The following is a 67,123-nucleotide window of genomic DNA, read 5'->3' as shown; positions in this document are numbered from 1 at the left end:
GCTAGAATATGTCTAATGGTTTTGGTCACTTTACATATTTCTGGACCAGGCAACCGCAGTCTAAACCCGTTTTTATGGATGGTGGTCACTGTCAAAGTGTGGCATGCATCTGAACCGTCCCGCCTCTTTGATGCTTGCAGGTTTTGGATACATTCCACAGCCGCTAGATGACGCCCTTGGCCTGTATTGAAAGGTATCGGTCAACAGATGGACTGGGCTGCGTTTCCCGAAAGCATCGTAAACAGGGCTGTAATCATAATTGGGGGACACACATCCCCCCCAATATTCAAATCTGGTCAAAATCCCCCCCCCCCCCCAATATATTGATATAAAAATATAAATAAAACATAAATGTGCTACGCTACGACAGGCAACCACGCACGCTGTCCGAAATTATCATAAAAAATGTAATCATATTCATAACTAAACGTAAAAAGTTCTCAGGGGGGGACCCTCAGACACCCCAGCAGATTTCGTCCCCCCCAATGTTGACTCCATGGCTACGGCCTTGATCTTTAGCCTAAATTGATCGTAGAATCCGTCGTACGATGGATCTTAGTTTTAGGCTACAGGCCGTTTCCCGAAGCCATCGTAACTAAAGAGGCTCTTGAAAATGCTCGTAGATTAACGAGAGCTCAAGATCAGTCGTAGATCGCTAAGTGAATCTTAAGCAAAGAGACTCAGTGGAGACACCAGTAGGCCGACCCTAAAAACAAGGCTGAATGGATGCGTAAACATAATTCGAGATTAAAAAAGGATCATTCTTTATATTTTGTATTTTTCTTTTACAGAAGTTGAACTTGGCTACACATAGGCCTACCTTAAATCAAATGGTATGCGAATTACGTAAGCATTTCATAAGTGCATCACGTTTATTGTAAATTCATGACACCTGCTATACTTTGCACATGCCTACATCCTATGAACTATTTTTAACCACATAGGACTACGATATAAATAAAAAACGATCATAATAATTATGTTATAGCCCATAAACGTTTTCTGTTTCCTTCTTTGCCCTAGGCCTAGGTCTATATCAGGTCTAGGGCCAGGTTTTCACATTGATAGCCTAACCATTAGTGTGTTATCTGCACTGAATATGGCACAATAGCCTAGCTGATATGTCACATGTGTAATGTTATTCCACATCTCGTTTTCACTGCAACTAGCAAACTATAGGCTACTGGCTACCGGTGGGTATAGCCTACATCATAAGCATGTCTTGAGTCCAGACAATTCAGGGACGTCGTCGGTCAAATTAAAATATCTGTTTAAGCACCGTGCATTTTTGTCATTCTCATCTCCTCCAAAACATGCTATTCGTTTGTTAAGCAATTATAGCGAGTAGGCCTACAACACTTTGCGCTGAGTCTATTGCCAGATTTAGCTGCAACATGGATGGAGTTATGAATTCTGTTTAAGTCATGCCACGGCTCCAGTATAGGTTACCAAAGATATAGCCTATAACATTTTGGAGGAGACAGTATGCCATGACAATGTAGACCGTCCAGGGTCCGATTTCCCGAATAACTAGGCCTACGTGGATATATCATCGTTGTTGCCACGTTTTCTTAAAGATGCGTTTCCCGAAAGCATCTTTACTTAGGCTACGTGGCAGTTAAATCCATCGTAAGATCATGACCGTTTCAGATCTATCGTTAGTCTTTTGTTCGTTATATGCTCTTTAGGCTACTGCTTTTGTGCTACCACCTCATTCAGGCGAGAAATGCGCGTAGTAGCCTAACATAAATCAATCCACATCAGCCCATTCGAGGAATCATTTAATGTTTGCGTGTTATTAGCCTAATGAAGCTAATTCTCAGACAATAATCTAAACAATATTAGGTTTTCATATAGCCTATACGATTTCCGACATCATTTAGGTTAGATTAAATATGATTTAATTAGGCCTATAGGCTATCAGAGGTAATTTGGTCTTACATTTTTCGTAAAATCCACTTGAAGTTTGATTGCGTGGCATATAGGCCGCACAACGCTTCTCAAAACGAAGATAAGGTGGTTCAGCTTCCACCAGAAGATACTTGCCATCAACATTAGCAGTTTATACAAATTACGTTCTGGCATTAATATGCTTAACCAACGCATTTATTTTTGTTTATAGGCCTACATGAATAATCTCATATAACATTAGATAGTTTACTCTAGCAGACAAATCTTGGACTGTGTATTTGACAATATAGCCTACATTTAAAGCCTATATCGGGCTGATTAAATAATATTCCATGAGGCTTGGACAGACCCCCTAACGACGTTCTGACGATGCACTTTTTAACGATGGCTCTACTTGCTGGTTTGGGCCTACCTCCATCGTTAATAAGTCCTGCTACTACCGGACCAGTAATCTGAAGAAGCTAGCGCGTGACCAATGGCTTATTACCGACCAAGAGACCTGTCGTTATGACAAGGCAAGGTTGCTTTCGTGGAATATTCTTCCACTTCATGTCTCAGTGGATGTGGATCCGCTCGAGTTATTGCAGTGCACGAGCTCTGGTCCTTCCGGGGTACAATCAATGAGAAGGTATCCCACCTGAGCAACCGAAAAGCACGAATACCATCATTGACATCGTTTTACAATAGGTTATACCGAGTGCAACAATACACCTGTCAAACATTAAGAAATGGGAGTTGTACTGTTTGAAGAGATTCGAGAAAGATGAATAGGCTAATGGAGAACAGCAAGCATCATTTAGCCGTCCTCCAGACACTCCGGAGCTATAGGTCTATAGGCTAATTAATTTCGCAGACGAAAAACTAAATGGGAATAAAGATTCTCATAGGTATATGATATACGAATGTGGGGCTAGATGATAAACATAAATCACGGATTCTGCAGAGAAGAATGCCTCTTCGGGATTTTGTTTCTGGGACTGGAAGGCTGCAGATCTGTGTACTACTGGTGTTATTCATATTCTGAGTGGTTGACAACAAATGCAGATGTTGTTGTACAGTTCTATGTAATTGCCATTGTGAATGTGTGAGAGAGGAGCATAGACACCGCCTTCTTTTTCAGTCTGTCTCGTAAGACAAAGACCTAGACTTACATTCAGGAGATGACAGAACATTGTGTGGTATTAGGGCCACATCCTGCACCGTCCAGTATACCTCATCTGACAATTTTCAGGTGAGGGGCCCGAGCCTGGATGCCCTGCTAAAAAGGCATCCGCCATTATGCACCAAAGGAAGGAAAAGTAGCTACTGCGGTCTGCAGCAGACAGCCACATTCCTCCCCCGGAGGAAAAGGATTTACAGCTTTGGACACAGACCTGTTTACGAGCTGCTCTTCTCCGCAATTGGCCGCTCTGGTCATGTGTGCGAGAATAATTTCCTTGCGGGCCCCTTTACTATGCCACCCCTCTCACTTCACACGCACGCGCTTCGGTGGAACACCCGAACCACTGCTCGATCTGCTCCTTGCTGAGTCCGTGCTTATTACCGGATGCACTAAAAGTGTGTTGTTGGTCCAGTAGAAAGGCAACTGTATGTTTCAACAGGCTTGTCACATTTAGAAGCACACGGTCACCAAACTGTGATGTCTGCTCCTGCTCGAGCAACGTTTGGTGTTGCAAAGCGAGCGGAAGATGGAGAGCTCGTGTGTCTCGATGACAGCAGGTAGGACGTGACTAACTGCTTAAACCCGAAGAGATGCATGAGCACTAGAATTATGAGTGTTTAAAATATGTCATAACAACTAGGCCTACCGAAATATGGTGCAGATTATATTCTTTGATTGATTCATGATATGCCAACTGTGGGTTTTATTTGAAGGAAAATACGCTGTTAACATTTCATATAATGGGTTATTGCAAATGTGGATAGATTAATATTAAATGCTTATTTAGTCCAACGTTTGTCGTGATTCCCATGTCACTAGAGCCTATGTCAATTTGATTACTTCGATTCTGTCATGTTATTTTGGTGTTAAAATTGGTAAGAATTGTAATGTCAAACGTAACATTTTGGATGTATTAGGCAAATACATCTAGCTATTCACTAAAAAAAGCCTTAACGAAAATGAGATCAAGGTTATGTTGTCATGTGTTTCGTTTTAATTTGAAGTTTCTTTCATTTTAATTTACACATTTATTTATTGTGAAACAATGTATCCAACATGCGAGACAAAATGTAGAATGAATCGTTTTGAATCATTCAAAAATCTTTGTTTTTGCTCTAACTTGCCAAAATGCATCCTAATTTTAATTGTAAAACATCTTACATGCAGGCCCAAATATGACAACATGTCATAAGGTGTGAAGTTTAAACAAGATTTTTGATCAAATGAATAAATTCCTATAAAAATGTAAATTATGCAAAAGAATAATTTCGAATGTGTGACTTTACAACGGAGAATGCACAGCTCCAGTCTGACGTTGAGGGTGTAAAACCGCGAACAAAGACAGTATTTCACTGGCCAGGCAGCTGCAGAAGAATTTACAACCAACTGCAATGCGGAACAAAAAGAGAGAGAAAGAAAGAGGGAGGGAGAGAGAGAGAGAGAGAGAGAGAGAGAGAGAGAGAGAGAGAGAGAGAGAGAGAGAGAGAGAGAGAGGGGGGGGGAAAAAAGAAGAGATCTCAATGTTTTTAATACAAAATGTACTAGATACAATCATGTTCATGCATTTTTGCTATCGAATTTAATAGTTGAAACATAGAATATAAAATATAAAGAAATCAATTTAACCAAAGAACAGTTTGCAGCATGGCAATGTGTTGTTAATAAATATTCATTGCGCTGGTGAGATTATCTTCCAGTTTGTATAAAAGCGTCTGCCAAATTAATACATTAGCCTATTTATTAGTAGTTAGGCTAATACATGAGTGGGTCTTCCAGCATGTCCTGTAAGACTCCAGATGTGAGCTCTCTCCGCATTGACTCATGTGGAAAACCGTCCAATGATGTCATTAGTCAATGGAACATTGTGATCAGCCCTATATGCGACTCTTGATTGTAATATTTGTAATATTGTAACTACTAAGTCTGTAGGTGTCATTTTTGTGCAATGAGAATTGCAATACAGTTAATCCCCTGTAAAACAGCGACTTGTCGTATCAAGCTGTATTTCGTTGGGTGGTATAGCCTAAAGACGACCTGCATATTAATATGAATATAAGCCTACACGTCTTTCCCCAGCTCCAGTTGCCGTGCCTGGCTAATACCGACGGGAAGATCCCCATGCTTCTGGTCCAGCATGTATCCAGGACCGTATGTAGGGTTCCTGGGGGTAGAATGCGTCATGGCCTCTTGAAAATAATACAAATAATTGGTAAGTAATACTGTGAAGAGCAATGTGTTTTAATGTAACATAAATTATGGGCAGGCCTGTGGTCTCAATAATAGATAGCTCCTTTCTGGGTCCTACCATCTACCTCCGGTCCGTAGACGGTAGGAGGAAACTGGAGATCCAAAATTAAATAAAGTTAATCTTAAGAATGAATCATCGCATTGTGGTTAAGTTGAATAAGGAATTTGAATACAAATGCCTCACGTGCTTACTCAAATTAGGTGTAGGCTCGGCCTACCTCTTGATAGGCTATTTAAGCATGAACATGACGTAAAAGCAAAGCTAAGAGCTCAGCTTTCAGGTCCGTGCTGGGGAGACAACGAGGCAACAAGGAAGGCAAAACTGGTTAGGAATGAAACACAGTCCCTCACGCCTTCAACCGCCCCTGCGAGCGAAGCGCTGTTGTAGCTGAATATCTACGCCTACAGGGGGGGCTGTTGGCCAACAGTCAGACCACCGAGAGGAAACATTCAGTGCTTAGACAGAAGACAGTCTGCCTTTGTACAGCGACTGACGACCAAATAATACTGCATTTGTCGATGGTGCCAAAATGCATCCTTCTTGTTTTAGGCTGACCTACGCGTAGGGCCAATAAAAAACGATTACGTATAGGATACCCTGCATAATATATCTTAATATTTAGGCCTAAATATGTATGAAATAACACACAGAGCCAATCCCAGTAGTACCTAGGCTTCATAGCAACATAGTCTATTGTATGTGTGTATTATCCGCAGCTGCCATTTTTGTTGTAGTGCAGTCCTTACTTGCTTTGTGCGCAGAGTCCGGACCTAATAGCTTCACCAGAGGTCTAGCTGTTGAAATCGGACAAATTGCTGTTTTGTTTAACAGTAGCGTTTGTCTGTGTGGCCTACACACACACACACACACACACACACACACACGCACACACACACACACACACACACGGGGTGTTTTCACAAGGCATGGTTTATGGTTTTATTACCTTCCACTTACGAAAATCAAAGGGTGTGTGACCAAACAGATGCTACAACGTTAACACCTCCACTATCCCAAAAGGTTGAACAGAAAGAGAAACCACACATGACCCAGACAAGCTCACAAGATGATATTCAGATGAACGAAGCAAAACGAATAATACCCTATTACACAGACACACTCAAACACTGTATCCACGGCAGCAACAAAATGCATGGTTTAAATAGCTGTGTAAAAAAGCCATCGTAAAAAATATAATTTTAAATGTTCAGTACAACCTGCCGAACCAGTGTGCAGTTAGTTCTGCATCTCTGCAAGCGACGTTATTGAATAAATGCAAGTTTAAAAGTTATTTATGGGTTTCGGGCGCGAGCATGAATGGCTATGGGGAGAACACGTGATTCCATTAAACTTTGTTTTATGGCGCAGAGTTGACAAGCCAAAATATAACTCACATTGTAGAATGGCTTGGGTGTGCAGATGGCCAAGAAAAACAGAATGATCACTGATCTCTGATGATCTCCGTGGAACCACGGATTACTCTCGGGCTTTACCGTCCATGGCTACCGTCCTCTGGCACTCTCTCCGGTCCACCATGCACCGACAGAAGAAAGCTTTCGTCATTTTTTTGTTTTACATCAACAGACCAGACGTGAAAGGTAGGCCTACGGAATGTGTTCCATGTGGCGGGCGAACTTTTGTGTATTAATTCCTGTAAATTCACCGGCTGGCGTTAAAGTAGGCTATCAATTCACCCGGCCATGTTAGCGTAGCCTATTTGTAAAAAAGAAAATCTCAAAAAACAATGAGGCGATGTTTAGGCTAAATATTCTGCCCTACAGTCTAAACGTTTAGACAAAACATGACCTATGGCATAATATGCTACAAACAGACAGAAAAACTTTTACAACTTAAGTTACATTTAACATGACTATTTTACGCTGTAGTCTGTTTAATGCATAAATAGGCCTAATAAAATTACCTTTTATTTTTATTTTTACATATAACAATATAGGTCAATTCACTTCTGTGTGATTGTCAATAGGACTATTCAAGCAATTGTGTTTGTCAATAACGCTTATTCCAGCAAACCCTTCTGGAAAGTCAGGTTATTTCAAAGGCCCTATACATTTACCTGTATTTATTTTCACATGTAGGCCTAGGCTATTTCTTATAGCCTAATTTTTTTCGGAATGGTTAAATGTGCATTCTAACAATTGTTGAGCTACAGGTCAGAGCTTGAGGTTAGTTTCCATCCGTAACTCGGCTTTGACCGTCTGGAGGAGGTGAACCGCCGGTCACCCCGTCTCCCATATGAAAAAGTGAAAAACAGGACAAAGGACTGAACCGCACGCCTGTGTTTGGAGTTCGTTCATTATGTAAATTAACATCAAATCATATTTGATCATAAGGGGGGTAGGTATAGGCTTATAGCTGGACTATTTTGATGGGCTCTTTTATTTAGGATGTTTCATAACTTTGTCGTTTGTTATAGTAAATATATAAGCTACCTTAGGCTACGCCATAAAACACAAACAATAGGCTAGGTGAATATTCAAAGTAGTTAGATTAACTCGTTTAAGTGCAGTTTAGTCAATGTGAACCTGGGTGTGCACAAGGTGGGGGTGATCGCCGGGCCACTCTGTCTGGAGGGTCATCCAGGATTCGTGCACTCTGGTTGGTCCCCCGGCCTTGCTTGCGCTGGACAACAGCAGAAATAATGAAACTACAGGATGCTGGCCGTTGAGTGATGCGTTCGGGCCCACTGGAAGATATTTATATCTTAAATCCTGCAGTGGAGACAGTGGAATGAGGAATTAAAGTCTCGGAGGTCAGTTTATCCATCTAGAATTGGGTCTCTAGATGTTACTGCCCAGGCTTCTGTGTTTAGTCTACTCTTAGCGTGTGTATGGGTCTGTATGGGTCAACATAAGGCTAAAGCACCTAAATTGTAATTGTTTATAGCAATTTAATAACTGTTGAATCGAATAACAGCCTAACTGTCAGAAGTTTGTGTTGATCTTGCATTTGGGCAGGGACCAAAGTGCATGCAACCACAGTGTAGTCTTCTCTTCAAACATTATTTGTCAAGGAGAGTTGCTCCGTCGTCTATATATACCCTGTAGAACCGAATTTGTGTGAAGAAATAACGGTCACAGATTCGGTTCTAGGGGAGTATATGGTCGATGCAAAAACGTCGATCAAATCCTTTGAAGAGGGTAGGAAGAATTGCTTTCAGTAAAATACGCAACATGATTAATACAATGTTCAGCCTCGTCGCTAGACAGTAGGCTATTCCTCATGGGTTGCAGAATATACCCTATTACCTACTTGTAGGCAATAGATTTCCGTCTGCATGTGTCTAGCTGCTCGCCTAGTCATTAATAACTGAACCAGATTTAATCATTTGAAGCCACGATTAGAGACGATAGAAAACCAAATCTTCGATAGGCTTCCTGAAACTTTTGGGTAATCGCCTACTTTGGCTAATGCAATAATTGTCTAACAAAAGTCTCTTTTCAGCTATGCTATAAGTTGTTTTTCGCATGAATTTTTGCTGTAATTAGCCTATTTCTGAACAACTTAATTATAGGCATAATGATTCAGCAGCAGTTCTACCGTTAAACTTCACATCTGACAGAATTTTGGCAATGGCTATGGAAACCTTTTTTAAAACACTCTAAATACCATATCTCATAACACACAAATCCGACTGAAACGGAACCTTTTCTCGTTTAGTTTATAATAATGTTAAATGACATATACTAAATATATCTCATTTGAGTGTAGACTACATTTTGTCTATCATACTGTTCAGAAAATGGGATAATCTAATCATATGTCCAATTACAATACTGATGGGCTCAAATGTACTCTTTTGTCCAGTAAGCAATAGTGGCATAGCTCAGAAGTCAACATGTTAGCTTAATGAAAAAGACTCGCCTTCTCCCTTTCACCAGAATGACAGACCAAGAGACCTCTAGTCCCGTAGCACGAGGATGACCCCTCTGAAACAAAGCCTCTGTCCGTCACCTCCTCAGGCGTTGTGCTGCCGCTTTGTACCGAAGGTCTCTAGCTATTGTTTTTATTATACCAGACAGTCAAGCTTGAATTATGTTCAGTATTGGCATCTGCTGGGACGCGGTTTGAGCCACACAATCTAGGCCTACTAAAACAAAAGGTAGTTGTCGCTTATTATTGGCTAAAGAGAGTGAGGATTTTGATATGCAAACCTTCGTTTGTATGGGAACCACTTTACACATTTCTGCCGTCCATAATCATGTTTAATATTCTTGAATTTTGTTTATCTGAATTTGTCGTCTCTGGAGTCGTTTGATTACCCTTACTCTACATATTTAATCGAAGTTGGTGCAAATTGCTGCTGATACGCTTGAGCCGATACTCGTCGCGCCATTTCAATTGGCTGGGTTGGTCACGTGAGCTGTTAAATCTGTGCATCTGACGGCGAGGAGGAGGGCTTTATGGTTACAGAAAAAAAGACAACTCGAGAAAAATTAGTATTTTCAGAAATTAATGACCATGAGTTCGTATATGGTGAACTCCAAATATGTTGATCCTCAATTTCCACCTTGCGAAGAATATTCGCAAACCAACTATATTCCTGAACAGGCGGGTTACTACCCCTCTTCTCAAGAGACAGTCTACCCTGCAGACCTCTGCCCCCGGTCAGACTACACACCACAGACCTACACTTGTGACACGGTGCAACAGCAGGGTCGTGAGCCGGGGCTTTCCAGCCAGCCTCTTCCCTTCACCGGTCAGACGGAACCATGCTCCCCTGTCCACCTGCCCGGTCCAAGGACCTGCGGCCCGCAACAACAGCAGAAAAGTGAGAGCAAGCCTCCGGCTGTTGTTTACCCGTGGATGAAAAAGGTCCACGTTGTCACCGGTAAGACCTGCGTCTCTTGTCATTAGTCTACACCTTTGCATTCTCTCTCCTCTCTCCTCTGTTGTACTGTAGCATCTTCTTCTCCATCCTCTTCGTTCTGCTCTCTCCGCTCATCCCACCATTTGTCTTGGCGGTGAGCCGCGGGAATCTCTGAGATATTTATGGGCTCCCTGAAAGGAACCGCAATTACACCCGCCATAAAGTTTTATAGCCTCGCGGGGAAGCATGCAGGCCGAAAGCTGTGTGGAGACAATCTCGCCACAAGGCTCGTTCTTTCTTCATGTTTGCTTCATAACAGGGACGGATTAAAAGATTCATTTTAATCTAATTAAATCTAAATCTTAAACCTTAAATTATATTTTGGGACTAGGAAAAGTGAAGGTGGGTGTTGCTGAGTGGTCACCACCGTGTGTTGTTTCATTTCAGTGAACCCAAACCACACGGGACCGGAGCCCAAACGGTCGCGGACGGCGTATACACGGCAGCAGGCTTTAGAACTGGAGAAGGAATTTCATTTTAACAGGTATCTCACGCGGAGGCGACGCATTGAGATTGCACATACGCTGTGTCTATCGGAAAGGCAAATTAAGATCTGGTTCCAGAACCGGAGGATGAAGTGGAAGAAGGACCATAAACTTCCCAACACCAAAGGCCGATCCTCCGGTGGCCCTGGCCAGAGATCGCTGGCAGTAACTAAGGACGACCCTACTCACATCACGGCACTGTAGGGCAGGGCACTCCGTCCTGGAAGTACTGGGTTTAAACAGCTATGTTGAAACACGTGGAGAACACGCACACAGAGAGTTTATATGAAGACACGATTTTTGTTCCGATTCAAGGCTGATCCATGCAGAGAAACAGGCTTCGGGGTTAATGCAACTCAACTTAAACCTCATCTTACCTGTTTGACCGAAATAGACTATATGTGAACAAACCCACGTCCAGTTAAGTCAGTTCTTCATGACAGTAGACTATTTATATTCATCAGTTTGATATGCTATGTTTATTATAATCTTTCATTTCGTCCTTTCTGTATTTTTGGGGGTGAATATCGCCCGTTAATGTTTATGTAAATGCAGCATATTTTATTTGTAAAAATGCTTCTGAATGCCCGAATACCAATAATGTAAACTACAAATAAAGTAGTTATTTTAAACTATAAATATACTTTGTAAAGCTATTGCTGAAGGTTGTGAATCATATGCGTAAATCTAGCCCACCATTTTACGCGCCGTTTGCATTAACACACCAGATAGCGTTTCCTTTGAATAACAATTGGGAAAGTATTTAAATAGCCCATATAAACTGACCATAAGCCTTGGGCATGATATAAAGATTATCAGTAAAAATCTAAATCAATATTCACAAATTGGAAAACAAAATTAGTAGTCAGAGTTGCTTACATCCGGCCCTTGTTTCCAGTCTTGCTGAAAACAAGATTTAATGTTATCTATCAAATGAAGGCGATAGCCTATAGGCTGAAAATTTTGAAAAGGTTTATTTAATCATTCTGATAATCAAATTGGAGGGAAAAGGGTCAGAACCGAGAAGATTTATTGCCTATTGATTAACTAAACCAAGCCAAAATGACAATCAAATCAAACGAAATTCCATCTGATGATGTAAGCTAATATTATGTGGGTATCGAATGTTGTGTTGTGCATGCATGTTATAGGCCCTAGAATTATCTTTTCTTCAGCACAAACAAAACGATCCCATTGCGCACGTGTACTGGGCAGATGCCTCCACACCGATCACGAGGCTGTGCTGCTTGGTGTCTCAGTGTGAAGGTAAAAAGCTGTTTTACCTAAAAAGCGGTTTTACCTTCACACTGAGACACCAAGGCAGAAGTTTAGCAAGGCTGGGTGGAGGATTCCCCGTAACCGTGCTGGAGGGTTGGGAGAACAGGCTAGAGGGTTTCCAAAGCTTCACTGTGCGCAGGTTCAAGCTGGGGACAGACCAGCCCAGTAGTGGATCAGTTACCCAGCGCCTCAGGCCTGACCTCTGAACCCTGACCCAAAGCATTGTCATGCTGTAAACAGTTCATATAGACTGCGACTGGCTTGTCCCAGGCCCAGTCTGGAGTAAAACTAATTCAAACGTATTGAACGTAATTGAGCAGGCCAAATAAAACAAAGTCCGCAGTGACGATTCGTAGAGAGTTTATTACATCAGCATCAGTTGAATCTGCGCTGGTCACATGGTCGAACTACTTCCCATCATCGTTCAGATTCCAGTTGGTGCATCCCCTTGACAACTTGCTAGGCAACATCGTGATGGCTGCCATGTTCAGCTCTGTCCAAACCTCTAAGAAAGGCGTTTCTAATAGGCTACAGTATATATTTTGTCATGTTTAGAATATGACATGTCAAAACACAATGAGATTGGTGACTACAATTACAGGTTCAGAGTGTGTAGGTTTGTGATGTGTATCTTTCGACTGTTCGATTGTGCTTTTATTTTACAAATAGCCCTACGTTATCGTAGGAAATGATTTAATTGAGATATTATTCTACCCCTTTGCATACCTTTGGATGCGTGGCTTTTTTGGGCTGTGCATGGAGACCTGTCAACCTCTTGTCGTTGTTCTGTGTGCGTGTGCGTTCGTGTGTATGTGTGTGAATGCAAGGCCCCTCTCAGGGACCATAGGGTTCCTATCCATTCATCATTTAGCCGCAAGATCACATGGTCATGAGTAAGCGCTGCTGGAAAAATGCTTGCATTTGTAACCATATCAAATAAACTGGCTATAATAGGGCTATAGATTATTCAGAAGCATGTAACCAGTAGCCTGTAATGTCGACCGGAAGTAGAGAACCCTGTGTATAAAATCGTAATAGAGCCTTTCTTAAACGCAAACACACGCAGACAAAGGCCTACAAGTAATAGGCCTACATGATGTACGAGACAGTAGGCCTATAGACCTGTAGGCTATAAAATAGAAAGTAGTAAGGGGACGCTAAAAATAGGCTGGGTGGAAGTACATTTATTCACCAAGGAGCTCAAAAATAACTTGGTGGGAAAAATCTAAATTGTATCAGGACTGTTATTGGAATTGAACTCTGCACTTAGCGCCTGGTTACACATTTTCCCGTGTCCTTTTGGTAACACTGAGGCTCATTGCATTAAAGGGTTGAGGTTGAATTGACTTTTGTGGCAGAATTCAGTTGTTAACCAGCAGACAATACCGGTAGCTCGCTCATCTGGTCAACGAACCATTTATTTGTACTCTTCAGGTTAACTATTAATCAACATTGTATATAGCTGAAGAAACTAGGTCCAAGGAATGCATGTTAGACCTGCTAAATCAGAACACAGGGACTAATAAAATAGAAATTGAAAGAAAGATTAGTCTGATTGAAAAGATAAAAATAAATTGGTCAGCCATTTTACGTCACAAGAAAGTGTGACAGTCAAGTAGTGTAAATAGTCAATATCAACACAGATCCTATGTCCAAAGTATGGGCTGCATACGTCTGTGTGTGACAAGTGCGGGTATTCTGAGCGTGGTGACAGTTGTCCAGCTCACCGTAAATCCTTTAATTGCTGTGAGTGTGAGAGACGGCTGGGGGCCGGGCATCGAGGCGAGGACAGTAAATCTTTGACTTTATTACCCAAGAGCATATGCCCGTGCCAGGCCAGCGAAACCAGGCCAGTGAGTAGCTGTCTAGGCTGGCGTCAGTGAAGCCTTAGACCCGGTGCTGGAACTATACCCCTCACTCAAACAAAAGACCTAACGGTCTGTTTGCATACACTTCCATATAAAATCTAATAGAGTCGTCTAATGGAAGCTCAATGTCACCACACAAACTACATAATTGTCAGAACAATAACAGGCCTAATTGTTCGTGTTCGGATAGGCCTACGTAGGCCTACAGCACAGATGCAATGACAATACAAATATTTTAATATCACGTAATTCTTAAGCATGTATGACATGTGTTTTGGGATGTATCAGTATAGACCTAATAGAGGCCACTGGCAGTACGTGTGGGATCGTGGTGTTTAGAGAATGGTGCAAGGACTGATAGAGCGCGACTCTGTTCCATTGATGAGAGGCTTCCAACACGAGCTCCGTGTCACGTGAGCAAATCTGCGTGGAACCTAAAGAGATCCTCGTTTCCATCATATTACATGCTGATGGAGATATGAATGAAATTATGACTGCATGGCGGATACCGAGTGACTGGTATGTGGTAGGAGTAGGCTACCTACGTTGTTATTGGTAGCGGAGGACTCCACGGTCCTCTCCGCTGGGAATACGATGTGCTGGTGCGGAGATGTGTGAGGAAGCCTGAGCAGGTCTAGACGGCTCTGTACTGCCGGGAGCCGCGTGAGGGATGTTCTGGCGGTCTGGAGACGAAGCAGAGACCGAGGCGGAGGAAGGACCGCGTGATAAATTGATTTAAAGGTAAGCAACTGAATGTCCAAACGAAGCCCTTCATCACGCAGTCCCTCGCAGAGAATAAACGTGATTTATGTTTTCAGGGGAGAGGGACGGTCGTTATCAACATCACGGTATTAAACCACGGTTAGTCCATGAGCTTGAAGGCTTTCATACATAGGCTATATTTTAGCTAAACATACGTTTTACGAATATGCGTTACCATTTTAGTCCTACATGTATATTGAAGATGGGTTAGGAGGATTTTTCAGTTTGATAAGAATTGGGACAATAACGTCGGAATTGGCAACCACTTAATATCAATCGGTGGACTGTAAATCACATTAATTTGAGGTATTATTATAAGAGTAGAGAGAATGCAGATTTGTATCTCCATACGCTCGCAGGGATCTGTAAAATGTTGTTCTGACATTTCCTGTCGTGATGACGATAATGACTGCTGCGCTATAACCATACAGGCCGCATATTGGTATACAGCTCTTGAATATAAAGCATTTTGGAACGAACACATCTCTGTCGTAAACATCATCCTCAGCAGAATAAAGTCTATATTAGCCTATAAAGCCGTACTCTAACTCTTCATATCACATCACAATTTTCTGTCTGAAATGGAATAGACTGAAATAACCTGCTATTTTGTTATTTGTAGCCCATCTATAGCCTACCTATTATTCTGGGCTATTTCATAATTTCCCATAAAACTAACTGAACAATCTCTGTTGATAATATATTATATTATAAACACTGAAGTCGTATAGGCCAACAGGATTCCTTTTACATCATAAAATAAATCTGCATTGGATTTACAATCCACATTTGTTTAATAATTGATTTAATAATAATACAAATTCAGAATTTGATACATAGTTGTATAATGAATTTGTACATATTTAGACAAACAAATAAATACATTTTGTATACTGTTCTTCTGCGTGGCTCGAGCTCGGTCCATTGTGCCATTGTACTAACCAACTTACCGTAACGATCGCGTGGGCGAGAACATCTTTTTCACAGAATAGAGAGTTTACAAATCACTAGAAACTACAAATTAAACTCCCACGAAATACACAGTGCTCCCTTTATACTAGATCCGTTAAAGTTAAGGCTATTGATTGTTTGCTTCCCTTTATAATCACTGCCAACCTATAGGCCCTAAACACAGAGCGGCAATAGTCCCACCAACATATAGAGAAATCCAGCTTGTTTGTTTTGTCTCGGCGTGGATGACAAGTGGTGAGAGCTGGAGCTCAGTTTGAAAATAAGACAAGAGCGATGCTGAAAAGTTGAGCTGAGATAGCATTTGTGCCTCAGTCAAAACGCTTCCGTTGGTTATTCATTAATCTGAGTTATGGCCGCTCAAGCAAGGGTCAGCACGGAGCCCAGAGCAGAAATACCTCACAGAAGATTCACATGTGTAGAATTATGTAGCACTCACATACTCATGGCAAAGGTTTCGTCTTATATAAAAAAAATATTTTTCATTGATATATATATTTGTTTATTTATTGTGTTTGTGATATCAGTCACCGTCTCTGTTTAGGGAAGAACATCAGCAAATGGCAGACAAAAGCTGAACTCACCAAATCTGTATTTCAGAGAACCACGGAGACGTGGTCACACAGATCATAAAGGAGACCAAGGACATTAAAGCTGCAAACTACACAAAAAGGTTGCCCATTTAAAGACATATAGGCCTATCTGAAATAACGTTTAGGTCTTGTGATTTAATTTCTAGTTAAAAAGTGGATTACATTCTAAAATGTTAACGGGTTATTTAACTAATAACACGGTGATGGGACGTTGACAGTATTGTGGTCACCACATTAATAACATCGGATGTAATATCTTAAAGAAGTAGGCCTATATTCAATTTGGTTTGTGATAAAGATGTTACAGTGGAGAAGCCTGTAATTTGTAAAAGGTTATTTTCTTGGGGGCAAATTGTTCACAAACAACAGTAACCACGAGGCGCATTTGCCTACACAAAGAAACACGATCACCAGTTTCAAACAATAAATGTTGTAAACCAAATATTATAGGATTAAATATGTAGTCCACTTGTAACTGTGAACATGCCTTTATAACCGAACTCGAAATCGAATCTCGAAAGTGTTTTTCTCTTCATTCCAAATAAAGGCGTTTCTACGCGCGCAGGACAGGCAGTCATAAATATCCTCGTGCACAGCGGTGACAGATAGCCCACATTAGTATGCACCGCGAGCTCTCAGTAGCTGCCTGAGTCGGAGGCCTCCCTCGTGCATGCACCACTATATGGCTAAAAGGGCATCTGCACAGGATACAGGAGGTTATCACAGCACAGAAGGGCTTTTTATGGACGCCACCCAGGTCCCCCTGCTCACGAATCCAACTAGATTGGAACAATAGGACGTTCGCAAGAATATTGGAAAATTATCGGCTTTTAGACATGGTTCTTATCACAAGAGGATTTTTTCCCGTCATAAACCACCTCTGAATAATTACTGCAGATCTGAGAAACTAGGTTTAGCAGTGGTCTTGTTCTGGTGAACATGTAAAGGCAGGTTCCTTTCAAGGCAGATAACATACACCTGGACATCCAAAATAGCAAATTATTTTAGCTCAAAGTAATATTACCATCAGAAGAATTTCCTCTTACAAAGTATTTTTTTTCCTATGCCAAAGTCATCCTAATGGCTCATTGTGGGTGTCTTAAACATTAAGACCAGAGGTCTTTGTTCCCTTTAAGAGAGGAGAAATGTGGATGGACCACCAAATGCCGATTAGCGTTCTTTGTGGTTATTCTAGACAAAAGGAGATCTTAGACGACAGGTTAATGTTTAACCGACTCTTTGTGATGGCCAGGGCTTTGTGAGGGTTAGCTGGATAGCATAACAGTCTCGTTTCCATTCATCAAAACGCATGCTTTACTATTTGAATGAAAAAAAGATCTGATAGTTGTAGAAATGTGTCTATTTTAAACACGCTTCGAGTCCTTGCTTCTGGATTCTAGATATGACAGGGTCTTTGACTGATTCCTTTTTTCAGCAGGTCCCAGAAAGAGAGAGAGGGTGAGAGAGGGAGGGGGTAGCATTTTCCGGTCACCCTGCCACATAACTCCCTCCTATTGGCCAACAGCTATAGGCCAGACTAGATGCCCGCCATGCAGAAGGCCACTTATTATGACAGTTGTGTGTTTGAGGACGGTCCCTACCCCAAGTCAGAGGGACACACATACACACACCCTGTCTACCGGGCCCTCCCAGAACCCCCTCACGCTCCTACAACACACACCGATGAACATGGCGGCAGGGACAGCCATGATGCCCGGAGTAAAGTCACCCCTCCGCCTCCTCCTCCTCCTCCGCCTCCGCCTCCTCCTCCTCTGCAGCAGTTGGCCCCGCCTTTGCCTGCCATCCCCCTTTCCTCCAGCTCCCATCCCCCTAACGGAACTCCTGGTGGAGCTCCTCCAGCCAGGGCCAAGCTGGTGTTTCCCTGGATGAAGGACTCTCGTCAGAACGCCAAGCATAAGAATAACAACACCAGCAAAGAGGGTATTTATCACTGATTTCAAGGTGTTATACAGTAGCTTATGTCTCCCATGACCTCCCTTGTTCTCTCTGTCTTGTTTGAGGGTTAATTCAACCATCAGCTTAATTGTGTAAAAGGAGGTCCCAAACCCAGAATATAACCTCCAGGCTGAGATGTTTCCCATGTCTTTCAGGGGAGCAGTGTGAGGAGTACAGCCCACCCGAGGGGGGCTCGAAGCGGATCAGAACCGCTTACACTAGCGCCCAGCTGGTGGAACTGGAAAAGGAGTTCCACTTCAACCGCTACCTCTGCCGACCACGGCGGGTGGAGCTCGCTAACGTCCTTCACCTGTCCGAGCGCCAGATCAAGATCTGGTTCCAGAACCGCAGGATGAAATACAAGAAAGACCAACGGGGTTTAGGGTCACTGCCCTCCCCGCTGGGCTTGTCTCCTGACTGCAGCCCACCCATCCACCACACTGGGTTTGTAGCTCACCTCCACAGCTACGACCCGCCCTCACCACAGTCCTTTTCCAGGGCGCCGCCGGGCGTGTACAACTTGCCGTCATACCCGGTGGATCAGAGCCTTGAGCAGCAGAGACGGTACCCCGAATATGAGCATCAGGGCTACCATGGTAACGGTGGCTATGTCGCGAACGCTAATCCTCAAAGCCAGGGTGTGTATGGTGCTGAGAGCTTCTCTGACTCTGGGCCGCACTCAGGCCCAGGGTTCCACATGGGCCCCCTCCCCCAGCACCACTCTGCCCCCTTGGAGTACCATGGCACGGGGGGCCATGCCGGGTCCTGCCTGTCCGACCCCACCTTCCCCGAAATCACCCCACGCCACACTGCTCAGGGACGGACACTTGAGGTTCCGAGGCTGACCCACCTGTAGAGGTTCGGCTGACTCACCTGTAGTCCTGTAACCCAATAACTACCTGTAGTCTACAGGGGTTGTGCCTCTCTGTTTGATGGCCGCTTTAGGCAAGAGGAAATACAGGGTACATAGCATGGAGGCTGAGCTGTCTCTATGGAATGCACGCACAATACACATGTGAGTCCTAGTATCCTGCCCACATATTTTGCTACATTTTAGTTGCTAGGGGAAGGGGTGGGGGTGGGGGGGGGGGGTCAGCTCTGAGTAGGATTGGTTGAGGGTGAGCGGAGAGGGTGCTGGTCCTGGAAGCCAAGATTGTATTGAGTTGTGTCAAATATGAGTTATCAATCAAACCTTGAGATAAAAACACACACACCCTTCTGAGAGGCTAACTGTGAGTTTACGTCATCAACATCACACGGGATACTTTTAGTGCAAAATATTGGGTAGATTATCAATTTGTTATAGGTGGAATGAGAAACAGTATTTTTATGTAATTGTTTTGATATCTTGTCGCATGCAGTTTATTGTATTTATTATCAAACCTTACATGTTTACATATCGTAGATAATGTGACACTTAATTATGAATTTTAAGGCACTTAAGGTGGCAATGTCATTCTGTGTTTTGTAGAGTAAATATGTTTTAATTTTATTAAATGTCAAATGTAGTGAATCTAGTATTTTGTTAAATATTATAGAATAAAAAAATCTTTGATAAGAAAATTGTATGGATTTGTTTAAACCTCATCAATACACACGGTAAATCATTAAAAAAAATATTTACGAAACAAGAGGTCAACATGAAAATTATGGACCAGACGATGTTAAACACGGCGAGACAACACGTGTTAGAAAGACAGGCTTAAACATACTCTAGGACTCGTGGCCGTCAAGGATCTCTGTCATGTCATCATAGGGAACTGAATACAACTAACCAAACAACTAACTAAGCAAGGCCACTGATGAAAACTTAGACCACTGCAATTTGGCTGAGCAAGAATTATATGTGAATCCCTGCGTGAGGAGGAGTGAAGTTGGCTCCCCACCCAACGCAAAACGTCAAAATAGTCTCAATCGTTTGTGCTCCGTTTGTGCTGGTTTGTGCTGCAATTATTTTCGTTTGTGCTGCTTTTATTTTGTAGATATTAAAGAATGTTTTATAGGTCATCCTGAGGTCACTCAAACCCAAAATAGTCTCAACCGTTTGTGCTTCGTTTGTGCCGTTAAAATGTTCGTTTTTGCTGCAGCGGTATTTTTTATATTGGACATTTAATTGTCTGGCGATGACGTCACCCCCTCCTCCCTCCCACTTGCTCTAAACTGATTGTTAATAGTCGCAATAAAACATTCTCTAAAAAATGAAAGCAGCACAAACGAAAATAATTGCAGCACAAACCTAGCACAAACGATTGAGACGATTTTGACGGTGTTTTGCGTTGGGTGGGTGGCCAACTTCACGCAGGTTTGAGACCTTGACTACGGAACTAACAATGTTCCACTCGATTTGAAGCAGCGGACAGCTGCAGAGACGCACCGGTGCGTCTGACGTCAGAGCAACACTGATGCTGCGGCGTGCCCTTAACCTTGTTGTACGCTGAGAATATTCTACACACAACTGCGGTTTAGTTTGAGTTTTGACAGATTTCACTATGTCACTTGCAGCAGAGGCCTTTGTCTCCCAGATAGCAGGTAATGTGTCTTCATTGAATTGTTGTTACATGTCTTTATGCTACCAAATTGCAAGCTAGCTAGTACGTATCCAGCAGCAACATTAGCCACTGTAGCCAGCAGAAATATAGCTCGCGTCACAAATTAGCACACACATCAACAGAGTATATGTTCCAATCAAAGGTTATATACTGCATCAAAGTCATCTATGGTTGTAGCTCAGTTGTGCTCGGCGTGTGCCCTTGCCAACGTAACCGCATTCGTCGTAGCTAGCACTCGCTCCTACTGTGTGTTAACTAAGGCGGCTAGCTGCTTATGCTAGGTAGTATAGTCGTCATCCACGGGGATATGCTGTGCCAACGTAGTTTCTCACCACGTCTGTGTGTTTGACCTGTCCGTTTCCTGCAGCCGCTGAGCCTTGGCCGGAAAACGCCACCCTGTATCAGCCTCTGAGAGGTGAGTTTCCACAGACAGTTTCGTTTTTTTAAATTAGTCTCTGATTGGATGGTTGTTATTGGTGGTCTGAAGCAGGTGTGTTTACACCAGGTAGTGTACTGTAAGCTGTGGCGACCTCACTGTTAGGGATGCTTACCAGACCGTACACAAAGTTTCTGCATTTGGATACAATGTTCCCCTCTGTCTTTATATCCATTCATTGATCCCTTCTGCCCATCGCTACCACCATGCCTACATATCTCCTTCTTCCTTCTCTCTTTCTCTCCCTCTCTGGTGTTGTTCTCCAGAAGACCAGATCTTGCTGTCAGATTGTGCTTCCTCTCTAGCAGTGCAGGTAAGTCTACGCCAACACATTACACACGTTACTAGACAACACACGACAGCAGGACATGTTCCCAGGCAACCCAGTACAGCTTGACACGTTGCTAGGCAGCAGAGCCATTTGACCACGTTATGACGCCACATAGGACAGTGTGACTTGGGCAAGAATTCCCCTGCCTTCCCAAGAACTCAGAACAGTGTGAGCTGGAGAGGTGCTGCTCAGACAGCCCAGCTGGGCAGACATTGTTCTTAATGTAGTACCTGGTGTCCAGATATCAGTGGATCCCCTGGCGTATCTGAATCCTAGCCTGGTGAATATGACGGAAGGATAGATAGGACGTGACTGTACTGTAGGGTTAGTGGATGACATGGGAGGGTAGATGATGAAGCGTTGTCACTGTGTGTCCTAGGCCTACCTGAGGATGTGTGGCCTTCCTGTCCAGGTGATCTGCCGACCCAACGCAGAGTACATGTCCCCCTCCGGTCAGTCTTCCATGGCTACTGTGTTTGTGTGTGTATTTGTGTGTGTGTGTGTGTGTGTACACTGAAAGTTGATTATGTGTATCCCCAGGTAAAGTCCCCTTCGTTCAGGTTGGAAACCAGGTGGTGTCAGAGCTGGGGCCTATAGTACAGTTCACCAAGGCTAAGGTAACATGCGTGCGCACACAGACACACACACACACACTGTTTCAACCATTATTTGTGCTTTGGTCTAGGTGAGGGAGAAAAGGGCCAATAGGAAAGTGTGCCAGGGGTGATTACATGGTAGCACGACAACACAATGACCTGGAAACGAAAATGCTTAGTAATATTATTTATTATTATTCATATTTATTTGCACAACGCCACTGTGAATGCTGCCACAAAAAATAATACAGTAAAACTGCTAAAGACACGCACCTGCCAGGGCTTAATAATACCTCTCTAACAAAGGTGCATGACACCAGTTCTTTGCCTATTGTTCTTAACAAGTATAAACTACATTACAGAATGTATGCACATGGGCATCTTAACTGTCCCCTTGCCCCTGTGCAAACAACCAAACCAAACAAAAATCACACTATACCGGGTCCAATTAACAAACGAAAGGATTTCAAAATAGTGGATACTACTAACAGCAAGTTTCTAACAAATACGCATAAAGACACAATCAAATCAAATCCACACAGTAACAAAATCGACTCTCGCATGGAAGACAGTTGGGATTTAAATGGGAGACAAACAGCTGATTGGTTTGGAGCAGTAAGCGCTAGTGACGAGGAATGGAGACGATTAGATGATTAGCGAATCACAGACGGACACCTGGGAGACAAAACATAAACCACAACTATACGGACATAGACAGGAATATCTGGAAATAAACATGCCTGTAAAACACACACACACTGTGTGTACTGTGCACCTGTCTGAATCCCTTCTCCTCCACCCCAGGGCCACACTCTCAGCGATGGTCTAGATGATGTGCAGAGAGCTGAGATGAAGGCCTACATGGAACTGGTCAATAACATGTTATTCACTGCAGAGGTACACTAACACACACACACATCCAATGTATTAAGTTAAACCTCCTTCTCTTTCTCTACCTCTCTACATCTACTTCCTTCTCCCTACCTCTCGCTCTCCCTACCTCTCGCTCTCTCTACCTCTCGCTCTCTCTACCTCTCGCTCTCTCTACCTCTCGCTCTCTCTACCTCTCGCTCTCTCTACCTCTCGCTCTCTCTACCTCTCGCTCTCTCTACCTCTCGCTCTCACACTCTTCTCTTATTGTTTTGGTTCCTCTCTTCCTTCTGCCCATTAAATGAGTCTTTTTCCCCTGTCTCATTTCCTCTCTCTGTGTCCAGTTGTATATCCAGTGGTGTGATGAGACCACAGCGGCCGAGGTGAGAGCCTAAACCTTCATCTTCACCAGGCAGCAGTTTGGGCATCTGGGGAGAGGAGGAGAACGAGAAGGAGGAGAAGATGATCTGTGCAGGAAGAACAAAACAAACAAACATTTATTTTTTTGTTTACTCTGTGTGTGTGTGTGTGTTTGTTTGCGTGTGTGTATATGTGCTCTCTCGCTCACTCAGATCTCGCGGCCCAGGTACAGCAGTCCATTCTCCTGGCCTCTCAACCACATCCTAGCCTATCAGAAACAGTGGGAGGTCCGAAGGAAGATGAACGCCATTGGCTGGGTGGGCAAGAGTCTGGAACAGGTCAGAGTTCAGACAGACCCCAGTAGAACACAGTAGAATAGGACAGAAACACATAGAACATAAGTCCGGGCTCACAGACCCACTTTGAAACCAGAACCGAACCATTTGATTATGTTGTCGTCATACATTGTGCATAATTAACTATATTATCTCTAATCCCAGAATGACATTGATTGTTCATTTGAATAACTCCTCTTCTCTCTGCTCTCCCTCTTCTTCCTCAGGTGTATGAAGATGTGAGCCAGTGCTGTCAGGCTCTCTCTCAACGTCTAGGAACACAGCCCTACTTCTTCAACAAGCAGTATGTTTATCTTGAGTTAAATGACAGTAGTACATTAGATTAGTACACCGTACAATGTTAGAGTAGTACTCTCTATTATAGTAGTTTTATATTAGACTTGTGCTTCGTATTACAATAACAGTGTATTAGACTATTGTTCCGTTTTACAGTAACAGTATATCAGACTTACAGCGTCTACCAAATGACTTGGATGTAATAAGAGCAATGCACTCCTCCCCCACTCCACCCCCCCAACACATGTCCCAGGCCCACAGAGCTGGATGCCCTGGTGTTCGGCCACCTCTTCACCATCCTGACCACGCGTCTGACCAGCGACCAGTTGGGCGAGAAGGTCAAGGCCTACAGCAACCTGCTGGGGTTTGTGCGCCGCGTGGAGCAGGCCTACTTCGAGAACAGCCAGGCTGGAACCACCTCCAGAGGGTTGAGCAAGGGCCCCTCGCTCATCTGAGAGCTGCACACACACATCTGCACACACACACAAATGCACACACAAAAACACACGCACACAAAATAAATCACTGATATGGACATGCACACACATAAAAACGAAGACACACAGGCACATAAGAAGGGAAACAGTTCCCACACATGCATGCGCCACACACACCAACCCCATCATCTGGTTAGGGTTAGTCCCTTATTCCTCCGGTCCTGAACCCTGGAACTACCTAGCTTTCCCTCCCTCCCTCCTTACTCTCCCCCCTCCGTCTCCTCCCTCTATTCTTGTCTCCTTCTCCCTCCTCTCTCCCCCTTCCCTTCCAGTTGTGTCTATGTCTGTTAATGCCATAACAGGAATACACCCTGTGTATTATACCCTGTGTATTCCTGTGTATCTGTGACGTTTCAAACAACACCAAGCAATTACTCGTATATCAATATGTCACCAAATAGTTTTCCCCCCCTTTTCTAATGTCTGATTTTGTTGTTGTTTTTTGTCCTCTGAATTGTTGAATGGAAAGTGCCTACTCAAATAAAACCCCATCTGTCAGACCATGGAGGTGCCTGTTCTGAGCTGTTATTGCTGCTGCAGGGGGAGTAGGAAGGGATAAGGAATAGGAGGAGAACGTAAGTCAGGAGGTATGTTTGAGGACATGAGAGGGAGGGGGTGAGTGAGGAGGTGAAAAGTAGGGGGTGAGAGGGAGGGGGTGAGGGAGGTGTGTATGCTAAGGTGACGAACATTGGTATTCTAGAGATATAAGCAGCTAGCCTCTGTGGGCACATGGATACTAAAACACACACGAATACACAAACAACACACCATGTAGGTCTTAGGGAACTCTGGGAAGGGTTCCAGGAAGTGGACAGGAAACTGATCATTACGATGTCCCAGGAGATGTGCATGTGTGTGTAGACGTGCGAGTGTGAGACAAGATCAAGGTGCAGGCTAGAGTCTCGTCCTGGGCGTGGCCTTAAGTCTGGGGTTGCAGCGGTTGCCCCTGGCAATGGCAGCTTTGAACCCTGAAACCCAGACTGTGACAGGTCACATGACAGATGGGTTGACTGAAATGACCCTCTGCTCTTTTCTGGAATGTCGGTGTTCTTCATCCAGACAAACTGATCCCACCCACTCACATACACACCTTATATATAACTACTCTATGTTGACAGATTGACCAGTGCGATAAGAGTTGTATCAATTAGAGACAGTTAAGTTTGTTTTTCCCTTCTCTGCATACACACCAGCACACACACACCCACACACTTACTCATATATACACACGCATTTATACACACACCTTTCACAAACACACACAAACAGTTCTCACACAAACACATGCACTACGTGCACACACAGCAATCTGTGACTCCTGTTGTTGCTGGGAACACCCCCCCTAGTGGTGGGAGCATGTACCACACTTAACCCTGCACACTGTCCATCTGTCTGTCTATCTGTCTGCCTACCTTCATGCTTGCTTGCTTGTCTGAGTCCTTGGACTGTCTGGGACTCTGTGACCAACTCGGCTGTAAATACGATGGTAAACCTGAAAAGGTTCAGTTACACATAGCTTGGTCGTACTCTGTATGTAGCAGAGTGTGTAAGGCAGGGCTCCAGGGGCTTGATGACCCTTGACCTTTGTGGCGACCCCTTGCATCTCTGCAGGGTCACACCACGGTCAGCTACTCCAGTCAGACGTACACAAACACACACTCACGCATACACAATGAGATATATCAACCCCCTCCTACTAATACATAAACACATATTTACACATAACACACCCTATTTTGCTGCAGGTTGCATTTGAGTACAGCCCTCTTCCACAAATTCAGATGAGATGATTGATTGATAAAACCTCTGGTCAAACCCATCTAATTCCGGCAGAGCTGTGTGTGTGTGTGTCTGTGTGTGTTTACATTGAGTTCATCCATCTTCCTATGTGGTTGAGAAGGGGAGACACAGAGAAGACATCACTCATATTTGGGTTCAGGAGCAGGTCAAAAAACAAACACACATATCTATCTATCATCTATGTCTGTCTGTCTGTCTGTCAATTTATGTTTCCCTCTTCATTCTCTCTCACCCTCATAACTGCTGACTCTTTCTTCCTTTTATCTCTCTCTCTCTCTCACTCTCAATTCAATTTAGCTTTATTAGCATGACAGTCATTACAACCGTATTGCCAAAGCAAGAGGCACAACAACAGACAACCATACATCAACAACACCATTCAAAAACAACATAAGGAACGACAGTCAGTATTGTCCGGAACATGTGGCAAAAACAAAGCGTCAAGAACAGAAAACAACAAATCAAAACAAAAACAGCCAAGTAAATAGCTACAGTGAAGTGGACAACACATATTACAAATATAATTTCAAGGCTGGTCACACTACACTCAGGTTTTCCCTCATTTCTTGGCACTCCTTAAGAAATTGTCCAGATAGGGGGGCTGTGTGTCCCTCCCCTAAGAGTAATTTTAGCTTTTCATCATCACACAGTGTGGTGAACAATGGTATGAGGGTTTCAAATTTATTAAAGAAAGGCTGTCTGGTATTTCTGTATTGTTGTCTCTCCCTCTCTCCCTCTCTCCCTCTAAACACCATCCCCAGCCCCAGTTCACGTTGTTTCGGTTTTGAGGAGGAGTTACCGGTGTGGCGTCATCCAGACTCAGGCGAATCACATAGTACCCCTGTTCAATCTTAGATTTATTAGCGAGATGTGCCCAACCATTCTCTCTCTCTCTCTCTCTCTCTCTCTCTCTCTCTCTCTCTCTCTCTCTCTCTCTCTCTCTCTGTCTGCTTATTTATTTATTTCCCTTTCTCCATTTATGGTTCTTTTTTTTCACTTTCCTTACCTCTTTCACACACATGTAATAACACACATACAAATAAACACAAAAATACAACACTTATGCACTAATACTCACTGCAAGCTATTGCCCAATCAACTATCACCAGCATCTCTGGACCTCTGTCTCCACCTACTGGTAGAACATGGGGTAGTTTAATCCTCCTCTTCTCTCTGAGATAAACCTCACACCGACCCATCCCCCATCCCAGAGTTACAATGACTCTCATGTCAGCTCTTAGTCACAAGCTTTGCTGGTCAAGAGTCAGAGCCAATCATGACAACCCTGTCCCAGGTCTGCAGGTCCTCTGAGCTTAGCAGGCCTTGTCATAGGGAGAGAAAGAAACAGAGGCTGAGGCAGGGAAAATGGATGAAGACAGTAGGGAGATTCAGAGGGATAGAGGGAGGGAGGGAGGGAGGGAGGGAGGGAGGAAAAGAGGGTGGGGGTGGAGAGAGACTGAGGAGGGGGAGGAAACAACCTAATTAATATTCGTAGCCATAAAAATGAGACGTGGGAGCAAGGCTAATTTTATTAGCCCATTAATCTCCCTACACTGCGATGTCACCACAGTCAACCAATGCGATGAAGAGTGGAGCAATTATAATCTTTGTCACATGCACACACACACATGCACACAAACACATTTACAATAGTTAAATATACACTGATATTGTATCATGTCTGTAGTAATAGTCAGATATTTAGAGAGGGAGAGAGGGGTGCTCTATGATTTAGTGAATTGACATAGAGAAGAGAACAGCATCAACAGGATTTGAAAAGAGCCCTCAGGAACCAATTTAGTCACCAGACTGGAGCCAAAAGATCAATGTGTGTGTGAACGTGTGTGTGTCTTACCCACAAATGTTTCCACTTTACCAGGTTAAAGCAAACTCACTTACTCACTCACACTCACACACACACACGCACACGCACACGCACACACACACACGCGTGCCCTGTGTTCTGGTTAGTTTGTGCCTTCCGTCAACCTGACGTCACAACTGTTAAATTATATCACCTGATCAAGACCACAATTGCTGCTCCGAAATCTGCTGTTTATAATAAGAACTAATGGGGGACAGCTGTGCCTAGTTTCAGATCTTTCTCTCCCTTTCTCTTTTTGTCTTATCTTTCGTTCTCTGTCGCCCCGTCTCTCTTTTGCTCTACAAAGGTGCCTGGGTGCCATCTACTGGTCAGGTATGACCACAAGGAAACACCGCATCCATCCAGGTTTTGTGAAGGACGCGAGGAGCCGCCACGCCTGCTTCCTAACCCAATCCTGTTTCATGCTCTTCCTGTTGCCCCGTTGCCATCGCCTCCTGAGAGTATGATAACATTAGGGCAGCGTCTGGAATGCACAATTTTACTTTCAGTAGGCTACACAGGTCTACTGTTGTATGAAGGTAAACAATAGGGACATACTATTTCGTAATTTAACCGTGCCAGGAACTGGCCCATACAGGTTCGCACCGGTCCGCAATTGTAGCTAAGGCGGTTGACGCCTCTTTCACTGCAAAAGGTGTTGGTGGGTCACAGGGTCGGACTGGCCGTCGGGAGAGTCGGGAGATTTCCCGAATGGCCGGTCAAACGGCCGCGGCATATTGCAAAAAAATTAATATATACAATAATAATAATACACGGTCGTGGGCCGTTTTTCAGTCCAGACCTGCGTCATACTAGTCAAAAAAGCATGCTCGCATACTACAAAATTATCTGTAGGAGGACATCCTGGTATTTTGGCGTAGTCCTACCTAGATAAAAAAAGATTTATGTCCTATGTTGGTAGAATGAGTTAGTCCACTTCCACATGACACTTTTGCGACTGCATTTGCAGATGAGTTTATGCTGATGAGCTGACTTCCTATATCATTTTTACTCCACGAGAATATCTAAAATATTTAGTCTTTTCGAATCTCATCCCATTTTCTGACAATTGAATGAGACGTGATACTCAAACCCGACTCCAGTGTACTCAACACGAAAACAAACGAGCCACAGTCACATCCGATTTTCTTATCCAATGTGCAAGGTCAACATGTATAAATCTCACTTATAACAAGCAGTTAACCTGAGCCTGTGTTCTGCAGATGGGTCCATGCAGCCAGCTCACTGACCCTCTGTGAATGGTTAACTTCTGTCCTGGGCAAGGATTGTCCGACTGAAGCAGTAGCAGAGTTTATGATTAAAGGTGGTGTCTGTCTTGGATGAATATCCCTGCCTGTAGCGTGAAGTCAGACTGTTGTATCTGCCATAAACAGGCTCCATCAACAGAGGCTATAGTTGTATGTCCCTTTTGGATAAGAATGCAAGCTAAGTGAATACATGTTAATGTTCCACATTACATTTGTCCATACATCCTATACATCCTAATGTAGATTTTATATAATGTATGGTACAGACTACCACTGAGTCTATATGGTACTACAAGTATACTCTCGTTTTCCACCGTCACCATAAGAGAAGTCTCAGGGAGGCTGAAAAAAAAACACTGACTGACTTCTGAAAGACAGTTTATTTCAATACAAAAGAAATTGAGAAATACCAAGGCAATGAAAGTCATTCAAAGGTAAATCAGATATAAAACCATACAATATTATTGATAATATAAAAATACAAAATAAAGAAGGATTAAAAGATGTGAAATACCCCCAGTATATATGAAGCAAACCATTTTTATATAATTAACCTGATCCAGCAAATAGATCTGAGTTGTGGCCAAAGACTGTGAGAACCAACATCACAAGAAGAGTGCAGCACTGAGGACCCTAATTTGCGTTACCCTTGGGGGGCTTTTTAGCACGTGGCACCAGGAACATGGATCCGTCAGAGGCCTGCTGGAGGGAGTAAAGACTTGGGGAGTATGGCTGCCCTTCCTCATCCCTCAGTTTGCTAAAAACCTCCAGATAGAGGCTGCCCAGCTGCACCCTAAGCCCCTTCAGGGAGCTCTCTCTTTGGGCACGCTCCCCCAGCAGACGGACCCTTTCACTCTGGAGCTCCTCCATCTCCTCCTCTAAACCGCTGATGGACGCCATCTTACGTTTGCGGCAGTTCTGGGCTGCCACCTTGTTCTTTCCCCGCCTCCTGATGTCCCGGATCAGAACCAGCTGTGATTCTTTAAGCTGGTGACATGTCATCAGTTCATTGTAGTCATCAACAGGAAGGTTAATAATACTGTCTACAGCAAAGGGGATAGACAAAGCCCTGGCTCGCTGCTCATCACGAGACATACAGCCCCGCCCCCTGGATCTGGAGGACTTTCTGGACTTGGTGAGACGCTCAGCATGGCCACGGACGTCTGTGAGGGGATTGGTGTCTGGAGAGGAGGGGCCTGATGACGAAAGGGAAGAGCCAAAAGATGATTGGTGGAGCATGCTGTGGGATGTCTTTTCCCCATGTAGTGATTGGCTGTGGCTGGGATTTGTAACCATCTCCTCTGTTTCTGATTCACTGAAGCCCCAGGAGCCGTCATCCTGATTGGATGCCCCAGATGAGCTTGTGTCTATCCACACTGCAGAATCTGTAGACTCACCATGTGGATGGCAGAGTAAGTCTTCAGCGAAGTCAAGGTCCTCCCAGTTAGGGGGACAGAGGTCCTCCAGGTTAGGGGGTGATAGGTCCTCCAGGTTAGGGGGACACAGGTCCTCCAGATTAGGGGGTGATAGGTCCTCCAGGCTAGGGGGTGATAGGTCCTCCAGGTTAGGGGGTGATAGGTCCTCCAGGTTAGGGGGTGATAGGTCCTCCAGGCTAGGGGGTGATAGGTCCTCCAGGTTAGGGGGTGATAGGTCCTCCAGGCTAGGGGGTGATAGGTCCTCCAGGCTAGGGGGTGATAGGTCCTCCAGGCTAGGGGGTGATAGGTCCTCCAGGTTAGGGGGTGATAGGTCCTCCAGGTTAGGGGGTGATAGGTCCTCCAGGCTAGGGGGTGATAGGTCCTCCAGGCTAGGGGGTGATAGGTCCTCCAGGTTAGGGGGTGATAGGTCCTCCAGGGGAAAGGGACACAGGTCTTCCAGGGGAGAGGGACACAGGTCTTCCAGGGCAGGATCAGATAGGTCCCCCAGCAGAGGGTGAGCCAGGTCCTTCAAGGGAGGGTGGGCCATGTTCTTTAGGGGCCGGGATGACAAGTCCTCCAGGGGAGTGTGACACAGGTTGTCAAGCAGAGGGTGAGACAGGTCCTCCAGTGGAGAGTGAGAGGGATAGGGGATGTTGTGGGATGGCAGGGGACTGGGAAGGAGGGGTGTAGCTGTGGCAGGGTAGTTTAGGTGGCAGTACTGGCTGTAGTGTTCCTCCTCCACCACTACGGGCAGACTGCTGTAGTTCTGCTTCTCTCCTACCAGACTGCTTTGCTCCAGGATCTCTGATACCTGCATACTGAGGTTGTGGAGCTCTGGGTGAGATAGCAGCTCCAGCCAGACCTGCTCTGCCTCCACACTGCCTGAGGGGGACTGGGCGGCTGAGGGGGGCGATCGGACCTGGAGGGGTTTTAGGAGGGGTGAATGTTGGGATTGGGGAGCAGGAGAGACTGGGAGAGGTGACGGAGCAGGTGTAGGGAGGCAGGATGGGGCAGGTGTAGGGAGGCAGGATGGGGCAGGTGGAGGGAGGCAGGATGGGGCAGGTGGAGGGAGGCAGGACGGGGCAGGTGGAGGGAGGCAGGATGGGGCAGGTGGAGGGAGGCAGGACGGGGCAGGTGGAGGGAGGCAGGACGGGGCAGGTGGAGGGAGGCCGGATGGGGCAGGTGGAGGGAGGCAGGATTGGGCAGGTGGAGGGAGGCAGGATGGGGCAGGTGGAGGGAGGCAGGACGGGGCAGGTGGAGGGAGGCAGGATGGGGCAGGTGTAGGGAGGCAGGATGGGGCAGGTGGAGGGAGGCAGGACGGGGCAGGTGTAGGGAGGCAGGATGGGGCAGGTGGAGGGAGGCAGGACGGGGCAGGTGTAGGGAGGCAGGATGGGGCAGGTGGAGGGAGGCAGGGAAGGGCAGGTGGAGGGAGGCAGGACGGGGCAGGTGGAGGGAGGCAGGACGGGGCAGGTGGAGGGAGGCAGGACGGGGCAGGTGGAGGGAGGCAGGACGGGGCAGGTGGAGGGAGGCCGGACGGGGCAGGTGGAGGGAGGCAGGACGGGGCAGGTGGAGGGACAGAGGAGAGGGAATGTTTAGACAGTTTTGGGGACGCACTTTGAGAAGTCAGCAGCACTGACAGCATTGGGTTCTGGGTAACAGGTGAGGGCTGGGGCATGGGTAGGGCTGGGGGGTTGACCACAGGGGAGGGGACCTAAAAAAGAGGGAAGAAGAGAGGAGAGGGAGGTAGGGAAGGAGGGTGAGAAATACATTTTTGTATATTACAGAAAAAGTTAAATAAATACATTGAGAGTCATTTCCTATGGACAGCACAAAAAAACATAGAAAGTATGACCAACATGCAGAAGAAAATTGCTTCTTCAATGTTGAACAAACCAACGGTATGATACGATAACATCAGTTTGTCTGTTGGTAGGTAATTTTCTATTCTTGGCTATCTCTTAAGGTACAAGATCCCAGGCGCCAGAAACATGATAGGATGTCGGTACAAAGTCATTTCCTGCACGCACACCTCTCCATTATCTTATCAACCAACTGAACATAGTTTATGTATGGTGCCAAACAAAACAGACTCCCAAAACTTGTTTATTTGACTTAATCAGATGAATGATACACTATTACACTATCACAACATATAAGATGAATGATCCATACACTGTACAATATTTCTGTCTCTATGGGAGAATGGCTGTTCCGTGGACAGCATGTTGGTAATTACAACCATATAAAACGTGAATGATTTAAGTGTGTGCGTGTCTCACCTGCATGTTCTCATCCAGAGGAAAACTGTCCTCCAGCAGCTGCATGCACTCAGCGAACGACAGAGTCTCCTCCTCCATCTCACACAGCATGGGGTCCTATCACACACACACACACGTACACACACGTACACATTGCTGAATTAGACTCAACATCTCAGGCAGGGTTCTCCAGGCACCGTGTACGTGAGTGACATCATCAGTCTGTGTTGGTCTGACCTTGTGGGTGGAGCCATGGTCTCCATTAGCATCGTCCTCACTAGGCAACGTGAGCGGGAGGGGCGTCAGCTCCCCCGTCTCTTCGTCCAGATGCAGCCCCCGGCGACGCCCCTCCTCCTTCTCCTCCTCCCTCTGCCGGAGCTCCTCCTCCTCCCGTTGCCTCCGGCGCCGTAGCGACGCCTCCTTCTGGCACAGGCGCCGGTCGAAGACTTCTCGGCCCGCCCCCAGGTCTACGTCCTGCCTCCAGAGGATGTCCACCAGCTCCATCTCCTGGAGGGGGGGAGGGGGGGGGGGTGGAGGGGTTCAAACACTAATGATACATCAGCCTGAGAGGCTTCCACCACAGAATCTGCCATTAGACCAAGAAACTGTCCTCTAAGTCTGAGAGCAAGTACTCAGTACTGTATCCCGCCATGTTCTAGTACATCCTCAAGTGTTGTCGCAAACCACCTCTACTACTCTGGTAGACTGCTGCAGTGTTTTTAGCTCACAACCGGCAGGATAGTGGGTGGGTGTTTTTTTTCTTCTCATTGACCCCCGTGACCAATGAGGTAGAATGTGTGTGTGTGTGTGTGTGTGTGTGTGACACTGTGACCAGCGAGATTTGTGTGGAATGTGGAAGCTGTCAGTCAGGATGAAAGGAGCAGAGCTAACCTTGACTCCTGCTCCATGAACTTACTGAACCCTCGCTGTCCTCACCACACCTCACTACGCCCCTTTTCCCCTCCATTTCTTTCTCCCTTTCTTTCCTCCTCCACCCCACCACCACCACCACCTCTCTCCTCCTCTGTCTGCCATTGGAGTGCTTGGTATGCTGTATATGGCCATGGTGAACAGGTTCCAGTGATATAATTCGTAGCCTGGCAGAGCAGCATGTGACCTGTCATATAACAGCAGACATGGGCGGCCAGGGCTGTTGGTGAACTTCTCTGTTTACAGACACTATAGAGGGAGATAAGCTGCCTATTCACCCTCTCTATCGCTTCCTCAATCCCACTCTATCCCTCCCTCTTTCTTTCACTGTCCCTCTCTCGCTGTCCCTCACTCTGTTTCTGATCCCACTCAGCAGGAATACCTGCTTACCTGGGCGTGGGTATTGGCGAACAAAGGCTACAGGTGGCTGTGCTAGGGGTGTGTGAGAAAGTTGCGTGAGAATAGCTGGGCCGTGTGATGACAGACAGCTGCAAGCTGATTGGTTCGAAGTGTTATCTCATTCTGGCTTTCACCTCAGCCCCAGAAAAACTCAAGCATGCACACATACACGCCTCCCTCAGTTTTACACATCCATCATGTAAACACACCTTTCGGAGTGAAAGGTTGGATAAGTGTATCTGGCAGGTGGCTTTGGGTCCGGGTGAAGGGTGATTAGTGTCAATCTACATAAAACAATTTAATGAATACATAAAAACCATGTATACCAGTATAATATGACAGATATTGGTTGTGGTACTATGGTCAGTCTCAGATGTTATTACTGTGTAACAGATTTCAATCTGTGGGGATTATGTGACATTTTGATACAAAATCTGAAGAAAGTCACTGTTCCTACACAAGCACGCCATGCCTCCCTTTCACTTTCACCCACATATTTGGGCAGGGTTCCAAAACACAAAAGGTACCATTGTGTCTAAGCCTGTATACAGTACATTTACAAATATTACACGTGTTATTAAATTAAGGTTGTTATTATTTATTTTGTAATCTAATGTCAATATTTTGTTCCCAACCTACAAAGTGGATTAAATACTCAAACCGGGACGGGGGCCGTCCCTGAGCCGAGGGGGCTCCAGACATACGACCAAGAACGTCTCAAGGATTTGAGCCCTATATAAATAACATACACACAAATATCGAAGGACTTCATAGGCTCGGGACTACACCGTTAAGCTCGAAGGCAACGCTTTTGTTAACCGGTTGATTTTAGGCCCGCTGCTCCAACTGGAATCTTGAGAGCCCGGAAAGCTGCGAGGAAGGGACTTGCGAATGGGTTTCTCTAACCAGACCTCGAGAGGCTACCGTGACTAAGCAAAATTTGACCAGTCTCGAGCGTGCAGCACGAAATCAGAATCCATGGTCCTGAACAGGATTTGCTATGAGAGAATTATGTTCCTTCTTAAATTATATCGTGGCGGCATAGCCTACAGTCTGCAAATAGGCCTTGCCATTCCCTCTAAACTGTCATCTATTTAGTTCAAAATAAATTTATAATACAAATACATTTATGCATTTAGCAGAAAATAACAATATGGTATTCAATATGAGGGGATTATTTTGTTTTGGTTAGTCTAGAGTAGGTACAATATCTGGCTAGATACGTTTTAGTGTTGTTACAACGTGCAGGAGGACAATTTATCACAACGAGAAAGCTATATTACCTATATTTATATAAGCTAGCTGTGTGATTCCCTGGCTCATATCTATATCTCTCAATCGTTAGACCTACCTGAAGACCAAGATCCTCTGACAGGTCACCATCCAGCATCTCTGTACCAGTCATCCAGTCGTAGCTGGCCCTAAAACGACAAGCGTCACGAGTCTTGGAACCACTAAATTAACCTTACAGGCACAAAATCTTCCTAGTCCGATTTACAACTTCTGAAGTGAAGGAAAGTATGAGTTCTGGAGAGAAACCAGAACCAAGCCACCACAGACCCCCGCCCTTATCGAACCCCCTCTGTTACGGAGTGAAGGGCCCTGCCCACATGCGGCAGCCAGTCAAGGGCGATCTGAAGGCGGAGAGGGGAACGCCCCCGTCGCCAATCTCCTCTGTATCGTCAAGCTATCTTCGTTTTCAGGATGTATTCCTGCCATCCAGTGGTGTATTGCGGTTACTACAAGGCTGATATCTTAACTTATTTTACAACACAGAAGAGATTGTGTACACACAGACAGCATCTGCAAACTGTAGGTGGCATTAAACTCTGTATAACTCGAGACAACTATCAACTCGGCAGCAAACTTCCCTTCGTATGCCTGCGCTAAGGTATCCTATACTTCTCAGCGTGAGGAATACAAGATGTTATGCGAGAGCGTGTGAAGTGGTTGAAATGCGTGAGACTTGAGAGCCAAGTTTGAATGAATTAATGTGATATGAATTCCCATCTCTTCCATCTTCTTTCCAGTTTTCCCCCTCTCTGCCCGTCCTCTCATATATTTCTTTCTACTTTTTTTATGTCCCCCTCAGCTTAATCTTTTCACTTATCTTAAAAAAAAAACATGTAGCCAAACACTCAGCCTCAACCTTATTTGAACAGGATGTATTTACATTTATGCATTTAGCAGACGCTTTTATCCAAAGCGACTTCCAAGAGAGAGCTTTACAAAAGAGCATAGGTCACTGATCATAACAACGAGATAGCCCCAAACATTGCGAGCAGCCAAAACATGAAGCATACATTGTGGAAAACCAAATAAGTGCCAAAGGGAAGAACCATAAGAGCATGCAGTTAAACAAGTTACAATTGAACAACATGAAACTCCCCACAAGAGTGCAAGAGTGTACCTGTAGAAAAAACAATCAACAGTAAAAATATTTCACAGCGAGTAGCGAGTCTGCTATTTCCCCCATAGAGAGTGGTGCAGAGAGGACTAGCAGAAAAGGTCTGGCTCTGAGTGCTCAGCTCCGTACAGCACTCTGTCCTCCAGATACTCAGTGCATGACACGACTGGGCTATGACCTGCTGCTGCTCACCAGCCAAGGAGCCATCCACCCATCGATTAACCAAACCACATACTCATCCATCCATCCACCCATCTATCTATCCAATCAATCCATCCGTTCTCTAATCTTAGTAGACTCTGACCGTAATTCTCAGACACAACATGCTCTTAAAGATGACAGACTGCTACACGCACAGAGAAGCATACACAGGAACCTGAGATGTGGCACTGTGCCACCCCATAACCCCTCCCTCCTCCTTCTCTGAATGACCCAGCTAGGTTGGTCTTTGATGATAGAGCAGATAAATCTACCTGTTTCCCCCTTTGTAACAAGATCCCGACACACACCAGAAACACACCGTTAAACTGGTTCCCTGTTGGTAGGGCTGCTAGATCAGAGGCTGAGGAAGGACTCTGGGACTGGCCTGGATTACTGCTACACAACTGTATGTGTGCGGAAAGAGGGAGAGTGTTGGGCGGAAGGGGAGGGGGTGAGAAAGGGGGCTGGAGTAGGAATAAGAGTGAGACACCCTGTGTGTGTGTGTGTAGGGTGGTACCTTCAGCCTTAAACCTCTACATTACACTACACCGTGAGGAGCGACAAGTAATATGCAAACTCCAGAGAAAGACTAGACTAGTTTCCACTATAGCCATCTCCACCATAGAGGAAGAACATGAACACATACTGTATCTCCACAGAACATAGAGTATGTTTCGACCCTCCGCAATAGATGGAGACATACAACATTCATTCAAGCATTTTCCCATACTATATTTCTATATATTCCTACACTTTTAAAGTTGAGATCAATCCCTGCCCCGCGGTCTATAATGTCATCACTAAGGGACAGACTAGCTGCAGCAGAAACATGCCAAGGGGATTCTACATTCCTGACTAGAATAGACTTCATCACACAGCATGCTCATGTCACCACAGGAGAGGAAGCAAAATGTTAAAATAACTATCATTAAGGCAGGCATGCAGATGGATGGACAGACAGGTGGATGGTCTTCAGGTCTAAACCTGAATCTTATAGCTGCCTATACTTGTTTTTTGACAATTGCATGTCTGCTCAGTGTCCACCAGGGGGCAATGTAGGCCTAGCCTGACCACACAATGTAATCGTAACATTAAGGAATCAACCTTATTAATCTATCTATACCTTATAAATGTATGTCCCTCAATTTCATACAATATGTTATGAATGACAGGACCAGTAGGTGGCTCTACTCCTGAAAAGTAACTGCATATTTTTGTACCATGGTTGACGTTCAACTTCAGCATTCATTTCCAGGATAACAATTGTAGAAATAGAACGGATATGCTGCCCCTAATATCCTATCAGACACACTGTGGCCAGTCTTTTACAAACATGGGTCTTCAGCAGTATGTTGGACAGCCCAAAACGGATTGTTAAGAACATGTACACTGTGTGACCAGACAGACAGACCTCATGAGCAAACACAATAGCAAGCACAGACTCTACTGGCATATCATAGGACACACACACACACCCACACACACACTGTAAGACAACCACACACCTGTTTTCGTCATGGAGCTTCCATTACTCGGGTGCCTTTTCTATATATACCCTACCAGTATTAACTGGGAGAGTCTTGCTGCTGGGGTGACACAGATGGCTTCCCTCTGGTCTGGTGTCATGTGAGTGGCTTGAAGAGTCTTATGTTTAAAATAACATTTGTACAACCATGACAGGCCAGGTGGCTTTGACAGGCTGGGGGGAGACCACTGCAGCGTCTTCGCCAGTTCTTAACATCAGTAATTATATTTTAGACCTTACCTAAGCTTTTATAATATTTATACCATGATTGACGGATCAATTATAGGACATTCGAAGCTTCTTATTCGAGGTCATTCATTATCTGTCTTGATTGCAAATTCTATCCACCTGGTGGCGCAAAACTCTCGCGTCTGTCCTTGACCAAACTGCTTCCTGTTTCAGAAACGTTTATTCAGTCTCATCTTATGATTTTGTTTTATCTCGTTAACTACGCATCTGAATTAAGTAAAGTTATAAGTAAGTAAGTAAATAAGTAAAGTTTAAAATATTTCAAGTCTTAAGTCGAGTATCATATTAGGTGCGTTCGACTTCATGCAGCGCCGGCGTCGCCTGCAGCCGCCTGCAGCCCGGCTGACTTGAAGCAGCCAATGGCATTCTCAACTTCAAGGCAGCCGGCTGCAGCCGGCTGTCTGCGCCGCCGGTGCTGCATGAAGTCGAATACACCTATTGTAATCTTACGTCACATTCGGCAGGGCGGGGCAGTGCTCCATTTTTTATAACGAGGTCGTTTAAGACATCACAGGAGTAAAAGAGTAGTGTCTGAACTTTGGACTAGTCATTCAGTCAAAGTCGGATCATTTCCTAGACAGCGGGTTGACCAGGGAACACATACTGACAGTAGCTTACATTTTGTGAATGCTAAAATAGTCGTTAAGATGAAGCGACATCTCGTATGACGTGGAAGACTAGTCGACCTCATACCAGCCTACTTCCTTATATCAGCCTACTTCCTCTTATATCACGACGTGATGTGACCTTACCTTTACAATCCGCTGGGATCCTTATAGCCTACATATACACAATAAAGACATCTTATGGAATTTAAATCCCCTTCATATAAAGGGGTTCATACAACCTATTATGAACATTATGCTTGTCAATTTGTGTTGTAGTTTATTATGTGGTGTAAGTAGAGTAACTGCAGACACGTAATTCACCCTACTTCCTTGACTGAGGCAAACACAAAGACACAAACATAATTCACAACTTTATTTCTTTTTTCAGATACCATAGCTACCATTTTTGTGCATACCACTGCAGGTCCCAAAGCCAGTAGTGGAATAGGACCGGCTCCATCAGTAGTCAAATAAATTAAACTCTCAACAGTTCCTGTTAAACCAGGGAATACAGTGTCCATTCTTCCAGGTAACAGACCTCAACCTTCAGTTACCACCACAACCATCTCTTATCCCAGCTAACTGATCCAACATGGAGGATGCTGATCAATAGGACGGATACAGCATCTCTGCTGAATCAGGGGTCCATTTTGAACATGTTATGAGTTAGATGGTTGCCCCTACATGCCATGACTGGAAGAAGTCATTCTGGCCAGTAAAGATTGATTATTGTTGATTACTGATGTACAGATTCTCAAGAAAGAAAAAAACAGCAAACGCAGTACTAAAATCACATTGAACTTAAATAATGAGTCATCAGGTGGTTTTATGACGTGGCAGATTTGAGGTATCCCACCAAGTCTTGCCGTTCACCCTTCTTCTTGATGCCAGCGAAGATCATCTTGGTTCCAGGAATGTATTTCTTGGGATTCTCCAGATACTCCATCAAGGTATCGGTCTCCCAGGTGATGCCTGTAGGACAGCACAGCGAGTCAAGTTAAAGACATTGTTCTTTGTATGTTGGCTGGAAGTGGTCATGGCTGGTCCATGGAGGATTCAGGCTGGCTTACCTTTACTCTTGTTGGCGTCTGTGTACGAGTAGCCCTCAGCCTGGCCCGTCTTGCGCCCAAACAGCCCCCAAAGGTTGGGCCCCACTTTGTGTTTCCCCCCCTCCTCCACGGTGTGGCACTGAGCGCACTTCTGGACAAAAGCCTTCTTACCCTTTCCGATGTCTCCCATGATGACCTGCCCAGGGAGAGGGAGGAAAAACACATACGTTTATTGTCTGTGTGTAAGACAGGGGTGGGTGTATGTGAGTGTCAGTGCATGGGAGAGAGAGTTATGGTTTGAGGATGTTATCCTCAAACTTGATGGAGCTACCACTGAAGGTCACCACAGTAGCTGGTGGCTAAAGGGACATTAACGTCTCCTCAACAGTAGAGCTTGGACTATCTAGATCTATGAGAGGACCCACTTGTCTAAACGAGTCAAGTTAGTAGCCTTGCCCGACCAAAAGCCAATCTTGGACTAAGGATGGTTTTAATTGATTTCCACTACGAAGTAAATCAGTACCTGTTTTATGATTAAGCCTGTGATAAAACGCTGATAAGGTAGCCAGCTTGCTACGACTGTAATAAGCTTAAGAGCGTAGAGGTGCTGGGCGGTCAACTAACTCTCCAGCTAGTAGCAGCCTAATACACTGATATCTGTGGAGCCGGCGCTATGATGGCGGGCTGGCTGGCATTCTCCATCAAGGGCAGACGAAACAGTTACACAGATATACCCAACAGGCACATATGTTAACCATCAGAGTGAAAGGCAATGCCCACCTATTCAAGGTTAGTGAGCTGTAGAGCGGGAAAGGCATCTATATGCCGCCAAATTTTTTATCACATCCCCGGTCTAGGTTAGCTAACCAGCTATCCAAGTTCTGACTATACAGTACCATATAGCCTACTGTCGGCTACTGTACTACTGTACCTACTGTCACACTGATCAAGCCAGCTACAAGCCATCGTAAAAATTGCATGTAGTCTGTCAAATGAAGATACATTTCGACAACATGAGTGACACAAGAAGTCAGGGAAGAGCATGAACGAGCGCATCTGTCGTATCCTATGTAACAATAGCATAGCTACCGTAGAGAAGCTTTACGCAATCCATTGCTATTCTTCAAAGGACACACAATACTGTTACCCAGCTAACGCTCTCCCCTTTACAGAAACAACCCTACTGGCAATATACTCTTAAATCACAATAGAGAAAATATTATCTACCTTTGATTACAGTCTGATTCCTTAAAATTCCGCGAGACAGGGACAGTTATCCTTCTACTGCTATCACCGGCCTGTAGATCGGTTCTGCGGTCGGAGAGAAGGTCACATCACTTTAGAGGCACCGGCATTTGACGTCACTGCCTAGGCGTTACCCAATCACGTGCAGTCTTTCGCCGAATCTCGAATTGGTCCTGTCTCCACATTCCGCATCCTCTTCATGCCGATGCACCTGCCAACCCTTTTAAGGACATCATATAAGGATTTAAATCACCAAGCCACAAATTATTTGTGTGAATATACATGTGTATATTCAGAGTACAAAGAAGACTAGTTTGTTATTTTTCCAACCGGTGGTTTAACTTGCTGACACGTCTTATTGCCAACGAAATTGCTCTTATGACACCTAATTACAGCCTGGCAAGATTGATTATTTAGGAACAATTGTCTGAAAATTACGAAAAACTAAATGACATGTCTGGGCGAGTCATAACCTACCAAGGGGGTTTGGATAACATTGCAGTTTAGCTGAGGACACTGTGCTCTGTGTCGTGTTACAGAAACATGTTCTTAAAGCAATTATTTGTTGGGCGGGTGCCTGTCAAGATCACCTGCCAGCATCTGACGTCATCCTACACCAGTCTGACGTGAATCATCTGACGGAGCCTGCCCATGGAACCTCTCTACGGCTAGAATATAACGCCAGTGGTCCCCGCCTATTGAATATGATGATATTTATCATCATGTGGGCACAATCATACTTTCCAACACCTTAGTCGGCAATCCCCCCCTCCCATATTGGGTAGGTAAATGATGTTATAACAAGCCTTGTTACAAGGGAACTATATCGCCCATCATGAAACTGTGGGTCTTACTTAGTGGGCGGTATCAACGCCACATTATGTCCAGATTACTTGCGGTCCAGTGTTTCATAACCCCGCGATCACCATCGTCATCATCACAATGACACTCTCGCCATACATTGACCACAGAGCTGAAAAAGTGAATTAGCGATTGACAACTGAAACTGAGGTGAACTCACATCACTTGACTCACCAAGCGCAAATCTTCCGTGTACCGTTGCCAGGGCAATTCGTGTTTACCCTACAGCCAAGTTATAACGTTTACATTTATTAATTTAGCAGACGCTTTTATCCAAAGCGACTTCCAAGAGAGATTTTTACAAAAAGTGCATAGGTAAATGATCATAAACAACTAGATAAAACGACATCATAGCTCTTTTCATATGTATTTTATATCACCTTAATTTAAATTAAGATTACTAGGTTAACGTATAGCCTATAGTCCTATGTTTGGGGTGCGTTATGGTAGGCTACGTTAATTCTGACGACAGTTGTGTGAAGGGGGATAAATATCAATGACCTGGCAACCCACATAGCTACCCAACAAAAATGGACGACTACTCCAGCAAACAGCCTCAAGCAGAAAACCTCGACGATCCTCCAAATAGCCGACTCTTTCTCGTAACTAGTCGGTCTGTCTCAGAGGATGTTATACGTGATCATTTCTCTGTCTTCGGTGATATACAGGGGATATGGGTAGTGAAAGACAAGCAAACTAAAGAATCAAAGGGGGTCTCCTACGTAAAATTTGCCAAATCGTCGCAGGCATGCGGGGCCATGGAGGAGATGCACGGGAAAACGCTACAGGAAGGAACAAAACCAATCAAGGTTCGCCAGCTTCTAATAAATGCTTCGTTTAGTCTTGCGTCTGGCTAACTAGCTGTTTACTACTGTAGAGCGCAACTAGTTCTTCTATGCATGCTGCGCACGACTTAGCACTGTGGCTAACTATCTATAGCTAACGAGTGTCTTCTGTTTCAGGTGTTCATCGCTCAGTCCCGGTCATCAGGGCGCCACCGAGACGTAGAAGATGAGGAGCTCACGAGGATCTTCGTGATGATCCCCAAGACTTTCTCCGAGGAAGACCTAAAGGACACGTTCAAGGTAGCTACTGGTACCACAACCAGATACATTGAGTAGCGAAGCCAATAGGTCAACCCTGTGTTGGTACAATCTTTTTCTATGGCTCTGGGTACTGTTATTCATTATCATACTTCATTTTATGTCTTAACCTGGTTGTTGCTTTGGACTTCACAGGAAATCATGTCATATGTCTGTATTGGTATGTTTTCCCCAAGCATAGTCTTTTGTCCTTAGTAGGTAACCCTAACTCTAGTACACGGGGTTGTCCAGACATTGCAGTATATTGCCATACTAGTTGACACTATTGTTCTCCTACCTGCAGGATTATGGAGACATTGAATACTGTGTCATCATTAAAAACAAGAGCACGGGTGAGAGTAAGGGGTTGGGCTATGTCCGCTACCACAAGCCCTCACAGGCCGCCGTAGCCATAGAGAACTGTGACCGAGGTAAGGGACCTTCTCTCACATGTACACAACTTAATAAAAAATGGATACAGTCATTTATGGTGCAGCCTACAGTCATACAGTAGTGTTTCTGGCCCAGCCTACAATTATACAGTAGTGTTTATGACCCAGCCTACAGTCATAAAGTAGTGTTTCTGGCCCAACCTACAGTCATACAGAAGTGTTTCTGGCCCAGCCTACAGTCATACAGTAGTGTTTATGGCCCAGCCTACAGAGCGATTCTGGCCGAGCCTCGCAGCAGAACCTCAGGGCCGGAGGTTGACTACAGTAGCGGCTCAAGATCTGACCACATGACCAGCGGAGACCTGACCATGAACACATACCCCTTTGCTTCCTGTAAGTGTATCACACACACACACACACACACACACACACACTCAAAGAGGATGCATCAGGGCCTGCATGTGTGAGTGTGTGTGTGTGTGTGTTCCTCCCCAGCTGACCCTGGCAGCTACGGAGGTGACTACAGGAGCAGTGACATCATCACACGTTGCCTGATGGTGTCATCCAGGGCGGCGCTGACTCAGGAGCAGATCTACGGCCTGTTTGACCTGATCCCTGGGATGGACTACTGTGAGCTGCAGAGAGACACCTATGGACTCAGCAAAGGTAGATCACACCCTTTAACGTGTAATCACACACACATACTAGCCCACATACTTAAAATGACATATTGTCATTTGACCCCTCCAGGCCACACCGTGATTCGCTACAACAACTTGGGTTCGGCTGTGTATGCCAAGGAGAAGCTGAACGGATTTGAGTACCCCCCCGGCAACCGTCTGGGAGTCACGCACATTGACGACGGAGAGGACAGGACCAGGTATCCTTGGAAACCCCAGATACACTCATAGATTAGCTGCAGTAAAAAAAAAAAATCATCCCAGCCAACCCGTGCTCTTGTCTTTCTTCCTTTCTCTCGCCTTCCCACTCTCAATCCCCTTCAGTCCAGTGGGGAAGATGGCAATGCAGTTCGTGGCGGCCCAGATGATGTCGTCCGTGTGGAACAACCCCAGCAACCAGCAGCTGAAGAGTGGCTCTGTAAGACCGGCACAGCCTGTCAGATTAGTGAGGGAGGAAGGAAGATTGTCTTTCCAGCATGGTCTCTAATCATGTGACCACCGTGTGTGTGTGTGTGTCCCAGAGTTACCAACCATGCCCGGCGCCGCGCGTGCAGACGGACGTTACGCTGCCGTCCCTCAAGAAGCTGGCGCCCTCCGACAGCCGGGTCAAAGAGCGCCTCTTCGTGGTGTTCAGCCCCGCCCCTCTGCCCGTGGATGTACTGGAGGATGTCTTCTGGTAACCACGGCAACCTCTCTCCTCGTTCTTTCTCGTGGCCCCCCCCACCTTTTTCCTTGCTCTTGAAATGACAGATCCTGTGTCTGTCTGTGTGTGTGTGTAGCCGGTTCGGTTCCCTAGTGGAGGTGCACCTGGTGCCAGGGAGGAAGGTGGGCTACATGAAGTATGCTGAGAAACAGAGCGCGGACGACGCCATGGCGATGCTGCACGGGCGCGTTGTGAACGGCGTGAGGATGAAGGTGATGCTGGCGGACCCGCCCAGGGAAGAGTCCCACAAGCGCCCCCGTACCTACTAGTCCAGCCGTGAGTACTCTTGAGTGTGTGTGGGTGGTTGGAGGGTGTGTGTGTGTGTGGCAAGTCCCTCTTTATGGTCTTTACCTGCGTTGGAGCTCACATGAACTATTGGACCTGAGTGGTGAGTTCATGTCTGCAGGATGACTCGTCAAACTGCACTACCTCACACTAGTCTAGCAGCAGCAGGCTAACAGTTAGCTGCTCTAGCCCACTTTAGCCTGGCTGAAAGGCTAACTGTTACCTTCTGTATCCTGACCAATTCTAGCCTGCAGGCTAACTCCATCAGGACACGGTTGAGCTTTTTCACAGCTGTCCTGTTTTTGTTTCTGCAGAGACGGTCACATGACCAAGGACGGACATGACTGGACAGACGCTGACTGGACACGACCACAAACACACGACCGTACCACGACCACTGGACCGACCCAACTTCGACCCGACCCTGACTGCTGTACCTCTGTGTCTCTAACCTCTAACCGTCTCCTAGCCTCACCTAATCCTGGAGGATGTCTGTATTGTCGGAGGTACAATATGATTTGTTATTAGAATGGGTTCATTAAAAGCTGGAATGCTGGTTGTGAAAACATTTGAGTTGCCTAATAAAACTGTTGGAGTTGGAGATTTGTTCCGTTTTTTTTTCTCAAATCACAGATCATTTGTACACACATCTTTGGATGTGAATAAAATGAAGAATCATATTTCAACTTGCCATATCCTACCACCAATCAGCGTAAAGGACAGCGCTTCATTTCAAATGTGTTCCTGTATGTGTTAGTGTTGAGTGAAAATCTACCTGTCTTGAAACTAAGCCCCATACACACTATCACCCCAGCCTGTAATCCTAATCCCTCGCTCCTGCTGTTGGCCCTGGGAGACCCCGACAGCACCTCAGCTCCTCCTGCGAAGGAGATGCTGCAGTTGGTTACTGTGTGCCTCCTGTGTCCTACACCTGTTCTTGTTTAGGTCTAAGTCTCGTTTCCATGTAGTGTTTGTGTGTTTTGAATGGAAACTTGCTACATCAGCAAGGTCAAGGGTTAAAATCAGGGTTATGGCCTTATCTCAGTATAGCCTGAGGTCACAAGCCATGTGACCTAGGTCAAAGTAGATCCTCATGGTAGGAGGGTTGGGGTTAAACCCTGATGCCCCCCCCCCACACACACACACACTGCAGGGGAAATATGTGAATGTAACCAAGCTTGGGTAACTAAAGGCTACATACAAATAAATAAAACTGTCACGTGAGCTTCCTCTATACGACCTTGCTGGGTGAACTATAGCATGTGTGCTCCGTCTACCCAGTCACGTACTGTTCCACTTTAGATATCCGGAGTCGTCCGACATTGGCATTTACGACAGCGTGTGTGTGTGACCTCTGTCAGTCTTTAGGAATGTAGAGGAGGAGTTTGGACATGTTGAACTGGGACACACTGTAATAAGATTGGCGGGTGCGCGCATGTCCATGCAGCTCCACAGACACTCGCCTGTGTGTGTCGACTATGTAAACATGGCTGTGACCATGCCTCTTTCCATCCATCTTAGGGGAAATCCTAGAGGTTAACAGTACTGGTTCTAACTGTACTGTACAGACCTGGGCTTGGTAGACCAGGGATGGGACAGGAGAGAAGGGGATGATGACTTCTCCCAGAAGGGGTGGAGAGAGAGGAGATTCCTGTTGTAACCAGGAGGAGAGGTGGAAGTGTTCCTGCGTGTGAGCAAGCACCTCCTCTGCAGTCCTGTCCTCACATGCCCCCGCTCTGCCTCCTCCCTCTCCCTCCCTGCTGGGCGTTCCAGCACGTTCCTTCCAGATCCGGGTCTCCTGGCTGTGTGGAATGACAACACTGCCATCTAGTGGCTCTAGTTCTGAAGTGTCAGGCGGCCACTCTACCACACACACATACAGGATGTGAGACTTGACTTTATTGAGGGGTCAGTGAGAGATACAGTAACATGTATTCAGCAGGGTAGTATGATGTCTGGTGGTTGAGGCGAGGCAGTGTTTGGGGGGCAGAAGTGCAGGTGTGAGGTTAACGCACGTTTCAGAAACCTGCTGGAGCGCGAAGGAACACAAACGACTATGTCATCTAGAAAAAGGTTAAAAATCAACTTCCAAATCTAGTCGCCCAATATGGGCAAGACCTAATTTACACCTCACTCAGTAACCAGCGTGCCACACACACACACATTCACACACACACTTTCCCTCTCTCTCTTTGTTACACACACACAGACAGACTAAGATACAGGATTATTCTCAGGCACGCTCATGTTTGAAGCTTCCCTTAACTAAAGATTAACAGCAGGATTGGTAATCAATGAATGAATCACAATTCATTACAGTTCCGTGATAGATCGATCGAAGGAACTAACTCCCAGGTGACCCCACAGCTACCACACACTAGTCAACCTGGTTGCCATGGACACGTTCTAGTAAGTCATTCCGTCATTAGTAGATAAATTAAGGTCTAAGTAGAACTGTTGAGTTTGGGGGGGGGGGGGTGGACTCAGGTGTCTATGTTGGAGTCCCCGTTCTCCTGGGGCTGCAACCGTTCCTTCTCCGTGCTGTCGTCCTGGGGGGGGCGCACACGCTTGAAGAAACCCAGCTGTGGGGGGAGCAGAATGTGTTACAGAGCGGGCAGTGTCAGTTGGCACGGAGCTGAGCGGAGAGGGGGAGAGGGAAGGGGAGGAGGAACAGGAACAGAGAGTAGGGGATGGAGAGAGGTGGAGGGGCAGGAGGAGGAGAGGCACACTGACCTTGTACATGACGAGGCAGAGCAGAGCCAGCAGCAGCAGACCAGACAGCACTGCCAGGGCGATCACCCAGCCTGGCACTGGCTGGCGGCTGTCTATGGCCACCCACACCACCGCCGTGCTCACCTGGACACACACACACAGACCAATGACAAGCGGTTGACGGTTCTACATGCACAGCAAAAAAATCAAATAAAAGAACTACACATCCATTTACTTCTTTCTTCTCTTCCATCGCCCCTCCCCAGTCTCTTCCCCCCTCCCCTCCCTACCGTGGTGATGTTGGCTGGCAGCTCAGAGACCAGGTTCTTGTAGGGCATCTCTATCACGACGAAGGAGGCCGAGGAGCGAACCACATAGGACCGGTTCTGGTTCTCGGCCTGGTTGGGAGGGGGAGAGAGAGGAAGGCGGTGAGTCGTTAGCATGTGAGCCGTGCTGGCGTTACGGGGGGGGGGGGGGGTACCTTGAGGAAGGTGGCCACGCCCAGCCGGGAGCGGATGAAGAGGATGGCGCTGCGCCCTCGCTCCATACGACCCACCTGGCACTTGATCTCCAGACACTGGGCTGTGCTGCAGTCCTACACACACACACACAGTATAAAGGGACGGAGAGAGACAGTGTGTGTAACAATGTGTGTACCAGTGTGGGGATGTGTACCAGAGGGTGTGTGTGTGTGTGTACCAGGGTCCCTAGGTCTCCCTCCGGCTGCTTGCCCTCCAAGTCTCTCCGGTGCACGCGGTTCCGCCCTTCCACTCGGTCTCCGGGAGCAAACACCGTTGCGTTCCTCTCCACGGCAACTGCCGCGCCCTGCCCAACATTCACCATGAGAGGCTCTCAGTGGGGATGTGTGAATACCTGCGTGTGTGTGTGTGTGTGTGTGGGGGGGGTACGTACAGACACGTTGAGCGGGTTGATCTCCATGTTGGTGGAGCAGTTCATGGGCCCGTCCACCTCGTACTTGATGATGTAGAGGAGGGAGGAGTTGAGCAGGCGGTAGGGCACCTGCACGTCCAGCATGGCCTTACTGAAGGTGCTGGGGCCGTTGTTACGCAGCTGTGGGGACGGGGGGGAGAGGTGCGTCAGTAGAGGCACCCCCCCCCCCCCCCCCCCCCCCCGTGAGAGTGCTCTCCACCTCTGCTGTGGCAGGGGGATTAGGGTGCGTCTAAGGTCAGAGCTTTGCTTTGAGGGAGGGGGGGGGGGCGCGTTCGGTTCGTACCTCGTAGATGTGCTGCACCATGGGCCCAATGTCGTCCTCCACGACCGGAGGGGATTTAGGCAGCCAGTTAGCGATGGGGAGGAACACCTGGTCTGGAGCGGACACCCTGACAGACGGAGGAAGAGATGGATGGACAGAGAGACAGAACGGAGGCATAAAGGAAGAACCGATGAATGGCTGGATTGGAGGGTTGGGGAGGTCAACAGATGGATGCATCTATAGAAACGGGTATAATGTGACAAGAGGCAGAGTCTGCTGGGGGGGGGGGGGGGGGGGGGGGAGAGGCCAGGAGGCCTGAGGTACTCACCCTCGTACCTCCACCCGAGCCAGCACAGCCAGGCGGGTCAGACTGGACACCACCACGCTGGTGTTGTTAAACTGGTTCGAGCTGCCGGACACAGGCCACAGTCAGACACACACAGTCAGACACACACAGGCAGAAACACACAGGCAGAAACACACAGGCAGACACACACAGGAAGACACAGACAGTCAGACAGACACACAAAGGGAGACAGACACAGTCAGACACACAGGCAGGCATCCACACGCACGTTCGCACAATCTACCTGACGATCTGCAGGTTGAACTGGACGGAGGTGTCCTGCTCGGACAGCTGGTGGACGCTGAAACGCAGACCTGCTACCAACTGAGAGGTGGGCGGGGGGGGGGGAGCAAGCGAGGGAAAGCTTACATCATTGGACAAAAGGTCTTTATTTCCATTTACACCTATGTTTATCTATTCTCGGCCACTAGAAGGCAGCACAGCCCTATGTGATGTGTGTGCGTTTACCTTAGTTCCTCCCTTCATGGGGTTTCCCAGGTCACACACCACGAGCCTCGTCAGGTTCTCCCTCTTGTAGGCACAGGACAGTCTGGACAGGGTCTGGAGGGGGAGGGGAGGAGGGGGGTTAGACCCGTCAAACGCAACGCACCCCAGATCTATGCACAGGCTTTCCAGAGCCAAGTGTGTGTGTACCTGGCTGTTGCGGACCACACCGGTGAAGTCCGCCTGGGGGGGCAAGGTGACGTGCAGCTCGGCCTCGTACGCCCCCTCCCCCCCGTTCTCCGACGTCACCTCCAGCGTCAAGGCGTTGTCGTCGCCAATGTAGATCCGCTCCCGGTCGCTAGGGGGCAGCACAGGCTGATGGGGGCCGTCTCTACTGAAGGTGTGTGTGTGGGTGGGTGCAGGTGTGTGTGTGTGTGTCTTACCTGCGGACAGACAGCTTGAGGTCTGGTTTGCAGATGTTGTCGTTTCCACAGTCCAGCAGAATATGAGCCTGCAACCACAACAGCATCCAGACCAATCATAAGCTACAGCTATCAGTTTCAGACAGTTCATTGTGTATAGGTGAGGGTGTGTGTGTGTCCAGGCGAGTGTGTGAGTGTGTTTAGGTTAGTGTGCTCAGCTGAGTGTGTGTGGGTGTGTGTCCAGGTGAGTGTGCACCTGTCTGGACACGTTGGTGGGGGTGCTGTGGTCCAGTATGAGCTGCAGGCTGGTTTTGTCTGCAGCCCTGAGGGCATCCAGCTTGTACTCCAGCAGAACACTGATCGGGGTGATCTTATCACGGAACTCAGAGTCATCCTACACACACACACACACACACACACACAGGGGTTAGAACTTGTGAGGATGTGCACCACCAGTAAAATCAGTGCGAGCGGAGCTGCTGCTGCTGGTGATGACGGTGATGGTGAAGAGGCAGACTGACTATGAGGTAAGCGTCCTGCTCCTCACAGGAGGGGCCTCGGCCGTTGCTGGCCGTCATGTTCTTGCTGTACTGGGGCGTCTTGCTGTGGAGGAACAGCACGCGCTTGATCGCCCCCTTGTGTTTGAGACGGTCCAGCACAAGATCCACCTGGAAATCTGGGGGGAGGGGGAGAGATGTGGGGTCAGAGGTTACATGAAGGAGGAGAATCAAAAGGATGAAATGGGAGTGAGAGAGAGGGGGGGGATGACTGGAGGGAGAGATAAGATGGGAGTTAGAGAGAGAGAGAGAGAGAGAAAGAGAGCGTGAAGGAAGGAGTGAGAGATAAGGGAGTGAGAGAGAGGGGGCGGGAGAGATAAGAAGGGTAACAAAGAGGAAGAGAGTCGTTCTTACTGATTAAGGCCGGAGCTCCTTTCCCAGATGCCTTTAAACAGTATTTGACCTTGAAGCTAGACAGAGAAAGAGACACACACAGAGAGGAGAGAGAAACAGAGAGAGAGAAGGGACTGTCAATGTGCTCCAGAAACTGATGACCCAGAGTAGGAGAAGCCCTGAGGCTGTATAGACTATTAAACAGAGGCAGTATGCTAACTCAGGCTACACTGAAGCATGGTTGACCTAGTTAGCTCTGGCACTGCTTTAATGAAGCTAATGCTAAACTCAAATTCTCCACAGAACAGCCCCATCCATGGCCTCACAGCTGAACTGCATTTGAAAAAACACAAGCCAAAGGTTGAGTCATTTACTGCGTGTGTGTGCGTGTGTTAGAGATTTGGCATAGCAGACCCAGACTAACTGCTGTTTACACTCAAAATGAGTCATAGGGAGGGGTGCACACACACAGTTATTGAGTGTGTGTAAGTGTGCAAGTGTGTTACCAGGAGACCCGGGTGGAGGTTCCAGGCAGGGTGCAGGAGCGGTCCTCAGGGTTGAGGATCTGAGGGCTTATGTCCAGGGTGGCGTTCACACTGATGACTGGCCGGGCCCTGGGTCAAGAGTCAGGGAGGTCACACAACGCACACATGACCATAGGGTCAGTTCTAGTCGTAGCATGTAATCGAACTTCATATTGCTTGGTTTTGACATACATTGGTTCCTTTATTCCTTCCTCTTGGAATAGTAATAGCATGATCAAACTCTGCAGGAATATACTAGAACAAAGAGCAGGCAGTGGGCTAGGCCCAGAGGAGAGGACAGCTTACCTGTAGAGAACAGCCCTGTCTGCACCAAAGGCCCCGACTATCAGATCTGGAGAAACACAACACAGTCAGCCCACTGTCTCTCTCACACACACACACACGATCTCTCTCTCCAGGGTACCTGGGTATCCGTTCTGGTCGATGTCCGTTCCTCCAGACATGGCGTAGCCGAAGCTAGGGGGCATGTAGGCTGACGCCCAGCGCCCTTCCAGCACCTGCGAGGCAACAGGCTCCACCCCCACGGCCCCGCCCCGCCCGTTATAGATGAACACCTGGCCCCGCCTGTACGGGCCTCCGTAGGGCGCTGCCACGGCAACGTCTGGGGGCGGCAGCGTTAGTGAAGATAAATCGAGGATACGGAACGCGAAGAATCGACACGCACACCTGCCAACACGTCACACACACACCACCGCTCTCTCCCGCCCTCTCTCTCTCCATCCCTACCGTTGTAGCCGTCCAGGTCCAGGTCTCCCAGCGCGGCGACGGAGCTGCCGTAGCGAGCGTAGATCTCCCCGCCGGTCAGCTTCCGGGGGGGCTGGAAGGAGAACCCCCCCCTCCCTAGGTACACGTACACCTGGCCCACCTCCCTCAGCTTCCCGTCTGAGCCGCGCTCCATGAAGAGAGGAGCCCCCACCAGCAGGTCCACCAACCTGGGGGGGGGGGGGGGAAGGGAAGGGGGGGCGAGAGAGAGCGCGAGTGAGCAGAGGAACGGGCGAGAGGGAGAACAAAAGATGGGGCTTGTCCTCTCGTGGTGGGTTTACAGCCGGAGATCGTTCCAGAGCCGGGCCTCCGAACAGGGAGAGACTCACCCGTCGTTGTTGACGTCGGTGGCAGCGACCGAGTGTCCGAAGTAAGCTGCCATCTGTCAGCAGGACAGAGAGACACAGAGAGAGACAGTAAACAAGGCTGCTCAGGTTACAACGTTTAACCTGAACCGTCAAACTACATCTATACAACCCCCACCTCTCTAACCACAATAATGAAAATACAACTGCTCTGTTATGTAATCGAATCCATGTACTTAAAAACTCCGGGCTCACTTAACTAGCTAGTCATGCATCACCAGCCTAAAGCCATACAATCATTGTGTGTGTGTGTCTCTGTGAGAGCATGGATCAGTGAACCTGACCCAGTTCATCATGCCTGAAGGCATTTACACAAATGCTCTGGAACAGATCGACACAATCATCACCCCCCCCCTCGTTCCTGACCTGGATTCCGCAACATAGCCCACACTAACGCTGGTCCCAACCCGGGTCCTCTGGTCCCAACCATGGACCATGGACTAGTTCTCACCTGGACTCCGGTGAAGTTCACCGCAGACTCCATGCTGTGGCCGTTGAGAATGGTCACCTGATGAGAGACATAAGGTGGACTTATTTTGATTCACGGAATATACACCTGTCAGCAACGATGCACTATGGATGTGTGTGCGTGTGTGTGAGTGTGTGCGCATGTGTGTGTGTGTTCTTACATAGCCCAGAGACTTGTCTCCTCGAGGGACTCCGGTCACGTAGTCTAAAGAGAAGAACACGAGCAGACTAACACATCAGAGAATAGAACCCAGAAGTAGAAGATAGAACAGAGCACAGCAGGGTAATGTAGAGTAGAACATGGTAGTGGTACATAGAACAGAACACAGTAGAACTTAGTAGAGTACAACAGAAAAACTGATTACAGAATAGTAGAAATACTCACCATCCTTTCCATCATCATTAAAGTCTCCCACAGTCACAGAGTAGCCTGAAACACACACACACACACACACGTCAGAGCCAAAAACGTGGCCGTCTTTGTGCCAAAAACTTCGGTAGATGCACTTCTCTAGTTTTTATTATTCACTCAATTTCTTTATATGATCTTTCAATGTTCTGTGTATCTCTGTGTGTGTTCAGATTGTGTGCGCGCGCATGCGTGTTCACCCAGGTAGCTGTCATCAAACTGGGCGCTGGCCGTCTTGGTGGACAGCTGGTTGCTATACGTAGTGGTGAACTGGTTGCTATAGCGATCGATGATCTCAGTAATGTCATCTGATATGAGTTGACCTGGACAAAACAGGATGTGGAGAGATATGAGACAGTTGAAAGAGTTAGGATATGGTTGTGAGTGAGAAAAACAGACAGTTTTATGAACAGACGGTAAAAAAAAAAACATTCTACCCACCCAGGACGGTCTTTCCCACTCCACATCACATGTGCACAAACACACACACACCCATTTACACACAGCCTGCACACCCAGACATTGGAATGATGACATAGTGCTATTCTGGCTGTGTGCTTCTACCCTTATATGGTCATTTATGTTTCTCTGAGCTGCAAGCAGCGTTAATGCAGGCTTTAGGTGTGTGTATTGCTACAGATAATGTGTGTATATGTTTGTGTGTTTCTGCAGAGAGTGAGTGTGATGATGCAGGCAGGGTGTGTGTGTGCTGCAGATAAAGGAGTGTGCGTGTGTTCGTGCAAATAGTGTGTGTGTGTGTGTGTGTGTGTGTGCCTGTTGCTGCAGAAAGGAGTTTGTGTGTGTCTCAAACAGCCTTACTAATGCTTCAAAAAAAGGGATTCCAGGATTCCAAACGCCAAAGGGCGTTTGGAATCCTGGAATCCCTTACTAATGCTTTAATCCTACATCCACCTGCACCAGCTGATGTCTCACCTTGCCAGTAGTAGCTGCCAGGGCCTCCAACCACCACCCTGTGGTTCTACAGGACAGAGACGTGGACAAGCACAAACACACAGGATGGTCATTGGGTGCCTCGGAGGCAGACGACGAATCGCAACTTCTGGTAGTGGTCTTACCTTCACAAAGTCCACACTGAACCCTGCTTGACAGAAACCCTGGAACTCTGGAGTGTGTGAGGCTATGGAGGGAGAGACAGAGCGAGAAGGAGAGCGAGAGAGCGAGATGGAGGGAGAGGAGACAGACAAGTAAGTGTCAGACAGGAAGTGGTTCCTGTGTGACTCAACCAGACGCTATCGGTTCAAATCCACAATTAGATGTGCCAGACAGAGTGTCAGACAGACGGATACGTACACGTGCGACAGGGTGAGTACTCCACAGTCTTCTCTCCCTTCATCAGGAAGCACGTGCCCACAGGCTCTCTTTCTGACAGGCCGTAGGTGCTCCACTGGTACAGGGGGGCACACGCCTGCAACACGGACAAAACACATGCTAACACATGCTTTGCACACACTGAAACACACTCAAGTAATACGAACCTGGAGGCAACACAATGCACTTCACAGAGGGGGGGGGGGGGGGGGGGCGTAATACAAACACTTATGTTTGACACTAATGTTCCTCAGGAAGAGGAGGAAAACAAGAAAGAGGATAAGGAGGAGAAAGAGTAGGAGTAGGCCACTCACTTTAAGATGTTAACATTCAATATGGGGGGGGGGGGGGAGAGGCAACATGGGAGAGAAAGAGGAGGAGGGGGGCTCTTACCAGGATATGTTCTCCGTCTGAGCGGACTGAAGCTCCAAACCACTGGTTGGACTTGAACTCCATCTGGACTCCCTTGTCATTCCTCCTTTCCTCTGGACGGGGAGGGAGAAAGACGGAAACATTGACAAAGATGCCGCTGAATCCAGTATGTTGTGGCAAACAACGCGAAGCGTTGAGGGCGCTGGACTGAAGGAGGCCCAGGCGAGGTGAAGGCTGGGAGAGACTGGAATGGACAAAGCTTAAACATAAGCCGAGAACATGCTAAGACTGGTTACTACAGCTGCTCGCACACATTATATATACACACACACACACACACAGAGAGAGAGCTAACTATCACAAACCACATACTAAATTTAAAAAGACAGGCGGCGATCTGCCCCACACTGGATTATCTTTTGTTTGTCTATCTACATGTGTGAACTACAAAAAGCCAAGTGCTGGGTTTGATGTTTCCAGGAAGTAGAGATGACAGGACAGGAAGAGAAGACAGCTGCCCGCAGACATGCAGACAGACTGACCAAAAACACAAATGTACACACACACCAGACCAACTGCTTGTAAGGCTATTCCAGGTGTCTGTTAAATTTAGGGAAACATCATACAGAGGGAGATGCATGTAGACACTAACTAAAAGGTTGTTTATATTACACCGCCTGGATACTGACCAACTAATTAGACAATTACACAAGTAAGGCGGCAACAACAACAAAAAAGCAGGTTATCATGAGGCTGTTACTCAGCCTGTATTCACTTCCAACAACTCCTTACATCAACACAAATCTCCAAAAGATGGTTACAATCGATTCTATAACTCCAACCTTCAGAACACGTGTTTTGCTTTCCCAGTCATCATAACATCAGACCGAAGAAGACCAATTATCAGTGTCCAATCAACTTTACCAGAGTTGTCAAACTGCAGTTGCTGGCAGCTTGCGTCTATCGTCTTTGACCATGGACAACTGTAGACAGCACCTCGCTCTACCACCGTGGAGGGCACCGAATGCGACGTGTTGGCCTTGGGAGCCCCGACCAGGATGTTCGCCCTGAACAGACAGTGAAACACACAAACATGTTACCAAATTTCTTCCAAGAGTCACAGATGACAGGCTTTATAATTTAATACATGGCTTTCAAACCGAAACCGTTGGCAAACTTACTGTTTGTCCTTAGGCTTAAAGAAGTCGACCGAGAAGCCAAAGTAGCTTCTCTGCGGACCGGAAAACACAGACGGATTGTCGGCGTCCAAATTGAAGGAATAACACCCCAAACAGTAAACTAAAACGGAAACAAGCGGACACCACAGCCCGCGACGAACCTCCATTGTGTCCCCGAAATGCAGCCAACAACACGGGCCTACAGTACAGTAGCAAAAAAAAAGTTGTTATACCACAAACGACTACTTAAACAGCGAGGTCTCTGCGTGTTATCTGGCGTCGTTTATTACTCTCCGCTGGAGGTGGGCTACTTTTTGATTATGCGGCGTGATTTCACAGTCCCGACGCTTGGACAAATTCCTCCTCTTTCTCTTTCCAAAAACCAACTCCCATCCCTGTCCGAGATCATGAATCTGTCATCAAGACACTACCGCGCATACTGCTGTTTTGTTTCGTGCTGCCATGTCAGGTCCCGAGGCTAACTGTTTTCTAACGCAGTTCTCTGAGAGTAGCTAGGAATGCAAAAATTATTCTCGATTAGGTTGCCCGGATATCCCGGTGGTGTGCCGAGATACACAATGTACAATATTTATGCTTGGGCTTGGCCAGACGTCACTCATGGAAAGTGTAAATCCAAAACGAACTGAGACATTCAAAGGGAAGTGGGAATTGTAGTATCCTACATATTCCACATTTACATCGTTCATTTTCCAGAGAAGGGAAAGTGAAATTACTATTAAAACACCAATTCGATTCTATTTCTAAAAACATTGAATAGAACACACGGCTGGTTCTGAGTTATCAGGTCACATTATTTACGCATATTTAACTTAACATATATGTTGTCTTGTGGTGGTGTGGAGCTTCACGTCTATTTTCCTCGGGTTAGATGCGTGTAAATTAGGGATCTAAAATGAGTAGTTTAGGTGCAGTGACGTAATGACGCCCAGGCTGCTATATTTGGTGATGCCCGCGAGACTGGACCGTGTGAGCTATAGCTTGAGGAATTCGACGCGGGGACCACTCTGGCATTCCTGGGTGGTTGTTCTTGGCACATCCACACAACATTGAAATCGCAATCAATCTCTCTAACCCCGCCTTTCTAGAATGACATCTTCCCCACCCCCGTAATCAGATATAATCATTAACATCCATCAGAAGGGTGTCAACATGTATACTGGTCTCAGGATCGTTAATTGATGATTTATATTTGTTAAGCCATTTTTTCTCTGTAAAAGAAAGTATACAAAGGAGAGGAGAGCACAGAAGACCGCACATTGTACTAATTATGAACACAAGACATCTCAAAGACTAATCCTCTGAAGGAGGGTGAGGGTGGGGGCCAATATCAGAGTAGTGTACAGTGTAGAGGCAGTAAAGGGGTGAGATTGGGGTATAGGTGAGGCAGTAAAGGGGTGAGAGTGGGGTACAGGGGAGGCATCAACGGGGTGAGAGTGAGACTGTGAGTCATAGGGGAGGGGGAGGAGTAAAGGACAAAGCAGCAACAACAGGATGTGATCATCAGCATGTTTATTGTGAATCTCTTTAGTTAAGTTTTTTTCTCTCTCTCTTTCTCTCTCTCTCTCTCTCTGCTCATTCATAGTCCATGAGGGGTGCTCTACAATCCTCGATTATGCCAGCAAGTCAGTAAGCCAGCAAGTCAGTCAGTCAATCCATGAAGTCAGTCAACTCGTCAATTGGTCAGCAAGTCAAGTCAGGCAGCTGGTCAGGTCAATCATCCAAGTCCAGTGTGTTGAGCTCCTCGTCCAGCTCATCCAGGTCTTCTGTGAACAGGTTCTCATCTACAGGAACGTCCTCCTGCTCCACCTCCACCTCCTCATCCTCGTCACCATGAAGACCGTTCTCCTCTCCCCCACACGCTCCGTTCATCTGGTCGTCTGGGCGACGGGGGGGAAAGAGACAATCTTTATGAAACATGTATGACACAGGCACACACTCCATACAACATACTGAACACACACGTACACGCGGTCTTCGGTATTACAACTATTGTAGATACGACAGGGCTGTGGGTATTTTTTTTTTCTAATGTCCTCACCATCTGTTTCCTGTGTCGGTCGGCGCTTGGAGGTGAATCTGTCCACCGCTGCCACGGTGATGCCTGTGTTGTCTACCTCCTGAGGAACGAAGCGGGCCAGGTCTATGTCCTGGAACTCGCCATTGTTTTCCACCTGGAGAACACGTATCCGTGGGTTACACCCTCGACCCCTTGCACGGCCCACTCAGCCTGTGCGACTGGCGGCAACACCCCCCCCCCCATCCCCCTCCACAACAGACAACGCAGAAGAACAGGAGGGATGCCAGCACGGTCTCCTACCTCCTCTGACGCATCGTCCTCCTCGTCCTCGTCGTCTCCCCGGGCGTAGCGCGTGTCGTCCGCCTCCTCGTCGTCGTCGTCCACCAGCTCGGGACGGAACTCGAACACCTCGCGACCGCTCACCTGCCGCAAAACACAAGGGAGCGTCAATCACGTCAATTCACGTTCTGTGAGCGAAACAACCGTGTACCCAGGGTCTCTCCCCCCCCCCTCCACATCTCCTACCCCCGACTCACCCCAAACGAGCGCCCGGCCTTGAAGTCGGCCTTCTTCTTCTCCATGTCCTCCTCCGCCTTTGCCACCTTCTCCTGCCTCTTCCTCCTCTTCCACGCCAGGAAGGTGTCCAGCGTAATGCGAGTCACGTTGGCTCCCAGGGCTGAACGCTGCGCACATACACACTCGTTAGCAGTGCATCACTTATCCAATGGCTTGTCTAGACACACAGTATACACACACACCTCATTCTCTATCAGCTCCTCCAGGGAGATCTCGTCTTCCCTCTCCTCCTTCTTCTTGTCCTTCTTCAGGACGAAGCCGGGCGGGAGAGCGTGGCGGTACATGCAGATGTCCGCCCCACCAGGACACACCCAGAACCAGCCGTACTTGTTGTTCTCTATGGCATCCAGGAAGTAGCGGCAGACCTGCAGGAAAAAGAAAACAAGGAAAAGAGTCAGAAATGGTACAGACTTGCATTTCACCCAGTGCTACTGCTGCTGGTCTGAGGAGCTTCAGTTGCTGAGAGAAATCTCCTGTGAGGTATAACTCTGACAAGACAGGAAAGAGAGAGACAGGAAGAACAGGAAACACAGGAGAACTAGCGGTGAAAGTGACAGAAACCTACAATCTGAGTTTTTGCTTTCTTCTTCTCCGCCTCTCCGTGTTTCTTGTTGATGACCTCCTCCAGCTTCTTCTCATCCCAGGTGTCCATGGTGTCTGGAGGAGGAAGAGAGGATATTGATATAAGGCCTTTTGTGAGGAAGTTACTGAGGAGGATAAATATTTATCAGTGTTGATTTGGATACATGTTGATCGGGGTACATGCTAACCTTTCTCCAGCTCGTCATCTCTCTCGTCCACATACAGGCTGCGTTTTTCACACTTCCTCTCCAGGGTCAGGTCATGAGAGAACTTACACTTGTCTCCCTTGGTGCACTGGCCCTGCTTGAAGAAGGCACAGAGCACCGACTTGGGGTCCACACCTACGGCAAGGGAGTGAAAGACAAGGATGGAGAGATAGAGAAAAGAGAGGGAGGGCAGGGGAGAGATAGAGAGGAGAGAGGAAGGAAAGGGGAGAAATAGAGAAGAGAGGGAGGGACGGTGGGAGATAGAGGAGACAGAGGGAGGGAAGGAAGAGATATATGATAGGAGGAAGGAAAGAGAAAGGGGAGGGAAATAAAGATGGAGAACAGAGAAAGGAGAGATAAAACATAAAAGAAAGAAGACAGTGATAGTAGGGAGGTTCACCATTAGTGAAAGTTCTTGGAGGGGAGCATGTGGTCTTTATAATCCACATAAAGTTAAAGGCAGGGTAGGCAAGTTGCGCGAAGCTAGCTATTTTAGCTTCTTTTTGACACGATTCAAACCAAAATATCCCACCTCCTCCCTTCAAAACCACTCCCACAAAACTACAGTAACGAGCATTGAGTGGAGGGGCAGAGTGTGCGCAGGTAGGTAGGTAGACAGACAGGTAGCCCGTCCAATCAATAGTCAGGGTACCCCTTAATGATTGGTCGTGTTTATTACAGTATTGCGACGCCCACAGATGTCGGAATGATTTCATATTACCATCAAACGTTTAGATATATTGGTTGCTATCAAGACGTTAAGTTACTTTCGGCAAATATGACAAAAAGTGCTTCTCAACAACTGCCTACCCTGCTTTTAATATAATGTGTCTGTATACCAGTTCATACTGCCTGCACAGACCTTCAGTCCACTGGCTTCCAACTCACCTTTGGCAACCTTTTGAGCAGCCACCACAGGCTTGAACAGCTCATTCAGCTCCTCCAACTCCTTCTTCTTGTCTCCCTTTTTCCCTACCTCTGTGCCCTGTAGACAGAAGGGCAAAGACGGAGAAAAAGAAGAAAGCAGACGAAGATAAATGGCCAAGAAGATGGGAGAGAACGTGATAAGTCAGAACTAGAGGCGAACTAAGTGAGGTCAGAGTATAAAAAAGTTAATATCAGTAGCTACGGAAACTTACGCGAATAAGGACAAGGACACTCACCTTAGCGCCTGGTGGACCACCAGACTTGACTTGATGAGTGACATTCTTTATGAACTTCTGTTGTTTGGCTCCCTTCTTGTTTTTCAACCCAAATGTCTTGTCCTGCGCAAAGGAAATAAGTTAAACGGACGTGCTAGTATGCAGCTAGCTTGGTTCGTAGCCTGATGGCCGCTCCGTTTATTAAGCTAAGAGTCTAACTTGCGAGCTCTGATTAGCTCATTTGCCACACTAGGACATTGAATGGTTGGATAACGCTATAACTAGGTAGCTCTAGTGGAAAACACCACACTAAATAGAAAATGACACATACAGCTAGTCACACCGTCTGGCAGACCGATAGTTAGAGCTAGCTACGGTAGCTAGCCGATTTAACGGTTCCATAGCGCCATGCCACCCGGCCAAATGTGGCCACGTTCTGATTCTGAAACGGGTTTAGTCAACTAGCTAGCCTAGCTAGCAGAGTTTATAAAAAGGGTTGCTTGGAATGGATATAAGAATATACATCTATGTTGGAAAAAATCGGCTAGCAAGCTGTTAACACAACCTAGTGGGGAAATGAGCGTCCCGTGTGACTAAAAATATCCAGACATAACAGCTTATCAATGACATGTTAGTGCCTTGCCTAAGCAGCTAAGCTAGCTGGCTGTATAGCTCAGCGCAGCTATTTCGTATCGAGCTTTCTGGCTAGTTTGCTAGCTACTAATGGCCACACAGGCAATGTATATTAATTTCACCTCGATTATCTTTTCCTTCTTCTTCTCTTGGGTCTTTTTATTTCCCACGGCTGGAGCAGGTTTCTTTGGAGGCATAGCGGAATGAATGAGCCGGCTATTTATTTATATTTTACAGTGCCAATGCACGATAGCCACCGCTACATACACTGCTAGGCCACATGTGACAATGTTGCTAAGTTGACACAGCATGACGTCATCTCATGGAATTCTGGATACTGGAGTTCAGAGTTGGAGAAATATAACAGACTTCACTGCTTCCTCCAGTCCATAACTACAGAAAGCTTCTGCTCTTTGACTGGAAATTAGGAATACGTATCTAATTATTTCTCACTACATGGTTAAATTAACAAATGTTTCTCTGACCTAGTTTCCGCTGATGAAGTGATGGATTGTCACATAACTTGTGGACATTCAGAAATACATGAACACATTTATATACAAGAAATACAAGGTGTTGCGTGAGAGTGTGTGAACTGGTTGAAATGCATGATATGGGTACAAGACTAGTAGGAGCTAAAAAGCACAGGAAATACTCTTTAGCTTGAAATCTGTATTTTGAGATTTAAATTGACAGAAATAAACAGACTAGCTAAAGCATGTAATATATTATTTAGCTGATAGTATACGATAAACAACAAGCTTCAATCTGCTGCCTCAGAATAATCTACAGAAATAAAGGGAGACGGACAGAAAGATATAGGAGAGTTGGGAGAGCAAATAGTAATGAATATTAACTTTCACAAATAACTCTGGATGTGGATGTCTGTGATGAACTTGTCTACACACACTCACTTTGACTTGATCCTCTGGGAGATATCTTCCCCTCTCCTGGTGTTACGTACACATGTTAAGGACGTGTGTGTACTGTAGATATACATGTCTGTGCCCGTGTAGTTGTGTGTTGTGTGTTTGTCTTCCCTCCTGTCTCTCCATATTATCATCATTCATTCAGGTGTCCATTTTCCATTTGATCGTCTGCTTCATTCATCTCTGTTCATCATCATTCATATGTCTGTTCCCGGCCAATCCGGTGAGTGTCTGGCTCCCTTGTTCCGACCTTTCTTCGATAGCCGTTTTTGATCCAGTGTCTGTGTTCTGTAACTATTTGTTACATGCTTTTGTTATTTAAGTCTTTACAGACGAGTATGAGTATGAGTTGTGAGTATGAACTTGTCTACACCCACTGACCTTGGCCTGATCCTCTGAGAGATATCCTCCTCTCTCCTGGATGTAATCAAACAGGTCTACCGCAGGTACAGGCCTCTCCAGAAATATGATCAGCTCCTGGTCCAGCTCATACCAGTCCAGCAGCTCCACTGCTGCCTGACCGCCCTCTCCTCCTCTAACCCTGGCCTCACCCCTCACCTCCTCACCCCTCACCTCCTCACTCCTCACCTCCTCACCCCTCACCTCCTCACCCCCTCTCCTCCTCTAACCCTGGCCTCACCCCTCACCTCCTCACCCCTCACCTCCTCACTCCTCACCTCCTCACTCCTCACCTCCTCACCCCTCACCTCCTCACCCCCTCTCCTCCTCTAACCCTGGCCTCACCCCTCACCTCCTCACCCCTCACCTCCTCACCCCTGGCCTTCTCAGCCATGTCCGCCCCACCCTGTCCTACGATCAGTAGGAGCACCACCTCCAGGGGGAGCGGGGGGAGCTTCCGACCCAGGGTCTTAAACACAGAGAACACAACAACCAGTTAGAGTTAATGCTGCAATAGGGTTGTTACCTGTTGGAAGACTGTGGTTTTGGATAACAGTGAGACAATTTAGAATGAGAATCTGAAATCAAATCAACATGTATTTGTATAGCCCTTTTTACACACAAGCATGTCACAGAGGGCTTCACATACGCCCATAGAACTGCCCCTCAACCAACCTAAACCCTCAAGGATGACAAGGAAAAACTCCCAGAAAAACTCACTAGAGGAGAAAAAATTGAAGAAACCTTGGGAGGAGCAATTCAGTGAGGGATCCCCTCCTCCAGAGACGGTTGGTGAAAGAGAGGAGCAGAACACAGGCTTAACATAGTCATACAGCAGGGAAATGCCAATGGGTTTTTGAAACACCAAAATCCATTGTTTAACTTGGTAGATGTGGGAAGGGTCCGGGAAACTCGCTGTTGCCCATCATGGAGACTGGTTTCCGGTTGGCGACCAGGTCCAGCGTTGGCAGACCGACGACCAGGCAGGTGCTGACAGCTCAAACCCCCCACACCCCAGGGGATGTGTGTGTGTGTGGGGGGGGGGGGACAGAGAGGAAAGCAGGGATTAGAGAATTCCAGGAGCAGCTAACAGTTACAGTCATAATAGAATGAGATCCCCACCAAAATGAAATATATGAATTGTAATAGCTAAGTAGGGGTGAAAGGGGGATTGGTCCACTCACCACAGGTGTATTTATCACCTTATCAATGGGGACATGCTTGACTGCCACCTATTGACTGAGATTGGTGGGGGGGCAAAGAACATGTTGATTTATAAAAATGATATGCTGCTCTGTGTGTGAGTGTGGGTATATGTGTGTGTATGTATGTGTTGTCATTCTCACAGGCAAATTGTCATCTCTACGGAGTCCAGCATAGACTAAGCTGTAGCCACCTTGGCCAAGACAGCTCAGTTGGAGAGATTACAAAGGAAGGAGGCTTGAATCAATTATTTAGGCTGAAATGAAAAGTACAAAGCAGCCACATTGGTGCCTTCTCTTCAAACAATTCTAAAGCACACACACACACATTCATGTATACTGTATATTTTTTGTCGGCCCATCTATCTCTTTTTTCTGTCTTATGTTGTGTCTGTAGGCCTATATCTACCTTAGCTATCATCTATATATATGCATATAGTAACAACTATGTTGCTACTATATGCATCACTATGTAGCTATAGTCATTTAAGTGAATTTATTGTGTTGTACAGTATTTTAAGTTAAGGCACAAGTGGAGAGTGCATTGATTTGCACGCTATTGTGATGTATTTACTATCTATTCATCTAGTCAGTTAACCATTTGACTGGAAATGTGTTTCAAAATGTTATGTTGCAAATTATGCATTCACACACTCATAGGCTACATGAAACGCTGAAGTCTTAAAAGGATGAGTAAAAAGCTTTGAAAAGTTCATATGAAGACTCTTGACAATGTTTAGTGCACACATATGAGAAATTGCTGAATGTTAAATGAAAATTAGATTTATTGTGAATATTTGAAATATGCATGCTTGGCTAATTGCATTTATTTTTTATTATGGCAGGTTTGGTCCTCCATAACGGCCGGGGTAGCTACAGTTCTTCAACCGTACAGTAGCGGAGGGGACTTCTCTTCTCTTTGACCCGATTATTTTTGTATAGTTAATATGTAATTGAATTCCATAATTTCCCCAGAAATTACTATTAAAACGTATTTCAGGAAAAACGCTCAAACGGGTTTGTCCTCCCTACTTCAGATTATCCTAGTGTTGTGTTCTAATTTGGGTGGAGAAGAATACAAGGTTAAATGCCAGACCACGTTCTTTGTAGTTTAATAAGAAGATGTAAATCAAACAATCAATACAATAAACCATGGTGTCTCAGTCTAGATCGGTGATACCATTCAATGTTACCAGTCCCGCTTCGTAGAGTAGAGAAGATAAAGGCCTTTGTGAGAACAGTCTTGTCAGAAGTCTTAGAGAGAGTTCTGCCGAGCAAAGTTCTGTTGATACTGTTGTGCTAGGACCGGCACTGGGCCTAATGAATGTGGAGGAATTCAATCTATGCTGCTATTTCATATGTTCTATGTATCTGTTACAATAAAGAAGACAATCAATACGTCAGATGTACCAAAATGTGTAATGACGATGCTGAACATATATTCCAGATATAATCAATGCCTCAGATAAAATAAGTACTGATTATGATTATGCATTCACAGTGTCTGTGAGAGTGAGAATCGGGTCATCCTCAAGAGAATGTATCTTTTAGTGAAAAGAGGAATGCAATAAGTCAGCGTACTGGCAGGGAGGGGTGCACGGGTTGATATGATTTGCTGTAGAGAGTGTGGACTCAAGGCCGGTGAGAGGCACCGAATGGGGGAGGCGGGATGGCCACACCATGGGGGATGAGAGGATACAATGGGCCTCACAACTCTTGAGACTCAAGAATTAACCTCAGGAGATAAGAAGAGTCATTAGGCCTTGGAGAATGACCAGACCCTTGGGTCAGGTCATGCCCCCCCCCCCCCCCCCTACATGGTTTGATTGCATAATTTCTTATCAATAAACTACAAAGAAATTGGTATGGCATTTAACCTGGTATTCTTCTCCACCCAAATTAGACTAAAATTACTTCCACATTCTCTGTAGCAAATCATGTCACCCTGTCAGGAAAATTTATCTATCAAGCATTGCACAGTCAGTCTGTGAACAAGTTAAGAAATCGTTATTGCTTGCGGCCGGCCCACAAGGAGACAAAAACATCACACGCCATTGTGCTACAAAGTTTGTCTGTTTAAACAGAACCGCTCTTGACAGTCATTGGTTAAAACAAGGCATGCAAATGTCCCATGGCTCTTCTTCATTGGCTCCCTTGCATAGACCTGGCGCGTGCGTGTGCGTGCGTGTTTGAGTGTGTGCTTGTGTGCGCTCTCTGACCCCTCTAAGCTTGACCAACTCTTTTATAACTCTCTCCAGTAAGATTGTGATCAAGCCCAGGTCCCCTTGTTTATGTAAGCCTAGTGTTACTCAAGAGTTCAGATTTGGGGGTAGGCCTCTGCAATAGGAA

The 67,123-nt window shown here is 46.4% G+C and overlaps 8 protein-coding genes across 13 annotated transcripts; 4 read left to right on the top strand and 4 right to left on the bottom strand.

Annotated features, from left to right (window-relative positions):
• The first annotated feature begins 6,699 nt into the window (after window positions 1–6,699).
• LOC134007621 (homeobox protein Hox-D4a-like) lies at window positions 6,700–11,319 on the top strand. Of its 2 annotated transcripts, XM_062447205.1 has the most exons (3): window positions 6,700–6,919; window positions 9,859–10,170; window positions 10,597–11,319. In XM_062447205.1, exons 1-3 carry the CDS (start codon window positions 6,820–6,822, stop codon window positions 10,896–10,898), a joined length of 714 nt encoding a protein of 237 aa, XP_062303189.1. In that variant the 5' UTR covers window positions 6,700–6,819; the 3' UTR covers window positions 10,899–11,319. The 2 variants fall into 2 exon arrangements, with proteins under 2 accessions (XP_062303189.1, XP_062303190.1); XM_062447206.1 differs by lacking the exon at window positions 6,700–6,919 and having other exon boundaries at window positions 8,456–10,170; window positions 10,597–11,318.
• A 2,888-nt stretch (window positions 11,320–14,207) lies between these two features.
• LOC134007516 (homeobox protein Hox-D3a-like) lies at window positions 14,208–19,668 on the top strand. Of its 2 annotated transcripts, none has more exons than XM_062447013.1 (3): window positions 14,208–14,581; window positions 17,603–18,105; window positions 18,276–19,668. In XM_062447013.1, exons 2-3 carry the CDS (start codon window positions 17,706–17,708, stop codon window positions 18,974–18,976), a joined length of 1,101 nt encoding a protein of 366 aa, XP_062302997.1. In that variant the 5' UTR covers window positions 14,208–14,581; window positions 17,603–17,705; the 3' UTR covers window positions 18,977–19,668. The 2 variants fall into 2 exon arrangements, with proteins under 2 accessions (XP_062302997.1, XP_062302996.1); XM_062447012.1 differs by having other exon boundaries at window positions 17,600–18,105.
• Window positions 19,669–20,481: 813 nt separating this feature from the next.
• mtx2 (metaxin 2) lies at window positions 20,482–24,896 on the top strand. 2 transcript variants are annotated; one of them, XM_062447015.1, is made up of 10 exons: window positions 20,482–20,649; window positions 21,037–21,084; window positions 21,375–21,418; window positions 21,816–21,888; window positions 21,977–22,053; window positions 22,837–22,929; window positions 23,247–23,285; window positions 23,475–23,600; window positions 23,825–23,901; window positions 24,148–24,896. In XM_062447015.1, exons 1-10 carry the CDS (start codon window positions 20,610–20,612, stop codon window positions 24,347–24,349), a joined length of 819 nt encoding a protein of 272 aa, XP_062302999.1. In that variant the 5' UTR covers window positions 20,482–20,609; the 3' UTR covers window positions 24,350–24,896. The 2 variants fall into 2 exon arrangements, with proteins under 2 accessions (XP_062302999.1, XP_062302998.1); XM_062447014.1 differs by having other exon boundaries at window positions 21,372–21,418.
• Window positions 24,897–29,684: 4,788 nt separating this feature from the next.
• On the bottom strand, window positions 29,685–38,793 carry LOC134007532 (nuclear factor erythroid 2-related factor 2-like). Of its 3 annotated transcripts, XM_062447040.1 has the most exons (6): window positions 35,677–35,928; window positions 33,234–33,503; window positions 33,018–33,113; window positions 32,305–32,449; window positions 30,863–32,016; window positions 29,685–30,814 (listed from the first exon to the last, which is right to left on the bottom strand). In XM_062447040.1, the coding sequence occupies exons 1-6, from the start codon at window positions 35,728–35,730 to the stop codon at window positions 29,957–29,959; spliced, it is 2,577 nt and encodes an 858-aa protein (XP_062303024.1). In that variant the 5' UTR covers window positions 35,731–35,928; the 3' UTR covers window positions 29,685–29,956. The 3 variants fall into 3 exon arrangements, with proteins under 3 accessions (XP_062303024.1, XP_062303025.1, XP_062303023.1); XM_062447041.1 differs by lacking the exon at window positions 35,677–35,928 and adding an exon at window positions 38,439–38,793 and having other exon boundaries at window positions 29,685–32,016; XM_062447039.1 differs by having other exon boundaries at window positions 29,685–32,016; window positions 35,677–35,927.
• An 881-nt stretch (window positions 38,794–39,674) lies between these two features.
• On the bottom strand, window positions 39,675–41,747 carry LOC134007618 (cytochrome c). The gene is made up of 3 exons (XM_062447201.1): window positions 41,592–41,747; window positions 40,386–40,560; window positions 39,675–40,287 (listed from the first exon to the last, which is right to left on the bottom strand). The coding sequence occupies exons 2-3, from the start codon at window positions 40,552–40,554 to the stop codon at window positions 40,142–40,144; spliced, it is 315 nt and encodes a 104-aa protein (XP_062303185.1). The 5' UTR covers window positions 40,555–40,560; window positions 41,592–41,747; the 3' UTR covers window positions 39,675–40,141.
• Window positions 41,748–42,973: 1,226 nt separating this feature from the next.
• On the top strand, window positions 42,974–46,201 carry rbm45 (RNA binding motif protein 45). The gene is made up of 10 exons (XM_062447394.1): window positions 42,974–43,279; window positions 43,433–43,555; window positions 43,857–43,983; window positions 44,209–44,337; window positions 44,440–44,610; window positions 44,695–44,824; window positions 44,949–45,042; window positions 45,146–45,300; window positions 45,404–45,603; window positions 45,927–46,201. The coding sequence occupies exons 1-9, from the start codon at window positions 43,001–43,003 to the stop codon at window positions 45,594–45,596; spliced, it is 1,401 nt and encodes a 466-aa protein (XP_062303378.1). The 5' UTR covers window positions 42,974–43,000; the 3' UTR covers window positions 45,597–45,603; window positions 45,927–46,201.
• Window positions 46,202–47,491: 1,290 nt separating this feature from the next.
• Window positions 47,492–58,085, bottom strand: itgav (integrin, alpha V). The gene is made up of 30 exons (XM_062446549.1): window positions 57,071–58,085; window positions 56,814–56,956; window positions 55,911–56,002; window positions 55,500–55,614; window positions 55,265–55,326; window positions 55,122–55,167; window positions 54,389–54,511; window positions 54,165–54,209; window positions 53,941–53,984; window positions 53,763–53,819; window positions 53,276–53,328; window positions 52,911–53,116; window positions 52,588–52,785; window positions 52,470–52,515; window positions 52,146–52,253; window positions 51,661–51,716; window positions 51,271–51,425; window positions 51,006–51,143; window positions 50,771–50,838; window positions 50,538–50,685; window positions 50,352–50,444; window positions 50,128–50,207; window positions 49,866–49,946; window positions 49,559–49,664; window positions 49,237–49,395; window positions 49,024–49,149; window positions 48,806–48,919; window positions 48,615–48,722; window positions 48,346–48,468; window positions 47,492–48,194 (listed from the first exon to the last, which is right to left on the bottom strand). The coding sequence occupies exons 1-30, from the start codon at window positions 57,232–57,234 to the stop codon at window positions 48,096–48,098; spliced, it is 3,156 nt and encodes a 1,051-aa protein (XP_062302533.1). The 5' UTR covers window positions 57,235–58,085; the 3' UTR covers window positions 47,492–48,095.
• A 495-nt stretch (window positions 58,086–58,580) lies between these two features.
• On the bottom strand, window positions 58,581–62,541 carry zc3h15 (zinc finger CCCH-type containing 15). Its single transcript, XM_062447207.1, has 10 exons — window positions 62,367–62,541; window positions 61,633–61,734; window positions 61,358–61,454; window positions 60,452–60,604; window positions 60,247–60,338; window positions 59,864–60,046; window positions 59,642–59,788; window positions 59,406–59,528; window positions 59,127–59,259; window positions 58,581–58,965 (listed from the first exon to the last, which is right to left on the bottom strand). The coding sequence occupies exons 1-10, from the start codon at window positions 62,439–62,441 to the stop codon at window positions 58,799–58,801; spliced, it is 1,272 nt and encodes a 423-aa protein (XP_062303191.1). The 5' UTR covers window positions 62,442–62,541; the 3' UTR covers window positions 58,581–58,798.
• Between the last annotated feature and the right edge of the window lie 4,582 nt (window positions 62,542–67,123).

The sequence above is a fragment of the Osmerus eperlanus genome, chromosome 21 (genome assembly GCF_963692335.1).
Source record: "Osmerus eperlanus chromosome 21, fOsmEpe2.1, whole genome shotgun sequence".
NCBI lineage: Eukaryota > Metazoa > Chordata > Actinopteri > Osmeriformes > Osmeridae > Osmerus > Osmerus eperlanus.
Note: the sequence above shows the minus strand (reverse complement) of the source record. Positions and strands in the feature narration are given on the sequence as shown.

What these genes read in the sequence shown, in the direction of transcription:
- LOC134007621 (XM_062447205.1), top strand. Translation starts at nt 6,820, where the DNA reads ATGGCTACCGTCCTCTGGCACTCTCTCCGGTCCACCATGCACCGACAG. An exon ending in CAACAGACCAGACGTGAAAG is followed by an intron (nt 6,920 to 9,858) that starts GTAGGCCTACGG and finishes CACCTTGCGAAG; the next exon opens with AATATTCGCAAACCAACTAT. An exon ending in AAAGGTCCACGTTGTCACCG is followed by an intron (nt 10,171 to 10,596) that starts GTAAGACCTGCG and finishes GTTTCATTTCAG; the next exon opens with TGAACCCAAACCACACGGGA.
- LOC134007516 (XM_062447013.1), top strand. Translation starts at nt 17,706, where the DNA reads ATGCCCGCCATGCAGAAGGCCACTTATTATGACAGTTGTGTGTTTGAG. An exon ending in TAACAACACCAGCAAAGAGG is followed by an intron (nt 18,106 to 18,275) that starts GTATTTATCACT and finishes CATGTCTTTCAG; the next exon opens with GGGAGCAGTGTGAGGAGTAC.
- mtx2 (XM_062447014.1), top strand. Translation starts at nt 20,610, where the DNA reads ATGTCACTTGCAGCAGAGGCCTTTGTCTCCCAGATAGCAG. An exon ending in CTTTGTCTCCCAGATAGCAG is followed by an intron (nt 20,650 to 21,036) that starts GTAATGTGTCTT and finishes CGTTTCCTGCAG; the next exon opens with CCGCTGAGCCTTGGCCGGAA. An exon ending in CCTGTATCAGCCTCTGAGAG is followed by an intron (nt 21,085 to 21,371) that starts GTGAGTTTCCAC and finishes GTTGTTCTCCAG; the next exon opens with AAGACCAGATCTTGCTGTCA.
- LOC134007532 (XM_062447039.1), bottom strand. Translation starts at nt 35,730, where the DNA reads ATGACTGGTACAGAGATGCTGGATGGTGACCTGTCAGAGGATCTTGGT. An exon ending in ACCATGGCTCCACCCACAAG is followed by an intron (nt 33,114 to 33,233) that starts GTCAGACCAACA and finishes TGTGTGTGATAG; the next exon opens with GACCCCATGCTGTGTGAGAT. An exon ending in CCTCTCCTCTGTCCCTCCAC is followed by an intron (nt 32,017 to 32,304) that starts CTGCCCCGTCCT and finishes GCCTCCCTACAC; the next exon opens with CTGCCCCATCCTGCCTCCCT.
- LOC134007618 (XM_062447201.1), bottom strand. Translation starts at nt 40,554, where the DNA reads ATGGGAGACATCGGAAAGGGTAAGAAGGCTTTTGTCCAGAAGTGCGCT. An exon ending in AGACGCCAACAAGAGTAAAG is followed by an intron (nt 40,288 to 40,385) that starts GTAAGCCAGCCT and finishes GCTGTCCTACAG; the next exon opens with GCATCACCTGGGAGACCGAT.
- rbm45 (XM_062447394.1), top strand. Translation starts at nt 43,001, where the DNA reads ATGGACGACTACTCCAGCAAACAGCCTCAAGCAGAAAACCTCGACGAT. An exon ending in CACCTATGGACTCAGCAAAG is followed by an intron (nt 44,611 to 44,694) that starts GTAGATCACACC and finishes TGACCCCTCCAG; the next exon opens with GCCACACCGTGATTCGCTAC. An exon ending in AGCAGCTGAAGAGTGGCTCT is followed by an intron (nt 45,043 to 45,145) that starts GTAAGACCGGCA and finishes TGTGTGTCCCAG; the next exon opens with AGTTACCAACCATGCCCGGC.
- itgav (XM_062446549.1), bottom strand. Translation starts at nt 57,234, where the DNA reads ATGGAGGTTCGTCGCGGGCTGTGGTGTCCGCTTGTTTCCGTTTTAGTT. An exon ending in TTTAAGCCTAAGGACAAACA is followed by an intron (nt 56,957 to 57,070) that starts GTAAGTTTGCCA and finishes CTGTCTGTTCAG; the next exon opens with GGCGAACATCCTGGTCGGGG. An exon ending in ACCGACGTCAACAACGACGG is followed by an intron (nt 53,117 to 53,275) that starts GTGAGTCTCTCC and finishes CCCCCCCCCCAG; the next exon opens with GTTGGTGGACCTGCTGGTGG.
- zc3h15 (XM_062447207.1), bottom strand. Translation starts at nt 62,441, where the DNA reads ATGCCTCCAAAGAAACCTGCTCCAGCCGTGGGAAATAAAAAGACCCAA. An exon ending in AGAAAGCAAAAACTCAGATT is followed by an intron (nt 60,047 to 60,246) that starts GTAGGTTTCTGT and finishes TTTTTCCTGCAG; the next exon opens with GTCTGCCGCTACTTCCTGGA. An exon ending in AGGACGATGCGTCAGAGGAG is followed by an intron (nt 59,260 to 59,405) that starts GTAGGAGACCGT and finishes CGTGTTCTCCAG; the next exon opens with GTGGAAAACAATGGCGAGTT.